Source organism: Acanthochromis polyacanthus, chromosome 6, assembly GCF_021347895.1.
Source record: "Acanthochromis polyacanthus isolate Apoly-LR-REF ecotype Palm Island chromosome 6, KAUST_Apoly_ChrSc, whole genome shotgun sequence".
Taxonomy (NCBI): Eukaryota; Metazoa; Chordata; class Actinopteri; family Pomacentridae; genus Acanthochromis; species Acanthochromis polyacanthus.
Genome location: NC_067118.1, coordinates 33,716,189 through 33,773,729, shown reverse-complemented (window position 1 = coordinate 33,773,729; position 57,541 = coordinate 33,716,189). Strand labels below are relative to the sequence as shown.

Below are 57,541 nucleotides of genomic sequence, written 5' to 3'. Positions count from 1 at the left end.
GGAACGCTGGGTCTATACGAAGAAAAGTTTGCATTCAGTCTGCAGCACCGAGGACTCTGTGAAGTGAGATAACACCAGATCGTGCTGCCGCTTAGAAAGTAGAGCTATACACAACTCATATGCAACTGCAAAACGTGTTCTGAAAGAAACATACTGCTGCCTGAAGCACATTCTCTGCTTTTATAATTTACTTGTTCCTCTGGTAGCTGAGGATGGCTCTTTATGACTCAGGGGTCATTGTCGCACTGCAGAATAACTTCAGCACTGATCAGAAGTCTCCTATGCGGTACTATGTGCTCCAAACAACTTGAATATATAGTAGGTTTTTATCTAAAAGCCTTTTCTAAGATGCCATAAATGAGAAAATATGTTTGTTTCAAAACAGAAATGACAGTGCAGTTCTTCAGCATTGAACCATTGTCAATTTATTTATATTTCATAACAGGAATTTACCAAAAAAGACTCTCTTATGTCTAAATGAAAACAGATTTCCTCAAAGTAATGTCAAATAATTGAAAAAAAGAAGTTAAAACAAGACACTGGATAAATATTCACCCCCTTGAAGTCAGTATTTGCTCCAAGTTAACTTGACTCCAAAGGATATGTTCTCGTATTATCGCCTGACTCACTCTGTTTCCAAAACCTTCCAAGGGTTTGGAAACAGAGATGTCTCACCCAGTATCTTAGTTTTTGAGAAAAACGGGTTCAAAGTTTTGTGTTTTCAAGAACAGTCTAACATGCAAAACATGGTTTAGACCACTTTGCCACTAAAATCTAGATAAATTGTTACAGAATTTATATAAAACTCAGCTCGGATTTTTTGTGGCTTACACTGTTCTGCTCCTAACCTCTCAGTTATATACAGGATTACCAGTGACCGGACCTTCCAGATGCAAGAATCTTGACACTACAATCACTGACACATATTTACTGACCTCAGATTATCTTTATTACTCCACGAAGGAATGCGGCGGAGTTATGTGATAATCGGTGTACGTTTGTGTGGCTGTCTGTCTTTCTGTCTGTTCACAACATTACTCGAAAACGGATTTCGATGAAATCTTCAGGGAAGGTCAGAAATGACACAAGGACCAAGTGATTAGATTTTGGCAGCGATGCAGCTTATAATCTGGATCCACGGATTTGTTAAAAATTTCTGTGTCATTGCGAGATAGCAGCACAGCGTCACTGTAACTATACTACAAGTGAACACTGCATCAGCTGCCTGCTGACAATCACATAGTTGCGATCCTACTACAAATCCACCTTTATGGACTAATCAGGACTTATCCATCGGAAAACACATACAAGGAACAATTGTGGGGGTGTTTCTGATTCCCATCAATTCCTGCCGCCTGCTACATATTTAGGTCACACTATTTGGTATCCGTACATAATGTACACATACATAACACACACCTGTGCTCAGCTCAAGGTCACTTTGTTTGTGGGTACATCTATATTAAATGGCCGCATTCTGCGGTGCCATTATTTTTGCCACAAATCTTTTTTTTGTTTTTGAGATTTCAGCCATTAGAAATGATACAATGACTGAGCAGCCTTGGCGGAGTACTGCGCTCTCAGAGTGCTTTTCTTGTTTCACAAACTTCGTAACTTTTAGTACCAACTGGCTTCATCTATGTTGAATTAGTTTCTTTAAGGGGTTTAAAACATATGCATTCACCCTTTTTACTTTTTATATTTTTAATCAATTCACGCTAATTTTTAATTTTGTCAAAAAAGCCAAATTACACTCGCTAAGATTTAATGTAAAGGTGAAAACCTCTGAAGCATTTTTTGTTTTTACTGTATCAGGTTCTTGAGGAAGCCTTAGTTTTCAGAAAACTGGATCATGTTGTCATGCTGTGTTTCTGGTTGTGTGTGGGCTTGTTGTTGTTTACCTGCACTATATATGAAGACCTCTGTTTGACACAGACGAACACAGTTCTTAACCTTTTGCTGTGCTTATGACAAGATGTCAAACTGAACCTTCGGCCTTCTCCCTCAAACATGCACCTGAGAGGTGAGGATCCCACCAGCCCTCCAAACGGTGTTAATCTCCAGGGCTGAGGTCCTCGCAGAGATAGAAGAGTGTGTGAGTTTCCTGCTGGAGGGGATATAGCTGCTCCCTCCAGCAACCTTCCGACCTGTTCTGATGATAAAAGCAGGGACACACACACACACACACACACACACACACACACACACATACACGTGTGACAAGCCAAGAGGGGACTGTCGTAGAAAACTGGTAACAGTGGCCCAGTGTTTCGAGATATTTTGTTGAAACAAAAATCATTTATAAAATTTTCTTTTAAGGTCTTTCTTCAGAATATAACTTCAAACATGCATTTTTTTATTTTTTTAAAAAACTGCCAAGAGGGGCCCATCAGCCATGCCTGACATCTACATATCAAAGAGTGGCCCTCCATAGCCTTCCGTGGAGCTGTAGGTGTTAACACAACAGTTCAGCCTGACTGACACCTACACATCAAAGAGTGGCCCTCCATTGCAGGCTCTGGAGGGCCCCTCTTTTATATGTAGATGTCGGTCAGGGCTGCAATGGAACTGTCTGTGCAATACACAAATTGATTGGTAGTAAGTCTACGTGTAACTTTAAAGTTTTAAATGTTTAAAAACCTCACCAAATATTGTGAAAGTCATTTGGTCTAAATAGTTTTTCTTCTAAATCCTTGATTTGTGTTGCTTAGTTACATGCACTGTGACATCACAAACAATTACTGAATTTTTTATATGTCCCACTCCATTGACATATATTCAGAAATACGGTTGAAATCTTTGTAAAGTAATATTTTTTTAATGTTTGAAACACTTCCTGACAACAAGCATGTCTTTATCATTTTATCTTAGGGGCGCTCACATTTTGCTGGGCTACTATGAAATTACTATGAAATGAGATAAGTGTGAATTTCAAACTGGACCTTTGTATTGCCTCTGTATTACTTCACTCTTGAAGGCAAAACCTTTAATTTGAGGCTCTGATTCAAAAACTTCTGCAACTACAGTTTATTGTGGTCTAATGAGCATCTTTATGGCATCCATTTTAGAGTAAATAATTCTTACGACAATGTCACAAAAAAGTTGTGAATTATTTTTTTCTCTAATCAGGACTACTGTAAATACTAAAATGATCTTCTATCTATGTATACACACTGGGGTGTTAATGTCGCTCTGTGCTATCTAAAAGGGCCCTCGTGTCGTTATAGACCATCTAAAAGAGGACCCCTATCATTCTGTACCACCAAAGTGTGGACCTTATTCTCTGTCAGCCATAAAAACAATCATTTTTGTGAATAAAATTCTACTTTAATTGAAAATAGATTAATTGAGGCAACTATGATATTATTTAGCATTACACTCACCTTCCTGCATTAATTAATATTTTTGAAAATAATTTTCAAGTGTTACATCTTCCTGTAGATTGTGTTCAAAAACAAAGTGAATGAGGCTTATTTTATTTCCTGAGGCTTAATTAATTTTCCATTTTAGAGTAAATAATTATTACAACAATGTCACAAAAAAGTTGTAAATGATTCTTTCTCTAATCAGGACTATTGTAAATACTAAAATGATCTTCTATCTATGCATACACACTGGGGTGTTAATGTCGCTCTGTGCTATCTAAAAGGGCCCTCGTGTCGTTATAGACTATCTAAAAGAGGACCCCCATCATTCTGTACCACCAAAGTGTGGACCTTATTCTCTGTCAGCCATAAAAACAATCATTTTTGTGAATAAAATTCTACTTTAATTGAAAATAGATTAATTGAGGCAACTATGATATTATTTAGCATTACACTCACCTTCCTGCATTAATTAATATTTTTGAAAATAATTTTCAAGTGTTACATCTTCCTGTAGATTGTGTTCAAAACAAAGTGAATGAGGCTTATTTTATTTCCTGAGGCTTAATTAATTTTCCATTTTAGAGTAAATAATTATTACAACAATGTCACAAAAAAGTTGTAAATGATTCTTTCTCTAATCAGGACTATTGTAAATACTAAAATGATCTTCTATCTATGCATACACACTGGGGTGTTAATGTCGCTCTGTGCTATCTAAAAGGGCCCTCGTGTCGTTATAGACTATCTAAAAGAGGACCCCCATCATTCTGTACCACCAAAGTGTGGACCTTATTCTCTGTCAGCCATAAAAATCATTCATTTTTTGTGAATAAATTTCCACTTTAATTGAAAATAGATTAACTAATGATATTATTTAGCATTACACTCACCTTCCTGCAGTAAGTAATATTTATGAAAATAATTTTCAAGTATTACATCGACCTGTAGATTGTGTTCAAAAGAAACTGAATGAGGTTTATTTCATTTAAAGTGTTGGTGTCAACATAAAATCACTCAAAGACAGCTATTATCATATATGTCTATATCTGTAGATGTGCCAGTTCAAAGTCCAACTGTCATATATCTACATCTAGGGTCATCATCTGTGTAGGAGCAGATGCTGGCCCACATATTAACTTTCTAATGCCCAAGAGTTTATATTGTATCATGTCACCAAGCAGAATTGCTGAATAAAATCTGTTACAAATATAGATACTGCTAACTGCTCTGAAAATCTAAATGGGCACAGTCAAAGGTAAATGTTCTCTTAAATTCTGTAGCTTTGGTTCCAGTTGTTTTCAGTTCTTACATCTTTAGGAGATCCTAATGTATTTTGTTAATGCTCTCACTTGGACAGATAATCATTGGCTAATTTTATTCAAAAAGCCTTGTTGATAACCATGCTGGTTCTACTCCCCTAAAAGTATTTCTAAAAACTGCTGCTGTAAATTGACAACAATCCATCTAACACAGCAGCCGAATGGCAGGTTCCAGCTTTGTGTTCAGCTATGGTTAGAGTTTAAGGATCAGAATCGTAAAACAGAAATGGTACAATAGCAGTTTTATATTATTACACTAAAATCATATTCATTATGTATTTTACATAGGGCTTCATTTTGCTCATGGATTTTTGGAATCATCAATTCTGGAATGTGTATGTTGCCCCATGCTATCCAAGAGGGAACCTGTGTCATGTGCCTGTGATGAAAATGTAGGCTAAATGTAGTAGGTTGGGAGGCCACAATTTCTTGTTTTCTTATTTTTTTTGTTGCCTTGATTGTTTTTAATTTAATGCTTTTGTTGGACAACAACTTCTCTACAAAGCTAGATTCCTTTTCTGTCACAGCTCTGTTGTGTGTTGTCCAGGCCTTTTACATTTGCTGGGCAAACTGAGCAGACGTGTGTGTGTAGATTCTCGTTCAGTCAAACCCCTGTATTGCTAGTCCACTTCACATCAATTGAACTCTTTGTGTGTCTACATCTGGTCTGGCTTCACATTCACATTTCATGGGCGGGTGGATCAAACAGGCTGCTCTGACATGGGATTATCAAACGAGCAGCTATTAACACCATGGGTGAAGTCAATGAGAGGAAATGGGCAGCTTTAACTACGAATCCACATCCCTGTCTGTAAACAGTGGTATTTTTCCTCAAGCTGACATCAGCCACGATGCCAACGGCTATTATGCAATAGACAACCACTTGTCCACTCTGAGACATGGTAATGTGGCTTTACATATAATAATCCCAAGCAAGTCTCACATATGCAACTGCATATGTGCAACCAAAATAGCTGCATATGTAACTATTTTTCAAGCGTGATTTAGCAGATTATCCTAAAATAAATAAATAAATGTGGACAGAGACAGGTTTGACTCTGACACAGGTGATGATCAGAATGTAGGGGCAGCTAGGGAAAGATGATTGAGTCAGTTAAACAGAAAAAAGTAGAAAACTACATTCAATTGTGAGGACTGGTGTAGAACAAATGCATGAAAGTACTATGAAATGAGACAAGTGTGAATTTCAAACTGGACCTTTGTATTGCCTCTGTATTACTTCACTCTTGAAGGCAAAACCTTTAATTTGAGGCTCTGATTTAAAAACTTCTGCAACTACAGTTTATTGTGGTCTAATGAACGTCTTTTTAGCATTCATTTCTGAGTAAATAATTCTTACAGTCATGTCACAAAAAAAGTTGGAAATGATTCTTTCTCTAATTGGGACTATTGTAAATACTAAAATGATCTATCTATGTATACACACTGGGGTGTTAATGTCGCTCTGTGCTATTTAAAAGGGCCCTCGTGTCGTTATAGACTATCTAAAAGAGGACCCCTATCATTCTGTACCACCAAAGTGTGGACCTTATTTTCTGTCAGCCATAAAAACAATCGTTTTTTTTCAATGAGTTTCCACTGTTATTGAAAATAGACTAATTGAGGCAACTATGACATTATTTAGCATTACACTCACCTTTCTGCAGTAAGTAAGATTTTTAAAAAATCATTTTTACTTGTAGATTGTTTTCAAAACAAACTGAATGAGGTTTATTTCATTTGAAGTGTGAAACAGAAAAAAGTAGAAAACTACATTCAATCACGATGACTGGTGCAGAACAAATGCTCACAGTGACGCTACTATTGACAGCAATGACAGTTTTGGGAGGTGGTGACCAAATCCTGTGCTGATGTGACTGAGATATTTGGCTGTACCAGTGCTACTATTCAGAAGCATACTTTGGAGCTCTGATCCCAGATGTGTGCACCTGAACATTCCTATATTATGCTTGCTTCTCTTCATCGGGAATGGTGAATTAGTGCATACAGACCGGATCTCGAGACATGAAGAGTGAAAGATCAATTGATGTAAACTAGGAATGGAATGACAATGACATTGTTGACAGAGAATCTGTACACGCGTACAATTCATCCAGCAGATTTACAAGCAGTGAAGAAAAAAGAAACTTGCAAACTAAATTAAGACAGAAAAGAATTCATTATTTCAAATGAGTTGTTGTCCACCAAGTATTTAATGCTTTTTTTTTCTTTTGTAATGACATTTGCTGCTATGTGTGTCTGCTAAAGGTAACAAATCATTTTTTAAGAAGCAAAAACCCACAGAAATTCCCTATATTTAACTAATGACGTAAATAGAGATTGCATTGTTTGCTTCACAGATCAAAACCTCATGCTTTTCTTTACAATTTCGTACTGGTGGGTCCTGGTGGTTGTAAAAATATGAACGTGAGGATTTCTTTTCCGAGAGTGGTGGGATTTTGATACTAATGTTCATAATGTGGTAACAGACATTGTGGAATAAGTCAAAATGTCACCTGTTTTTTAATGCCTTTTTTGATTACAACTCCAGCTCTATTCTAACATGCTTGTTTGTTTATTTGTTTATTTGATAGGGACAGAACAACAAACATTGTTACATTAACCGATGTCATGTTCATAGGTCAATAGCTGACAGCTAATTCGCAGACCTGGTCCCTGCTTGTGTGGACAGAGGTAAAAGTGATGTTCTTGAAGGCTACTGCCCAACCCCCACACACAATTTACATTTCTATGTTGAGGCGCTACGAATGTGCTTGTGTGGACAGAGCTAAAGGTGATCTTTCTTGAAGGCTACTGCCCAACCCCCACGCACAATTTACACTCTGCCATGGCCAAAGAGACAAACAGGTTTCTGCTGTAGCACAGATCAACAGGCTGACTTACGTTCAGACCAATTTCCCTTGTAGTTATGAATGAATAAATTCTATGAGTTTCAAAGGTTTTATTCACTTTGCAAATTGTGATGATCTAAGTATTCACAAAAAACTGAACCATTCAAGTCAAATAAATAAATCATTCTAGTTTCACTCAACAAATGTGCCAGAACTTTCACATTTCAGTACAACCTCTTGTGTGTTGTTGTTTTGTTTGTTTTTAAACCTAGAAGTATGAGTGTACTTCAAACACTTTCAAGTAGATTTTTCCTGTTTCTGAATATGTTGAGCCTGTCTTTTTCATTATAGCATGAACTATCATTTGTTACCTTTAACAGCAGTTTAGAATTACATCAGCCCATTCCCAGTAAAAAATTACTCTGCCTCTGCAGGAGTTTTTAACTTCCAAAGGCAAGGAAGGCCTCATGAAAATCATCAGCTTAAACACACCTTGGCCCGTACTTCAGAATCTGTTGCTGAGACATAGCTTACCGTAAGGCTCAGGTTAAACAAGCCAGATTCAGACTTCTCATCTCTTCTAGATAAATCTCTTTACAAGACACAGCAATGACAAAAATTCCCTACAAATGGTCCCATCATTCTTTAACTCACAAATTAAGTGCGGGTGTTTTTTGGTTTTAGTTTTATTCCTATTTTCTGCAGAAATGCAGAGCAAAAACAAAGTGGATCAATATTTGTTGGACAACAACTTCTCTACAAAGCTAGATTCCTTTTCTGTCACAGCTCTGTTGTGTGTTGTCCAGTCCTTTAACATCTGCTGGGTAAACTGAGCAGTTCACATCAACTGAAACCCTGTAACCCTTCATGTGTCTACGTCTGGTCTAACTGCTCTGATTCACCATTCATGTCAGGGTGGTTAACGATCTTTTTCCAAAGACCCAGTCACTGTTCCGATCATTGGGCAGGGTTTTATATCAATACCGGTCTCCTCACAGAAGTTTTTACTTGTCTTTTCTGTTTTTGGGAGCGACAGCTTTAGAGGACCAAAAGCATTTCCATGTGTTTTTCCTTCATTGGAGATTCATCTACCTGAATATTTATTTTATTTGTGCACCTTTCAATCAATATGTAAAGATATAATAGTTTTATAGGTAAGTATATTGAAGAGGTACTGTGCAAGAAGGACATTTAACCTACCATCCTTCAAGTTTTTTTCTTCCTTCAAGCAAAGAAAAGGTAAGGTAATTTGCAGCACTTTAATTTAATATTCTAAAACCTCAATGTATAAATGCTAACAATTTAAAAATGACTTTTTTGTCCACTTACCATATAAACATGTGGCACTGCCATCGTACTACTTTAATATTTATGTCTAAATGTGTAGGTAGCATTAATATTCTGATAGAACTCACAACAAAAAAACTGAGAAGTTTACTATTATGAAAATGCAGATACTATAATTCTTCTGCCTCATAGTTAATGTTGCACCTTTTATCTAAATATTTACAGTGACAAGGTTTCAAAGTATTGTTGATAGTGTAACTACTGAGCTATTTTCTGTTGGACATGCCTGGTATGCAGCAACACATGAGCATTTCTGAAACTTATATCACACTATTAATGCATATTTATTTGTTTCCTGTTAATCAGGTTAGGGAGTTATTGCCACTAACAAAATTACAAAATTTGAAATGATGACCATGTCTAATAGGTTTTTTTTCTGCATTTTCAAGGAATCCCGTCGGATGAGTTCATTCGAAAACCTTGCCTCTAACCCTGGCGTTACGGACGTTGGAGAACCTGTTTTTAACACCACAAAAAAGATTGCAAATGGATGCAATGCTGCTGAAATTTTCCCAGGATTCTTCCAGAGCAACAAAGTTGCAGTGAAAAGAGTTGCAAAGCATATTTCTCAAAATGAGAATAAAATGGCACATGTCCTATGTTCAGAAACATTCAAAGCAGAACATCTTTTACAACCAATTGCAGTGTTGGAAGATAATTACTTTGCTTATTTTGTCTCCCCTCTCTGCAAATACAGTCTGGCGGAGGTAATTGAAAACAAGAACTTTCCTGACAGAGAAAGTTTGACTGAGGCTCAAAGACTGGGGATCTGCCAGGAGCTACTGCAAGGACGACAAGAACTCCATTCACGCGGGATTTTGCACAGAGACCTGAAGCCCGAAAACATTTTGTTTGGTTAAAAAAAAGAATAAATCGTTTAGCCATAGCCATAAACTATCTGGTAGAATGTATTTATTATCCAATTTTTCATTATATATCATAGAAAAGACGTTATTTTGTGGATATTGTATTAAGAGGTACATGTCTAAGGATCATTTTCAATATTTTACAGATATCAGCAACAAATTGTTTATCGCAGATTTTGGAGCAAGCAGGAAACTGGATTTGGCACAATCAGCTTTGCAGTCTCAAATGGCTGGATCTTTGTCTTGGTCAAGTTATGAAGATGTTTGAGGCATGCAATACAAATACAAGAAAGAGTCAGATATCCAGGTAAGTTCAGGATGGAAATGTCGCTTCAATGGCCATGATGACTGCTATGAGTTTACATGTCTTTAAAATATGTGAAATGTGGAGCTGAAAATGAATAAACTAGGTCTGCTGTATGGTGAATTGTATCACATGTCAGTATTCAAATCAGTTTACATAAACTCAACTGTATATTATAAGTAATATTTTAATCATTGTAATGTTTATATATACATACTCAAAAAATATAAACGCAACACTTTTGTTTTTGCTCCCATTTTTTATGAGATGAACTCAAAGATCTAAAACTTTTTCCACAAACACAATATCATCATTTCTCTCAAATATTGTTCACAAATCTGTCTAAGTCTGTGATAGTTAGCACTTCTCCTTTGCTGAGATAATCCATCCCACCTCACAGGTGTGCCATATCAAGATGCTGATTAGACACCATGATTAGTGCACAGGTGTGCCTTAGACTGCCCACAATAAAAGGCCACTCTGAAAGGTGCAGTTTTATCACACAGCACAATGCCACAGATGTGGCAAGATTTGAGGGAGCGTGCAATTGGCATGCTGACAGCAGGAATGTCAACCAGAGCTGTTGCTCGTGTGTTGAATGTTCATTTCTCTACCATAAGCTGTCTCCAAAGGCGTTTCAGAGAATTTGGCAGTACATCCAACTAGCCTCACAACCGCAGACCACGTGTAACCACACCAGCCCAGGACCTCCACATCCAGCATGTTCACTTCCAAGATGGTCTGAGACCAGTCACTTGGACAGCTGCTGAAACAATCGGTTTGCATAACCAAAGAATTTGTGCACAAACTGTCAGAAACCGTCTCAGGGAAGCTCATCTGCAAGCTTGTCATCCTCATCGGGGTCTCCACCTGACTCCAGTTCGTCGTCGTAACCGACTTGAGTGGGCAAATGCTCACATTCGATGGCGTCTGGCACGTTGGAGAGGTGTTCTCTTCATGGATGAATCCCGGTTTACACTCTTCAGGGCAGATGGCAGACAGCGTGTGTGGTGTCGTGTGGGTGAGCGGTTTTCTGATGTCAACAATTTTGTCCATGTGTGTATACAGTGCCTTGCGAAAGTATTTGGCCCCCTTGAACTTTTCAACCTTTCGCCACATTTCAGGCTTCAAACATAAAGATATAAAATTTTAATTTTTTGCCAAGAATCAACAACAATTGGGACACAATCGTGAAGTGGAATGAAATTTATTGGATATTTTATACTTTTTTTAACAAATAAAAAACTGAAAAGTGGGGTGTGCAATATTATTCGGCCCCTTTACTTTCAGTGCAGCAAACTCACTCCAGAAGTTCAGTGAGGATCTCTGAATGATCCAGTGTTGTCCTAAATGACTGGTGATGATAAATAGAATCCACCTGTGTGTAATCAAGTCTCCGTATAAATGCACCTGCTCTGTGATAGTCTCAGGGTTCTGTTTAAAGTGCAGAGAGCATCATGAAGACCAAGGAACACACCAGGCAGGTCCGAGATACTGTTGTGGAGAAGTTTAAAGCCGGATTTTGATACAAAAAGATTTCCCAAGCTTTAAACATCTCAAGGAGCACTGTGCAAGCAATCATATTGAAATGGAAGGAGTATCAGACCACTGCAAATCTACCAAGACCCGGCCGTCCCTCTAAACTTTCACCTGGAACAAGGAGAAGACTGATCAGAGATGCAGCCAAGAGGCCCATGATCACTCTGGATGAACTGCAGAGATCTACAGCTGAGGTGGGAGAGTCTGTCCATAGGACAACAATCAGTCGTACACTGCACAAATCTGGCCTTTATGGAAGAGTGGCAAGAAGAAAGCCATTTCTCAAAGATATCCATAAAAAGTCTCGTTTGAAGTTTGCCACAAGCCACCTGGGAGACTAACCAAACATGTGGAAGAAGGTGCTCTGGTCAGATGAAACCAAAATGGAACTTTTTGGCCACAATGCAAAACGATATGTTTGGCGTAAAAGCAACACAGCTCATCACCCTGAACACACCATCCCCACTGTCAAACAGGGTGGTGGCAGCCTCATGGTTTGGGCCTGCTTTTCTTCAGCAGGGACAGGGAAGATGGTTAAAACTGATGGGAAGATGAATGGAGCCAAATGCAGGACCATTCTGGAAGAAAACCTGTTGGAGTCTGCAAAAGACCTGAGACTGGGACGGAGATTTATCTTCCAACAGGACAATGATCCAAAACATAAAGCCAAATCTACAATGGAATGGCTCACAAATAAACGTATCCAGGTGTTAGAATGGCCAAGTCAAAGTCCAGACCTGAATCCAATGGAGAATCTGTGGGCAGAGCTGAAGACTGCTGTTCACAAACGCTCTCCAGCCAACCTCACTGAGCTCGAGCTGTTTTGCAAGGAAGAATGGGCAAGAATTTCAGTCTCTCGATGTGCAAAACTGATAGAGACATACCCCAAGCGACTTGCAGCTGTAATTGCAGCAAAAGGTGGCGCTACAAAGTATTAATGCAAGGGGGCCGAATAATATTGCACGCCCCACTTTTCAGGTTTTTATTCGTTAAAAAAGTTTAAAATATCCAATAAATTTCGTTCCACTTCACGATTGTGTCCCACTTATTGTTGATTCTTGACAAAAAATTAAAATTTTATATCTTTATGTTTGAAGCCTGAAATGTGGCGAAAGGTTGAAAAGTTCAAGGGGGCCGAATACTTTCACAAGGCACTGTATATATATATATATATATAATTGCAATCTGTGCAATATGGAAGGGTGATTATGACTGGACATTGATTCAAATGAATCTCCTGTATTGCAGACAACAGGGTGCCTGGTGCATTACATACTGACAGATGGAGAGCACCCCTATCAAGCAACTACACCCTACTCCAACGATCCACTGGCGTTATTTCAAAATCTCAGAGCGGGCACCTTTACTCTTCAGTGCGAGGAAAGGCATCAAGGTATCATTGGCAGAATGCTGTGTAAATCGACAGAAGCATGCCCTACCATTGAAGAATGCCTTCAAGCCATCACAAGTATGTGCCCAGACAGACAGTTCTGACTTTGTCACTTCACCAATTAAACATATCATTAAAACAATATATGCATACACTATAGCTAATATTGCAAGATTGTATGCATAGGGCAAATGTAATCCTTAATTGATTGAATATGGTAAATGTCTGTTATGTGTTCCAACACGGTCTCACGGGGATTCGTGAAACTGTTACGTAAATTTTTTGTTTCTTTTTCGTGCGCACCAACACGATTTCGTCATGTTTTTCGTGCCGCTCACCACGAAATGTTTTTCGTGTTGCTCACAACGAAACCCGCTGTGGTAATCACAGCTGAAAGTGGTTTATACCAGCGGATTCATGACGATCTAAGCTGTCCATCGGCGTATACTGCTTGTGTGATCGCGTTTGCGGCCGCCGGCCGCCGGACATTCTTGAAATTCCTATGCAAATTGGAAAAAAAAAAAAAAAAAAAAAAAAAAAAAAAAAAAAAAAAAAAGGTAAGTGTACCACCGGGTTATGGTTATGGTTAGGGTTATGGTTAGGGACGATGTCATGCAAAATATAGCGTTGGATTCGCCATGGTTTTACATTAAAAATATAATACACACATTCGTTTGAAATACGTTCTGGGTGGCACGAAAAGTCCGCCGTTTAAAATACATTGGTGCGCATTTCGTGGTGAGCGGCACGAAAAACATGACGAAATCGTGTTGGTGCGCACGAAACCGAAACTAAAACTTACGTGACAGTTTCACGAATCCTCGTGAGATCGGGCTGTGTGTTCACAGGTTTCACACACCAAGCTGATCACAATGGAGTCACAAACAACAGTAATAACAATGGAAATAAAGTAAGCATTTAATTATCTAATTCAACATTTTGTAAGAAGTTATAAACATTATCATAAAATTTATAACATAATTTAATATGTTGATTTTGCATTGTTATTTTTACAGGACCAAACCCACATAGCCAATTGCTCTCCTCAAGCATCAAATGAGATTGACACTCAACACAGTGCCAACAGTGATCAGCCAGGGAGTGTCTGCAATGTAGTGATGGATTCCTCTTCTCACATTGAAGATGATACAGTGGGTATGGAAAGTATTCAGACCCCTTGAAATTTTTCACTCTCTGTGTCATTGCAGCCATTTGCCAAAATCAAAAAAGTTCATTTTATTTCTCATTAATGTACACTCAGCACCCCAGCTTGACAGAAAAAAACAGAAGTTTAGAAATTTTTGCAAATTTATTAAAAAAGAAAAAGTGAAATATCACATGGTCATAAGTATTCAGACCCTGTGCTCAGTATTGAGTAGAAGCACCCTTTTCAGCTAGTACAGCCATGAGTCTTCTTGGGAATGACGCAACAAGTTTTTCACACCTGGATTTGGGGATCCTCTGCCATTCTTCCTTGCAGATCCTCTCCACTTCTGTCAGGTTGGATGGTGAACATTGGTGGACAGCCATTTTGAGGTCTCTCCAGAGATGCTCAATTGTGTTTAGGTCAGGGCTCTGGCTGGGCCAGTCAAGAACGGTCACAGAGTTGTTCTGAAGCCACTCCTTTGTCATTGTAGCTGTGTGCTTCGGGTCATTGTCCTGTTGAAAGGTGACCCTTTGGCCCAGTCTGAGGTCCTGAGCACTCTGGAAGAGGTTTTCCTCCAGGATATCTCTGTACTTGGCCGCATTCATCCTTCCTTCAATTGCAACCAGTCGTCCTGTCCCTGCAGCTGAAAAACACTCCCACAACATGATGCTCCCACCACCACGTTTCACTGTAGGGATTGTATTGGGCAGGTGATGAGCAGTGCCTGGTTTTCTCCACACATACTGCTTAGAATTAACACCAAAAGGTTCAATCTTGGTCTCATCAGACCAGAGAATCTTATTTCTCATAGTCTGGGAGTCCTTCATGTGTTTTTTGGCAAACTCTACGCGGGCTTTCATGTGTCTTGCACTGAGGAGAGGCTTCCGTCGGGCCACTCTGCCATAAAGCCCCGACTGGTGGAGGGCTGCAGTGATAGTTGACTTTGTGGAACTTTCTCCTATCTCCCGACTGCATCTCTGGAGCTCAGCCACAGTGATCTTTGGGTTCTTCTTTATCTCTCTCACCAAGGCTCTTCTCCCACAATTGCTCAGTTTGGCTGGATGGCCAGGTCTAGGAAGAGTTGTGGTCGTCCCAAAGTTCTTCCATTTGAGGATTATGGAGGCCACTGTGCTCTTAGGAACCTTGAGTGCTGCAGAAATTCTTTTGTAACCTTGGCCAGATCTGTGCCTTGCCACAATTCTGTCTGTGAGCTCCTTGGGCAGTTCCTTTGACCTCGTGATTCTCATTTGCTCTGACATGCATTGTGAGGTGTAAGGTCTTATATAGACAGCTGTGTGCCTTTCCTAATCAAGCCCAATCAGTTTAATTAAACACAGCTGGACTCCAATAAAGAAGCAGAACCATCTCGAGGAGGATCAGAAGAAATGGACAGCATGTGAGTTAAATATGAATGTCGCTGCAAAGGGTCTGAATACTTCTGACCATGTCATATTTCAGTTTTTCTTTTTTAATAAATTTGCAAAAATTTCTACATTTCTAATTTTTTTTTTCTGTCAAGATGGCATGCTGAGTGTACATTAATGAGAAATAAAATGAGCTTTTTTGATTTTGGCAAATGGCTGCAATGACAGAGAGTGAAAAATTTCAAGGGGTCTGAATACTTTCCGTACCAACTGTATATCTGTCATTGAAATGATAATTGTGGATTAATTTCTTTTTGGCCAGGGCTGACAAATATTGATTCTAACTGTGCTAAAACTGTAACAAAAATGTTGTGAGAGAATTTATAGCATTCATTTCATTTTCTTATTCTTTTTTTTCTGTATTTCAGGAAATAGAACCACAGATCTCCCTTTCCCTTGATATGTCAGAAGAAGAAGAGGATATTGATGATGAACCGGCAGAAGTAGATGATGAAGTAGCCAAGAAAGTCATCACAAAAAAAGCAGTTAAGACTGGGATGAAAACGGATGAAAATGTCCTTGAATGCAGTTTGAAGGGTGTCAAAGTGAAAATGTCCTCAAACACCCCACACAAACGTGTCTATTACAAGAAAAATTATTGCCTCTATTGTGAGAAGCCTTTCGGAAAAGTTACAAGACACCTGATGCGAAAACATCAAGATGAAGTTGACATTGCAAAGGCACTTGCACACAAGCAAGGATCCACGATGCGCAGTTTTCTTCTGAGCAAAATAAGGAACAAGGGAAAGTACATACATAACTGTTCAGTCAAATCCGCACGTCAAGGACAAATGGTACCAAAAAGACAAACAACCTACTTGTTGTCAGCAACAGACTTTCTGCCATGCTATTTTTGTTTGGTTATGTACATCAGAACAGATCTCTGGAGGCATCAAAGGCGTTGCAAATTGAGACCAGACGGGCCAGTGAAACGAAAAGTTCAGACATATTGCTCCTTCCTCTTGCCAATGGACCATCCCGTTTCCGATGGACTTAAAAAAATTCTGGAGGACATGACATATGATGCTGTTACACGACGGGTGAAATCCAACCAACTGATTCTGTCATTGGGTGAGAGGATGTTCCTGAAAAATGGAGAAGTTGGATGCCATCGAGCAGATATGAGAAATAAAATGCGAGAACTTACCAGACTTGTTCTGGTGGCAAGAGATCTTGACAAAGACACTGTTTTCCTGAAGGACTTGATTACCCCGGCTAAATTTAACACTGTGCTTGCGGCAGTGAAAAAGATGACAGGATTTGACCACCTAACAAACAGATTTGCAGTTCCCTCAACTGCACTAAAACTACGCCATTCCCCGATGAAGGTCTGATATATTTTGTAGGGAGAGGCTCTGCGACTAGAGGATGACATCTTAAAGGCACAAGCAGAACATTTCAGCAAATTAATTCAACTGGAATGGACAACCCACGTGCCATCAAATGCATTAAAAACGTTGTACCAGAGGAAATGGAACAAGCCACAAGTACTGCCTCTTGCCAAGGACATAAAGAAGCTCCAGGACCACTTGAAAACTGCTGTGGAGGTCAGCAGAAAGTCCCTCCTGGAGTGTCCATCATCAAACGCATGGAATAATCTTTCTCAAGCAACTTTGACACAGCTGACCCTCTTCAACTGGCATCGTGAAGGAGAGGTTTCCAGGATGGAGGTCGAAACATACCGACACAGAAACAAACACATTATGCAAGATGAAATTCTGCAGAGCCTCACAGCCTTTGAAAAAAAATTGTGTGAAAACCTCACCAGGATAGAAGTGCGTGGGAAAAGAGGACGCAAAGTACCAATACTCCTTTCAACAGATGCAAAAGAATCCATAGATCTTCTGATCAACACTAGAGACAATGTTGGGGTTTCTCCAAGCAACCCCTACATTTTTGCCTGTCCTGTCAAAGAGTCTGTGGAGCCTATTCGTGGATGTGACACTTTAAGGCGATATGCACAAAGCTGTGGGGCTAAGCATCCAGAAAATATCCCCTCCACTACACTAAGAAAGCATGTGGCTACAGTTTCACAGCTTTTAAACTTAGAAGATAATGAACTGGACCAGCTGGCAACATTCAAGGGACACAACATTAATGTGCATAGGAAGTTTTACAAAATGCCTGAAGCAACTCTGCAAGTGACAAAAGCAGAATTCTGTTTGCCATCCAAAATGGAATGGGCAAATTCAAAGGATAATCCCTGGAGGACATTATCCCAAACATTGACTGTAAGTAAAATATTCTTTCATACAAGTTTTCGAACTTAATTTTCATGTTTTGTAAAGCACAAAACAATGCAAATAGATTAATTTTAAAAATTAAGAATGTGTTTTTTCTTTGATTTTGTTGCCGTTGAAGATGGCTCCAGTGACTCAGAAACAGAAAATTTTCACTCTAAAGACCAGTCTGCCCCTACAGATGAGGATGGTAAGTTTTTGCATGGGATGCAGTATTTTAGTATAGTATTTAGCTTTCATTCATTCAATTTATTTAAATAATTGCATTTTATTTGTTTCTACCCAAGTGGTTTCAGGAAACTTGGATGCGGAGGATTCAGAAGAAAGGGCTACTCTTTCAAGAAGGACTGACCTCTCGGAAAAGCCTGTTGAAGACACAGAGAAATTGCCATACGATCCAAAAAGTATGTTTACAGTACAAGAATATTACTTATTAATATCATGACATTTATTTTTTAAGAACTGATTGTGGTCTCACAACTAAAATGTGTTTTCAGTTGTGTAAAATTTAATATCCACTTACTTTCTTAAGTTATTTAGAGGGAAACCCTAAAGGCCCTGGTCCCAAAGAGAGAGGGATATCATTGAACAGCATTTTAAGAGATTCCTGAAGGAAATGAAGATCCCTAGCAAACTAGACTGTGAGAAATGCTTACATGAAAACAATATTCTAAAGGATAATGACAGAGACTGGAAAGCTGTGAAATATTTTGTTCACAACTGAATCACTTCTATGAAAAAAAAACATTTGAGTCAGGGGTATTAAGACAATAAATACTGAGAGCTCGCATTGTGGATGATCAATGTTCAATGTCATTCTGGGAGCTCGCATATGGAGTATCAATGTAGAGTGTTAATACTGAGAGTCCAGTAAAATGGAGCTTTCAGTGTTAGACTCATAACATTGGTAGTCCATGTAAATGGAGCATCAGTGTCATTGTTTAAATTACCGCTAACTCTTCATTGTTTGTATTGTGCCTTGCTCGTCATTGTATTATGTCTTGCTTTTCATTGTTTTATTGCCTGTTGCAATTTTTTATTATGCTCTTCTTGATTATTATTTAATTTTTATTGTTAATAACGACCTCTTGCTTTATAAAAAATATTTTCATTGTCTGTAGCTCTTTTCATGGTTTTTAAATGTGTCTCCCTATTTATCTATCTATCACTTTTAATATTTCTATAATTTGTGTGTTATCGTTGTGGTCACTCATCACTGAGGGTGGAAAGTCTGCACTACCGCGGGGGGGGGGCTCTTTTAATGAGCTTATGAGTTTTTTTATGTCATAAACTGTCTGAACAGTTTATTATGTAAAAAACCATTACCGTCGTTAGGAGTCCAGCAAAAGCAAGTGACAAACCCTCAGTTTAGGAGTGTGTGTGTGGACTCAACATCACTTTAAATAAACATTGACTTGATTTCACGGAACATCCTGTATTGTGCTTTTTACTGTTTTACATTTGTGATTGTAGGCAGGTGTTATGTGATAGCTATTGGTATTACAAGCAAAGTTGGGTAGAATACAAAACATTAGCAAAATGTAATGCTTTTCTTTTTCCTTAAAACATGCTTGTTCCATCTGCTTCTAAATAGCATTTAATTAGATAAAGTTTGAAAATGGTTGAAATATACTCTGAAGTTGAACCTTAGTATATTATGACAAAAATATTAAATCCAGTTATGCTTGAAGATACTGATTCTGTAAGTAACCCATCAAATATACCATCTCATCTCAAACTATATTGAAATTTACATTTTTGATTTCCCTCAAAGAACACTTCAGACTTATGCCAATCAGTCATGTTGTATTTACAACTGAATTTTTTAAAAAACTAATGGAAAGGTTATAAAAACACCATCTTAGGACTTTGTAATATCCAGGATTATTGAACTGAATGTGACTCATCTCTGAGTTGAATCGGTGATCAGGCATATATCCTCTTCTTACACACACATGCAGGAGTGTGAACATCGCTCCATGCTAACTAAGAGGGAGCCCATGTCGTTCTGTGCCATCAAAGAGGGGACTCTTATCATTCTGTACCATCCAACAGTGGACCTTCTTTTCCTTCTTCATTTAATTATTACAGAAATTTTCAAAAGGTTTTTATGCATTTTTTTTGTTTAATACTTATTGTGTATTGTAAAAAAATAATTAATTTGCTGTCAGTATCCCCATTTGATTATTTCCATCTATACTTAGCTGTGGCGAGTGCCACATACTAAGATGAAAACACCGCAGCAGTTTCTACCAATGATGCGATGCTACATGTAAGCTCTGTACCTTTACAACACTCAAGGTTGCACATTAGCAGAAGGTTAGGTTCAAGCTTTCTGTTCAGTCATGTTAAATTTTGTGTTTGTTAGTTATTATAATCTATTAAATGTAAAGCAGAAAAGTAATGATAGTAATGATATAACATTCATTTGTGATACCCTTAGGTTACTATTTTTACATTTCAAAAACTCATTTCATACTCATCCATTCTGGAGTGTGCATGCCATGCCATGCCATGAAATGCCATGCTATCCAAGTTGGGCATCTGTGGTTAACTTTTTCTTCCACCATGCATCAACACACATTCTTCTATTTACAGACAGAGGACAGAAGTACATTGTAAAAATTTGTTAAAACCAGCAGTGAGTGATGCTATATTCAAGCTTTGCACATTCATGGCACACATTTGCGTTTGTCTTCTTAGAAGAATTTTTATCACACCAGTCGAATGATAGCAGTTAAAAGTCTTACATTCTTTAAAGCTTTGATTTTTTAAATTAAAATTTCCATTCTTTTTTTTTTTAATCGGTGTCCATTGCAGAGTGTGAACATCGCTCCATGCTATCTAAGTGGGACCCATGTCATTCTGTGCCATCAAACAGGGGACTTTTATCATTTTAAAAAGTAGTAGTTTCCATCAAAAACATCAACACACATTCTCAAATGTACTGATTGAGGAAACAAGCATATGGTCAAATGAAGTTAAATTTTCTTCTTGTGAAAAATTATCCGGGTGTTTTAGGACTGAAAAAATGTAGATGTTTTATAAAAGTCTAACATCTGTATTTTAGTGGTTAATTTAAAATCTAAAGAAATTATCACAAGCCTGGCAATTTTATGGTCAATATTGTTCTGGTTTTCTTTTACTACTTTTTTCTTAAATTGTCTTTTTTTGTTGTGATAGTCCTTTATTTTAGTATAAGTTAAAGTTTAAAGCTAGTTAAGACTTCCATAAAATTTTAAATTTCCTTACAAAACAGAATCAAATCATGTCTAATGAGCCTGGTTCCTTCAGTAAGTAGTGTCTCCTCTTAATCCCTCAGAGCCTCCCTGCAGCAGCAAGCCATTCATACAGCAGACGAGTGTGTGAACGACGTGTGTGAATGGGTCGTTGACATACCTGTTCCTGTCTACAGGGGTGCTGCCGAGTGCGCATATTTACACATACCTACCTCCTGGGCCCCACTTGGCAAAAATTATAAAAGTTCACCAGAAGGTTTTAGACATGATTTTAGCATGATCTAAAGCATGACCAAGAGGGGTCCGGAAAATGGGCCACTGTTGGTAATGAGGGCCACACTTGGTGAATGTGTAACGACGCCTGGGCCACACTTAGATAGTAGCACGAGTACACACACACACACACACACACACACACACACACACACACACACACACACTCACGCAAACAGGCATTGGGCCAGCTGAGTCACGTCTAAGTGGCGTGGAGTGTGATTGCAGCTCACACTTACATAACCTCTGTCTCCACACCACTGTCATTAGAGCAGCTCAGCAGAACGGGCGAAAACAATTCTTTTAAGTACTCTGTAGCCAGGAGAGCCTCAGGACTCACCTTCTCAATGGATTGTGCGTGCGCTTGTCTGCATGCAAACACCTGCATTCGTGTGTGTTCTGCTGTGTGTGTGCTCTCGTTTGTGTTTCTTATAACATATGGCAGATGTTTCTCAGGAGGTAGATAGGGTCGTGCTTTATGCATCAAAGTGTCCTTGGGGAAGACATTGAACCCTGAAGTTGCTCTTAATGGTTCAGCTAGAGATTAGGAGAAGCAAATTGTAATGCGCTGCATAAATGCAGACATTTTAAAAAATTTTTTTATCTGAGCGAGTAATGAGGGAGTTAAGTTTCTCTGCTCCTCTTTGGACAGAGGGAGTCGACGTTCTGGCAGCCTTTGGTGTGTGTGTGTGTGTGTAACTTTGAGTGTGTGCATGCATGTGTGTGTATGGAGAGAGAGAGCCTACATTTTGGCAGGCTTCAGTTTATACAGATGGAGCAGCTCTCGTTGGATAAACCACAGAAAATTCCTCCCACTGTCCAAGTTAGCACTTCTTAGGGAGAGAACCATGCACCCTGCCCTCTATCCCCCATTGCATCCTTCCACACCTAGCCTCTGATTGTCCCTTATGAACCCATCCAATGCCTCTCACCCATCTCCCTATACCACACAACCTCACTGGCAGTCCCAGGAGGAAAGTGGAGCAGGCCGAGCTAGTCGAGTGTGAATGGGCCCGATTACTTTTCCCGGCTCTTCCTGTACAAGGCCAAGCCAGACCAAAGCAATCAAACGAAAAGCAACTGGAGGATGGCATTCTTCTCTTCTCTTCTCTTCTCTTCTCTTCTCTTCTCTTCTCTTCTCTTCTCTTCTCTTCTCTTCTCTTCTCTTCTCTTCTCTTCTCTTCTCTTCTCTTCTCTTCTCTTCTCTTCTCTTCTCTTCTCTTCTCTTCTCTTCTCTTCTCGCTTGCATATGTACTGTCCATCAAACACTCTCTTTCTAATAATGACGAGTCTCTCTCAAATCTGGAGAAGTGATTATGTTAACACTTGATCTTCACTACAGAGTGACCAGAATCATGACACATGTTTTTTCAGGGTAATGACACATCCCCTGCTTTTCCGTTTAACCTCAGCAACCCCTGTACCAGGCCAACTCCTTACCTCATGTGGCTGGTGTCATAGCTCATTCAATACGTACAAATGCCACTACGAAATGTAATATCATTATAACCGTGATGACTTTACATTGGACTCAGGGTCCAACTCTTCAGTATGAGTAACTGGGGGCCTCAGTAGGATTTCTTTTCTCTTCTATTGAATCTAAAAGGCTATTTGTGGTAATTTATTTCCGAAACTGAAGTGATTTTCAGTTACGCTGCAATAAACACAGCGAGGATTTGATTTAGACTTGTGTAAGTTAACAGACTGTTGAGGTAAACTAATGTCAAGCTAAACAAATGTTTAATGGGGGAGAATTTCCACATAACACACAAACACACACACATGCAGCCAAAAATGATTTCAAGGCAATGCTGCTCTCATGCTTATCACAAATGACCTAATTCCTTGCCAGCAGTGTTTTCACTGAGCTCCAGCATGTGTTTACCAGTGGCAGACTGCCTCCCCATTAAAGCTGCCATTCCCCTGAGGCTGCAACACACATCATTAAGACACAGGATATGGACTCTGACCATGGCGTCCTACCTTTGCCTGTAGCCACATGGTTCCTACCTGTAAACCCTCATATATATATATACACCCATTTTTCCTTCTGCCTGGCTGCCTGCCTACTTTCTGCTTTCTACTGTCTGCTTCTTTGTCTTTCTGTCTGTCTTTCTTTCTGCCTGTCTTTCTTTCTGTCTGTCTTTCTCTCTCTTTCTTTCTGTCTGTCTTTTTTCCTTTCTTTCTGTCTTTCTCTCTCTTTCTGTCTATCTTTTTTTGTCTCTTTCTGCCTGTCTTTTTCTTCCTTTCTGTCTTTGTCTCTTTCTGCCTGTCTGTCTTTCTGTCTCTTTCTGTCTTTCTTTCTGTCTGTCTTGCTTTCTGTCTTTCTTTCTGTCTGTCTTGCTTTCTGTCTTTCCTTCTTTGCACATTTGTCTCAGCCACTTCCATCACTGAGACTGATGATCTGTATTTTTGAATGTGCATTTGACAAGATGAGACAAATGAGTGATTGCAGCAAGACAAGGCTGAAAATGGGAGAGCAAATCTGGGTGTGGAAGAGTGTCTCAATTCACCCAAAAGCACAGCTTCCATCATACACTAATGAAAAGCTGTCATCATTACAGCCATAGTAGGAGGATCTGCAGGTTAACCCCTCACTCATCGCAGAGTTACACTGAGTTGGATTGCCGAAAGTTAGATTGATTATTGGAGCAATAAGTGTCATGAGAAACAATTAATGTCCCAAAAAACTAAACAGAACGGGAATAATCAAAGTGTGAAAAGGGAAGCCATTCAGAAGTAATAGTAGGGACACAACTTCAGTATTGCTGAAGCAAGACCAGGGAGGCAAAGCAGTCAACACCCTGCTGCAATATGCTATCTGGAAAGTATACTACTTGCCCTATAAGACACTAAAGAAGTGTAATGCACTCATAATGCATGCAGTTAAAGAAATCCCCCATCCAGTCTGGATGCTTTTTCTGGCTCCCCCACCCGCCACCATCTTACCCCCAGGCCAAAGCTCCCCAGCTCCCAAGAATGGAGTCATTAGCTGGGTGCTAATGGTTTTAGACTTTCTAATTGAATGGGAACCCATTGATCTGTAGGTAGAGAGAAATGGTTCTTTTCATTGCCTCAGTATGGCCTTGCACATCATTTGTCTCCATTCAAAATTAAAGGCAATACATGCTGGAGATGTAAGATTGAAGTAGGAGTGAACACACGTGATAGAGGTGAAGCATCTGCTTACAAACATGCACATAGAAACAAAAATCACAGAACCTGGGAGTGCACATGCTGACTGATACGCACACACACATGCATGTGCAATTGCTCTCCTGTGTGTAGCCTTTAGGGCTCCCATTCGGAGACTAGCAGACTCTAATCTGTGTTCGCTCCCGGACTTATCCTGGTGGGAGACTACGCACCTCACATCTTTTTAAACACTGCAACAACAAGGGGTTGCCTGGGGCAACTGGGGTCAAGGAGCCAGCTTAGTAGAGATGTCAACTGTCGAGCAGTCTCTGTGCATGTTGGAGGTTGAAGTGCATAGGGCTGAAAACTATTGTAATACTGATAAAGCAATGTAGGAGATACCTCTGTCGTTTATCCTCCGTTTACATTGAGTGAACACATGAGTCACACATGTTTTTTTTATCTAATGTTACTGATAAGTTGTTTTTGCATGTGTTGTCTGGTAACTTTGCTCCTTTGAGATGACCAGGATGATTCAGATTAACACACAATAGGGAGTGGTACAACTTCTGAAGTGGCTAATAAGAGAAAAAACTGACCATTTTTGGGTGGTTACTCATCTTTTGAACTGCAGCATTTGCAGTCAGTATGTTACAATGGAATATTAATGTTTTATTCAACTCATCCAGTAAATGGAATCTGAGTAGTAAATTAATTTATGCTTTTTGATGCTGATTTGCAATAGTATGAGTATGTATTATTACACAATTGACTTATTGTAGATGGTCAATGGTTGTTATTTTTACTTGTGGGTGTTATATAGTGTTGTTTTCATGAATTTATGAAGTGCATTTGAGCAAAGAGCCCTGATGGTGCTTTTATTGATATTTAGTTTTCATTCACATCTCAATATTATATTTTCACTGTTTATGCTAAGGATTTGTAGCTCTGTTTGTGCGTGCATGCGTATGTGTGCGTGTGTTTAAGAGACAAAAGCCAGCTGGTTCTGGTTATCAAGCTGGAATTCACTGTAAAAATTACAACATTTTTTTTCTCCCCCCCACCAGTCCTCTTCCCCAAACCGCACATACACACACACTCACTCTCTCTCTCTCTAACACACACAACCCGTAATTATCCAGCTCCGTTGCCTCTCAATGAGGAGCCTCTTGCTACTTCTGGGGAATATGTATTTTACTGAGAGGCAAAAAAAACAAATAGGCTCACACTCAGCCTGATGCCTAACATCAACAGACACTGGTGGACACTGAATGTAATTCAAAACGCAAAAGTCTTTCATATAAATTTATAGGAGGACAGCTCGAGTGGATAATGAAAAAGCTCTACGTCACAAGCCTCAGCGTGTGTCAGTTTTAAAGATACCTCTTATGGGCTGACTGACATCATGTCTGGGAGGGACCTATAATAACATCTCTCTCTCTCTGCAGATGATCTTTATATAAGTAGTTTGTGGATGTGTGTATTGACTGTATACGTTTCTATGCATATGCCTCGTGATTTTTGCATTATATACTTAAAATGTTAGGTGAGAACTGAGGAGTTGTGATGGGACTACTGAGGTGGGCAAACTGAGATCGTCTCATAATCAGGGCTACAAGTTCAGTTCAGTTGGTGTGAAGATTATGTATCTGAATTTAATCACAAGGTGATAAAGGCATAAAAATGATGAGAACTCTTTATTGATGCTAATTATTGATTTTATGGATTCCTAAGAGCTTTCGAGAAACTTTCTTTTGAGAAAGCGGTTTCTCTGTGGCCAACTTTCACCTATGCCAGCGTCTTGCATCTGGGAGCCATTTTGTGCCAGCAGCAGAAACCGAGTTTCCAGAGAGGTAAACCACAGTTGCAGAAGGTGGAGAATCAGCAATAGCCCACCCACGGCTCGATAACCCACAACAACCCATTTAACACAAACTACTGATATATACATCTAACCAATGTGGTACTTTTTATTGACAACAACACATGTGTACCTTAAACCTGTCTCCAATGGTTGCAGTAAAGGGATTTCAGTCAAACATGAACCCAAGGTAAATGCAGTGAGAGCATACATCTGATTAGAGCAGCAGCTGTAAGAAACACATGGTTATATCCCTGTCATTTCCTCCTGCGTTTTCTGTGGATCACTTTATTACCCTGCAATAGCCAAAGGCAATACCCGCCTATGATCCAAGTGTGAGTTTGGAAGTGCGTGTTTCTGTGTGTGTTGGCGCAGCATGCCTTCATCTTTCCCCACCCTCCAAAGTCCACTGTCAATAGCCTCCCTTGGACTTTGCCAGGCTACTTCAACTAAGGGACAAACATTAGAGAAAACCCTGCTTGCATGCTCTGAAGTCATTATGAGAAACACCCTCGCCTCGCCTAACAAGCACACTGTATCACACTGAAAAATGTCAAAGGTTAGCCACAGGCAGCACCATCAGTATCACTACAACGGAATAAGGGAGAGTGAAAGCAACAGAAGAAGAAGATGTGATAAGAGCTAATCACCTTTATGGTCTGCAGCTATTCACATTCAACCAGCATGTGGACTGAACCCGAGTCGAGTTGTTCTGTCAATGAAGTGCGCTCTCACAGGATGCTTCACGTACGGGAGCAACAAATGACGAATGCCATTAAGCAGCATTTGAAGTAAACTTAAAGTCACTTTTCACTGAAGCAAAACTGATTCTATGCATAACGCAGTCAAAAATATAAGCAAGAGTTAAGCTCCCGGGATTGTCATTGGTTTAACCTTGATTTGATGTTATAGAGTGGCATGAAATAGACTCTTTCAAAGAATAACCACAATATCGCCTTGGCTTGTACAGGACATTCTTTCAGAGGCAGTAACCCTTAGGTCAAAGTAGAGAAGTCTGGAAAAATGAGAGACTCTCAGAGAGCACAAGAAAGAAACATGAGATATTTGAAAAGTGGTGAGAGACACAGAGTGGAATCGGAAAGTAAGAACTAGAGATGAGGATGAAAAAAAGACAGATGACATAAACAGACAGCGCAAAACAGAGATAGAAAGTGGTTGAAGGTGAATTGCAGCACTGGTCTGGCTCTGGGCCTTGCCTCTGTTCTGGATTCTCTCTTCCATCCACAGTGACATGTGGTTTCACGGCCATTATCACACACATTATAGTGATGTGTGCCATAATGTGAGGCGTCCATATGTACTCCACTCTCTGCTGGCTCCATAAAACACAAAGGCCCAACTGTTTTTGCTGGTGTCAATGTGTGCTGTTCAATCTAATTTAACTCATTCTTGTCCGTAGAGTGTAAATCTGAGTCAAACATCAAGTTCAAAGTTAGACAATGGGAATCGGCAGATGTTAGCACTGAATTTGTTTTGTGTAATTTACTATAATTTGGACCAAAGAAATCACACTTGAGATTTCTTATTTTGAACTTTCATTCCTCTTTCCAGCGGTCACCATCTGCACATAATTTAGTCAGCCAGTCCATAATAAATGTCAAACGTTTGAGCAAACCATGACAAATAAAAGCGCTTTGTTGTGCAAGTGAGAGAAGCCCAGTCACAATAAAACCTCTCAATTCTCTATTGTTGTTTTCCTTCTCTCTGCGACTATCTCTCTCTCTGTGTGTGCGCGTGTTTTCTGTGCGTGTTTGTGTCCTGTGTTGAGGAACAGAAGGTCTCTGCAGGGCTTGCCTGTGTGGGTGGACTCTGGGATTCACCGTGAAAACAACCAAAAAGCCAAGGACATTTCCTAAGTTGGAGCTCACACCATTCAGTACAGGGTCCGGTCATCTGTGCTGCATGTGTGTATTTCTTCAAAGATATTTATATGTAGATATTTAGTTACAGAAAACATTGCAACAATGTTTGAATCTGCACATACACAGCATTGTCCATTAGTCTGCACAGCGTGTGTTTTGGTATAGCATATAGGTTTGCATGTCTGCTTTTGGGACAGCCTTTTTTTTTAAAAATGCATGCAGAGGAAGAAAAGTGCCTAACCTCTGCCAGCTTCAGCTTCTTATAAAGGCATCTCTATAGGCATGTAAAAATCTACTTATCTGTCTCAGATGATTATTTTGTCCATGCAGAGTGGTCGACAATAAGCCTTCACACAGAGAGCTAGATTGTGTCTTTAGGCCTGATAGTTAGACAGTAGCTGTTGAAACACTCTGCTCCACAGCCTGAGCTGCAGCCAGATAAGTGGAAAACAAAGACACTATTATACTGTAACACGTGGCCCATAGACATTACAACTCATCACAATGGCTTTCTGCTGCACGCTGTTGTAGCACAGAGCCTGGATAAGGTCTTCTTGCAGATCCATGTACAGTAACTTTGTTTAACTCCAGCTTATCTGTCACTGACATCACTGTGGGGATTCATGGAAATGGTTTTAGAGATGTGAACGTATTCCTGTGGCTGGGAAGCCGACTTTTGGGTGCTATTGTCAATACTGAATGCAGACATCTGGGCATGAATAACGTTGTCCTTGAGCCCTTCGGTGCACTTAAAATGTTAATTTGCTTTACTAAAGAGGAACTGTGCAGATTTTACATTTTAAAGTATTTTTACAAGTCTCAGAACATGTTAAAAATAATATAATGTGTTTTGTGACTGAGAGCTGATGAACTGACATCAGTTAGGGATGACAACTAGAAGTAGGACTACTTATTTTTTTATGAGGTTGTGGAGATTACGAGATATCTGGAACATGCTCTTTGTTTCTACCAGAGGATCGTGACTCAAGGCTATATAAGCATGAACATACCTGAATTTCTGATCAAATTAATTGAGGTAAGATGCATAAGAAGAAATATGACTATCTGGTTTGACAAGGAAGAAGAATGTTCATCCATCCATCCATCCATCCATCATTCTCCCAGTAAGTTCTGGATCTACTCTGGGGTCTCCTTCAAAACCTCCAAAAGAAGATGCCCGAATCAGGTGGTCGAACTACCTCTGCAGACCCCTTTTGATTCAAAGGAGCAGCGTCTCCACTCTGATGTCCCTCCCAGATGTCCGAGCTCCTCACCCTATCTCTAAGGATAAGCCCAGTTCCCCTATGAAGAAAGCACATTTTGGCCAATCACTTGTATGTCATTCTTTTCTCTCATTACCCAGAGCTTAGCCCTATCATAAATTGAGACAAATGTAATGTACATACTTTACTTATCTAGCTAAATGAACCTCTTGCTTGCTACAGATGTCTTTCTTTCCTGGTGTTTGTTTATTCTATCTCCTATTTATCTTATATGGTACTGAAGAGAGAATTTTAAAATCCATTTGGTGCTAAACAGTAGCTTACCGTAAGTTTGTTTGGGTAAAGTTGATGCCCAAGATAACGTCGCTGGAGCAATAGACAGTAATGGAGCCATCTTTAGGTCAAAAGACTGTGTTCACATAGGAGGTGGTACATTTGGGTTATTTTGGCAGTTCCTTCATTCTGTTTGGTTCTTAACTGTAGAGTTGCTCCTATCGAAAGGCATTCATAGCTGACTGGAATGAGTTCAGATGGTTGCAGTGGTAAAGTACTCCATTTCAATTAGAAGTCAACTAAAATCTGAGACTGTTCAGTAAATGCAGTTGTCAGATTAAAGCAGTGAAGTGAAAAGTACAATAGTTGTCTTTCAACTGAAGAAGCAGGTAGAATGTAAAGTAGCTTCAAATGGGCATACTCAAAAACTACCTTGTACTTGAGTATGATACTTGAGTGGATGTACTTGTAGTTGCATTCTAACAGTGGTTAATGAAACCTGAATAGGTATGAGAAAATAGCCTCAAATCTATTATGTCAAATATGTGACATCTAACATAAAGAAAAGCCTCTTGACAAAATATTATCTGTCAAATTTTTTGACATAAGTGATGGAAAATGTTAAATGCTCCTGCCCAGGAATAGACTGATATGACATGATTTAGAGTAAATGTGTTTCTGCCTCCTCTTGGATATGAGCTGAATATGAGCAGAGGGGAAATAAAGGGATAATACTTGTGGTGATCAGGGCCTGGTAGAATGGCCCATGATGGAGAGCTATAAATAGCTTCACTTGGACACTCATCTTGGCTCTTGCCCCATCCTCCTGCACCACCCTCTGCTCTGCTGTCCACACCTCCATCCTCCCTCTATCCTCTCCCTGTCCTTCCCCAATTCCACCCCCTCCCCGCATGTCTCCGTCCCCCCTCGTTCCCATATAGCACCTGCTCCAACACCTCCTCTGCCAACTGGCTGATGTCATTCTTTGGTACCGGACAGACGTCCTCCACGCCTAATTCTGTTCTACTAAATGGCAGCCAGTGCAGAGATGACCAAGCTTACCCACACGCACACACACAAACACACACACACAGCCTCCTCAGGCATGTACTAATCTCACGACACACTGGCCTGGCGTGACCATACAAATTCTATCGGAATGTTTTATAAACAACCCGCAGTGTTTAGGATCTTGGAAAAACAATGCATCCCTATTGACTGACCATGACAAGGCTTTGAGTGATGATTTTCATTATCTATTAATGTCATTATTTTGTCATTTAACCTCTGAACTCTCTGAAGTTTCAAGGTGTTTTGCTCCTGTCACATTTTTACTCACTGTGGGCTCATTTTTCAGCACAATATAAAATCCTGCACTTCTACGTAAACAGTAGAGAGAACTCGGAAATGTTGTTAATGCAACATGACAGTTATCATGTCATAAATCATAAAAAGCAAAAGTACAAAAATGAAGAAAAAAAACAAATGGAACCGTGTGTCCACAGATGTTGCCCATACTGGAAAAAAACAATGCGTATACATACAATAGATATTCCACTACCTATATATACATTTGTTTTCATACGTGTCTCCTACTTGCTCTGTGCAAACACAGCCTGCAGTTTAGCAAAAAACTCTCAGATTTTTTGTCACATGACTAATGGCTTCACAGCTGCGTTGATAAGCTCAGAATTTTTAACTTTTTACAAAAATAGTGTTTTGCAAACCATTTATTATCCCCCGCCTCCGCGAAATGGAAAAGGGGGATATAGGTTTGGCCTCCGTCCGTCCGTCCGTGCTTCCGTCCGTCCGTCCGAGATGAAGGGGACAGCTTTTCTCGGAAACTATTACAGCTAGGATTACGAAATTTAGAGTGTAGCTTCACACCATGGACACCTTCATCAAGTTCGAAAATGAGACCTGTGCGATAATATTTAACAGAGTTATGGCCCTTGATCACTATTATGGATATAGACTCATAGACATCACATGTGGCGGGGGATATTGATGACCATGTCGTCTTGTTTTTGGATTATTTTAAAAGTGGGACATTGAAAAAGGGGATTTTGATGAAACATTAGGGTTTTGTGTTTAGTCTTTGTTTATTTTCAAGAAGGAACGTCACAGATTAGTTCATGGGCTGTTGAAAAGTTGAAATGTCCCAATTTTTTTTTTAATTTGCGTGCACTGATGAATGGTGTAATTTTGGTGATTTTTCAAAGATAGCATGCCTTTCAAACCCAGAGGTGAGTTTTGAGGTTCAGAGGGTTAATCCATCATTTGTGTATATGTAGTATCTGAAATGGTCACATTTGATAACCTGATACCATTGAATGTTTGGCATATTGTCTTTTTCCTTCACATTTTTTGGTTAATTCATGCCTTTGCAGCAAGAAAGAGGTGAAACAAAGGTCGCTGGGTAGATTTGAAACAGGGACTTTGTGGTTTTAAGATAATGGGATTAGTATGTTCTTGCGATTAGTTTTCCCTGTTTTCATTTAAGACTGGTTGTTGGATTCTCAGAGCATCTGTGAGCCTCAACAATTCTCAAATGCTCTCTTTGAATGAATCCCTTGCCATTGCATTATCAATTTTTTTCTTAATTTTGCTGCTAAACCGGCCACAAGACGTGTGTTAATGTGCATTCAAGAGCTTTTTGGATTTCAGCCTTTTTTGTCTCTTCATTGCAGACATCCTGTGTGACCCATCATCAGTCGTGCCACTGACCCCTGACGTTGTTATTGCCACACAGGGTCCTGTCTCCTCTAAACACACTTTGCATACTCTCCGTCTGTCTGCATTTCCTGTCTGTATCGTCTCTGCTTCCCGTGCTCTTAAACTCTGAAGTTCTCCATTGGGGAACTTGGCACAAGAAGCTCTCCACTCCGTGTCCACTTGACTCTCGCAGGGATTAAAGCGGAGACTGCAAGACTCGATGTGTCTCCTTGTGTACATGCTCATACAAATGCACACACACTCACACGCCCACACAGGCAAAGCTGCAGGGCTACAGAGTACCTTCATAAAAGTGCACACTCTCTCCTTCACGTTCTGCTGTTCCATTTCTCTGTTCTCTATTGTCACTTTGCCTTCCTTTTTATGTGCATTTTTTTTTTATTTGCTCACAAAAACAACTGCACTGTCGATTTACAGCAAAGAAGGATTCTGGTTGAAGGGAGCTATAGCTCAATTGTAATCTTTTTTCTTTCCAACAATATCACTCCCGTTCGCCAGCTATCATTCCTCTCTTTTGCAGTTTTCCTCACCTTCACTTGTCACCCATCTCCCTGTCTGCTCTCATCTGTTATACTGTTGTTGTGTCTGCGCAACGGAGACGTTTCATACATCTGTGTGCCTCCAACTCTGCTGTGTTAATATTTACTCACACTCAGCTGTACAAGAACTAGAAGTCAGTGCTGCACAGATACGCAAACTGATTGTATTGTAATGCTGATAGATTACAAATCAATACCAGGTAAGGATTACAATGGACTTACTAAATCCGTTAGAAAAGGTTTATTCATTTCTCTTCTTCTGTAGAACAGTGACTATAATTCAAAGCATTTTCTTTAGAACAACTACAGTACATTTCTGTTTATATGTTTTCCAGCTGTGAGGTCAGGGAGGCCAGATCATGGGGCCTGATGTAATTAACGTATTTATAAGCCAGCAGGAATGGAGCCGAGTGAATGACAGTCAGAGAGGAGCAGAGTGAGCTGAGGTCTTCAAGGTTATGAAGCCTCTGAGGCATCCGTGCCTGGAGCCTGCTAGTAAAACATTGTGACCCCCTTATTATGGCCCATTTAGAGGATCAGGCCTCCCTAAAACAACTCGTCTGTTCACTTGACTTTTGCATGCAGTCATGAGGTCGCAGCTTGGAACCAGGTCTGTCTGGTTGAATCTGGAGCTGGTTGCCACTTCCATCCTCTGTCATCCTCACACGGCTGTGACAAGGGCTTGCAACATCAGCTGCGGCTGAGGCTTCGGTTTGGGAGGAGGAACTGTGAATCACAGCACATCTCCCTGTGTCTCTCTGTCTCTGTCTGTCTTTTATCTGTCTCTCTCCCGCTCAGCGTTATATGCACATTTACTTACGGCCCGGCACAGTCAGAAATTCCTTTAAAAACCACAGTCATCACCATTTACCCACCCCACCCTAATAGCCCCTCATGCAGACATGCACCCATATGCGCACACACACACACTCTCACGCTTACACACACTAAAGACCCTGTTTATTTGAAGGAACTGAAAGAAGGCCTTCCTCATCTCCTCTTCTCCTCTTTCTTGCTGTGGTACAAATCTTTTTTGCATGTGAATGTGAGTGGATGTGGGTCCTGTCATAAGAGTAAATGAATACTCGGAATACTTGCGTAGACGTGCTTATGTCGACATTTAAAATCATCAGCTTTTGTACACAGATCTTATCTCAGATGACTGAGTTCAGTTTTGAGCTTTTTATTTGTATTGTTGCAGAGTAAAATCTAGATGTGTTCGTGTCATTTAATTTTTGTTGCATCTAGAGATAGTGATATTTACTGTTTTGTGCCTTTACACATCACAGAGTCGTTCTAAGTTGTCTGTAAAGTGCAATGTTTTTTGCTAATAGAATCTGAGCTTTATGCAAGCAATTTCAGATTCATAAAACTACAGTTTAATTAATTCTAGTCCCCGTTTTGTCTTAACTACTTGTATATATAAATTTCTACATTATATTTTATCTACTTTGCAGCTGACAGTTGTTGCTATTACTGATATATACACATATTCTTAATAGTTTGTTATAGAGAATATCGGGATTCTCCTGCCTTGGAGTTATCACATTATTAAACATTATGTAACATTTTCAAAGAACTAAACAAAACCGTAAACCTTTAGCTTGAAAGACATTGTCTGCATGTTATGTTTCATTTTAGCACCTTTGTCGGCCAATACAGATGATGATGTTGATGTCATTGTATATATTCAATTTTTGATCGTGATGGAGCATTCTTGAATATAAAACTGAGCATAAATCTGTACTAGACTGAGAGGACGTCTAGTTGTGACTTGTACAATAACGGCAAGTACACGGGGGCTGTCGTGCCACGGCAGTATTATCTGCATGTTGTATTTCTTATTGGTTGGCTGATGTGCAAGTGTCCCCATTTGTTTATTTTTACACTGCTAAGTTTGCATCAGCAAAATTCCCTCTAATGATTTACGTAGGCTATACACTGCTTATGTCGACAAAGAGCGGAGGAGTTTTTAAGTTGCTGTGGGCATATTAATTCAAAAACATAAAAATAAGACTGGTTGGATCCAGTTTGCGGCAAGCCATCCTCTTCCTGCTGTTTATTTATAATCTGCTCAATCTACTGACCTATCCTCCAGCTCTCTTTTCCTCTTTGCTCCTTCACTCATCGTACTGTTAATGCTTGGTCATTCTTTCCATGAGTTCACACGCTTTTTTCCTGTTCTGGTCGTGACAACGTGACTGCTCACCCCGTCCTGTCCTGTCAGAGCTGGCTGAAACAAAACTGCTGAGTGAATCTCTGCATTTTTCCACTGAAACCATGATGTGAGGGCCACCAGCACCGAGTTTCGATGTTGTAATACGCGTTAACTGTTCCTTGGTCTCCAAGTGAGTCAGGGTCAGAATGAGGAAGAGGTGACAAAGTAGATGAATTGAGGCAGCAGACTCCCTTCTTTCAGTTCCGATAATTTAGCGAGTGTCACGCTGCGGGTTGCAGGTTAAACAGCCTTTGAATTTGTAAGAGAATGCATTAAAATAAACCTCAAAGAAGACATTAATAAGGAAATGGGAATTTAACATGACGTGAAGTATTGCAATTGCTGTGCAACTTTGTAGACGGGAAGGCAGCATATGGGCTAGAACAATATGTTCTTGTAGTGTTAAAAAGTTTATGTTCTTGCTCAATTTGGAACTACATTGAAAAACCCTGAAATTATTTGAGATGATCTTCTTACCAGCTTTTCTCAAAGGTCAAGATAAATAAGTTTCCATAGTACCACTTCATTCGCTGCCATGTGTTTTCTGTCTTTGTGGGCATGAACGGTCCAGATATGACTAAAAGAAGTTATTTTAAATCCTCTGTCTTAATCAGTGCCCATATGTATTTGAAATACATCTGTGTTTGTGCACATTTGGCACAGTTTAAGCTTATCAGATGAAGGATTAGTCTCCTTGACACTCACTCACATTAGGCACAGCTCATACAGCTACTTGTAAAAAGCTTGCGAGTGTTTGAGTGCATACTGCACTAATGTTTGTGATAACGTCACCCCTCAGTGCCAGAGAGACAAGAAATCTTGGTATGCTAAAACATTACCTCACCAGCTCTTTTTATCATCCATAGTAACTGCTACCAGGTTTATACAACACACTCAGACTGTTGGAGGGCTTGACTGAGTGTCCACATCTCTGACATGTTTTATTTTTAGGTTATTCATTAAAGCCACACATACAAATTTAAGAATTTCCTGGCTAGTTGAAAGATTTAATGTAACTTTTGATCGCATATCCTCAGTTTAAAGTAACGTATCCGTTTTTAATGGAATCAAAAAAGTGTTTTTGTTATTACGATGTACATTTTTTTCAGGAATAGCCATAGAACGTACATTCTGTAGCTACATCTTTATACAACAGTTTGTTGCATTATGGGTAATGTAGGAGTCAGATTGGAAAAGGAAGAAGAATGTGTGGAAATTAAAAGGACATTAACTGGTTATACTCTATCTATTTTGGTCTTTTTCTTGCAGTACTGATTGGTGAAGTTTTGTTTTAAGTACAGCAAATTTAGACCGAAACATTTGTTGCTGCTGCTTGTTCGTATTAAAAAAAACAGCATTTCAAGCAGAACATGTGCCCCACACATGGGTTTTATTGTGAGTCAGTGACAGAACATTCCATGCATTGTTTTATGTCATTGTCAAGACCACCTAAACCAAGAGCAGAATAAACCATTGCATCACGGAAACAATGCCCTGAAATATGCAGGATATGCACAGATAGGTAAGAGGGCTAGCTAGTATTCATGAAGTCTGTCTTTAAAAAGTGAAGAGATCTCCTGTCTCCTGCATTCACTTTGTCAAAGTGCGCATGTGAGATGGGGACGGGGAAAGCTGACAGCCATTAACAGTGACAAAAATTTCAAATTAGAAATAAGTCAAGCTATTGGTTGCATTTCGACCAGGAAGTTTTACACCCGGTCACAACAATAATGTTAGTGAATAAATCGGGCAGTGCAGCGGCAAGCTAGTGATATTCCCACAGCTTTGGTCTTCATCAGTCTTTTTGAAACCGAGTCTAGAGCGAGGAAAAATGTAGGCAGTTGTGACCATTTCAATAAACGTTCTTGAAACCAAGACCGATATCACAGTAGTCATGGAGGTTATCAAAACAATACCTGAATCGAAGTAGGCCAGTTAATGTCTTGCATCTTCACTAAAACTGTTATTTGTTTTTCTGTTATATTTCTGACAAACTATCTGCTCAAGATACAAAAGCGCTGTGATAGCCTGATGAAAACAACTCTGTGGATTTCAAGATGAGCTTCAGCTCTACAGCATTCTAGACTTTAGCTTAGTCATGATCTGATCGAGTTCACAGTACAGTAGCTTTTTCACTGTGTAATGCTTTCGATGTGCTGAATCAAGCTAACGTTAACAGGGGCATTTCCATCTTTCCCCTTTTTTTAATGTTATTTAGAGCTTAAGAAAGCCTAAGTCATAGTCACGTTGATTTTAGGAAGTTCATCAACAGGATGCAGCTGATGCAGAAGTCAAAAAAGAGAGGTGTTTCACAACCTTTCAGAGGCGCCGGGCAATTTCCCTTCTGAGTGCAAGACAGCTGGAGAGGAGAGTGTTTAAGGAGGCAGCACAAAAGTCAACTACGTTCTCAAAAATACAGCGGTATTATAATGTTGAATTAAGATATATTTTGTACTCTCTCCTCTCCTTTTCAATAAATCTGTCTTCCTCTCTCACTTTCTGAGAGCACAGTACAGCAGAGGGTGGGTAATTACTTTGTGCTCCAACCCTAAAATAACACGACTGGCCCAATTACAGGCTGGGCCTCATTACACAGCCTTGCAGAACAGAGGGAGAAATACTAGACCAATCAAAGCAAAGAGGGAAAGGGGAGATGTAAGGAAGGACAACATTTAGACGGCAGGTGTTGATTTAACTTGTCTGCCGGGGGAGTGTCCAGGTGGCACAGCGGAGCATGGTGCATGCCATGTCCTGTCCTGGCTTGGCAATGTTATTGGTTCAAACTGGCATCTCTTCGTTCACTGTTCTTTCATTTTCTTGCTTACTTTTATCCAGTATAAAGCAGGAGTGCCGTTGGCTGCCACTCATCTCATCACACATTGAAATATTATCCCAAAAACGTCACCCTCACACACATACACTTTCCCTTTCGACCCATGGCCTCTAGTGTGGTCAGGGTTGGTTAAGGTTGGGTTCATGCCAGAATAGCCTGTTTATGTAACACTCTTCAAAGAGAGCCAGTGAATGGTGCACACTGTACAAGGGAAGGGAAGTGTAAATACCTGGCTGTTGCTGGCATAACACACTCTCGCACCATACATCAATTACATGTGGGTTGCACAAAATCTTACAAAAAAACATATATATGTTACATATTTCAACATACATATGAATTTATGAACACCTCTGCATTTGAAATGCAGCTGAACTTTCATGGTTAAAGACACTGCCGTATTCTGTCTCTGTCTCAAGAACCCAGTCATGAACTTGAAATTCCTAGAAACCCAGAATGTTCTGGTGAAGATATGATGTTGTTTGACTTGCTGTTATGGCTGGGCACAGTATCCCAAATTAGACTAACCCTCCTTTTTTTCCCTACTGACCATGGCTCGACAGAAAAAGCCTGCTAGCGCTTCCTGTGTATATGCATGTTTACGTATCTGCTGCTGTGTACGTGTTAGCTTATATGCGAACATTTGTAAGTGTATTTATACACATGCTGGCACATGTAAACTTTATTGCTAAATACTAGATCAATGTTTTTTTGTGAGTCTTTATTTAATTTTTACTTGTAGCCGTTTTATTACAGCAAACAGTGTGTGGCAGTGAAAGAGGAGGTTTGACAGCACTGCTGATCAGACAAGATAGAACATGGTTCTCACACATCTGACTAACTGAGTGGGATCTGGCACAGGACCTCAGGAAATTTCTTGGGGAACTTTGAAAACACGCCTTAATGTTAGTTCCATCATGTGTTGACCATTAACCTCACTTCAAGATAAAGGTGGAATATATGTAGAACAAAAACAGTTGAAGGTTTGAAGAATGAGCGAGGTCTGAAAAGTTGTGTGAAAGGAGGGAAGAACAGCAGAGGGGTGTTGTTTGAAGGAGTGGGCCCGCAGAGAAGGGGGTGGTGGTTGAAAGGAGAGGGGGCACTGTGTGTCTGTTTCAGTGCCTGGCACAGCTTGGTCTGGTTAGACTCCAGGCTTCTCTGGGGGGAGCCAAGTCTTCTCCCCAGGCGCTGCCAACTCCCTGTGGTGGTGTAGCTACATGTTCAATTATGCTCTGGAGCCTGCCTGTCTTTACCTACGCCTCATAGGAAAACACTCCTAGCCTCTCTGTATGTGTGTCAGTGTTTGTGTTCTGAGAAGAGGGATTAATGAAGAGATCATGATGCGGTTTTAAAGCACAGGAGAATTCATGTGAGTTAAGGCTTCATCTTAAATCAGAACGCTCCTTGATTGCAGTGGCTCCTGCACAGCAAACAATTTCGTCTGCTATGGCGCTGTATGAAATTTTAGAAAGTTCATGTTTATTCAGTCATTGGATGCAGTATAGAATAATACTGCTGTCAAAGTTTCCAGGAGTATAAAATGGGCATGTTGGAGTCTTCATATAATATGGCAGTGCAGTTTGCACAGCATGATGTTAGCACTTTAAAACAAAACGACAGAGCAGCATCAAACTTGATCTTCCATACTTGGAAAAGTCATCTTTTTGAAGAAAAGCTCCTTCTGTCGCCTGTCTTATGCAGTTTCTGTGCCTGCATCTGTGTGCGTCTGCAGGAGTGTGGATGCATTCCTGTGGGTATGTAAGTGTGTGCATGTGTGTGCCGGCATGCTCGGTTGCGTACATGGAGGCATCCTTCAGAGGAGGGGGAGCAATTATCACTGCCAATAAAACAACAACAAACAAACAATCATTGTTCTGGGCCTCACCTTGTTGTACCACACCCCTCCATAAACCTTATTTCATCACGACGACTGACACGGGGAATGTGCTGCGCTGTGCTGCCTAAGCACTCTCCCTAAATAGCATTTATGTAGTCGGCGGGCTGCTCGGCACGTGTACCTGGCAGTGTGCGTACGTCAGTTGCATGCATGCACACTTGCACAGGAGTCCATTTAAAAGCACATGCGTGTACTGTGTAGATACATCTGCCCTAGTAGTGATTTCAATCAACACTACAGAGGTAACTTTGCCATTTATACATCTTCTCTTCTGGCCTCAGCACAAAAAGACTTTGCGTGCATGAAGTATTGATTTTGAGTGTATAACGCTGTGTGTGTACATGCAGCCTTGCTAGTATAGCCATTGTCAGTGGATAGAGTGGAGAAATTCACACTTTAGTGTTTTTGTGCTCTGTGTTTATAATTTAGTTAATCTTTAATTGACTGAATTTTAATCCATGTAACCAGGAGTTGAACTGTGTTTACTGTGTCATTGGATACAACTGTTTCATATCATATGGGGATGATTTGTTGAGCAAGTGAACCAATGATTCAAGCATTTTTCATAACCAAGAGCACCATTACTACTGTACTCTCACCTTAAAAACTTCAGAATTCCATCATTGTTTGATGTTTAATACTTCTTGACTACTCCATGACTGTAATATGCTCACAATGAATAGTTCTTACTTGTCAGAAGGTGAAAATGTTTATACTGTTTCAACAAATACACTCAAAGGTGTGGTAATGCACACTGATGCAATGATAATGCACATATGGAGATATCAGCGTACATTTGCAGACAGTCTCTGCTGAAAGGCATTTCTAAACATTTCACTCACTTGTACACAGAAACAGTTCTGTAAAGAATTAGAACAGACTTAAGAGAGAAGTTCAAACCCTGTCATACTGACAGATTTACGCCAAAAGTTGCCTGCGACTACTGATTGCCTTCTCCTTCAAAATTCCAGTGGTAACATTACTTAAGATTGAATACTGGTAAAAAAATAAAAACATAATGAAATGGCTTAAATCCAGGTGGCTGAATGTTTCTAGTTCCTTTATCTTCTTCTCCTCCATCTGTCTTTTGATTTTTCTACTCTGTCTTCCTAATTAGTTTAAACTTCAAATGTAATCTCTATAAATGTGCACTCTGCTGGAGTTTGGTTTAAACTCCATCTTGGAAAAATGTACCTTTTGGCTTTACTTTTTCTGAAACGTACACATAGTGTATATCTTCCGCCATTTGCTCCTACGTTAGCTGACAAATCTCTCTTCTCCTAAACTTCACGCTGAAGAAGATGCTTGTTTAACATTGTTTTGAAATGAGTTGGAAGGAAGTTAAAACGGCACAGAACAGCGTATTATGAAAGTTAATAACTTTATACATTCTGTCAATTACAGTGACCAACCATCGTGTTTGAATATGTGATTGTACTTGAACCATAGTTTGTGAATCAAAAATGACTCGAAAACCTGTCAGCCAAAACACAGGAAGATATAGCTTACATGACTGCGAACATTAGCTACTGCAGTGGAACGTTGCAATTTTAACCATAAAATAATGAGCCCAATACAAAAATACTAGTTTGATTTCTCCATATGACATCACCCACCAATAGAAAAAGGCATGTGTTCACATACTTAAGAAAAGAACAAAGCTTGTGAACCGTGTGCTCACCTGCTGGACTCCTTGTGATGCCATAGGACTGGAGTGTTGTACAGAAACGGTACATACACACCTCTGCTGTAAACTCAAGTCATTATAGGAAATATGCAACACGCATGCATATCCTGCCTTCCATGTATGTGGGGGTGTGTATGCATACTATATGTGCGTTCTGTGAATTTCCCTGTAGACTAATGTTTTGTTTTGGTCTTTTTTACCCCTGTAAGCCCAGTCACTAGGGAGCTACATTTGTAAACATGCCTGGAGAAGCCTGCATCATGTGTGCTGAACGTGAAGTCTCAAGAGGTAATTTCACTCAGTTTGTTTTAATCTCTTTAACAACATATACAAGCAACATATGTGCATGTGTTGGTGAGAAACAGTGTGTCTTTTGACTGCCTGCAAGCTAAATGTTTGGAGAATAAACAAATGCACTGAAAATATTACGTCGGGTATGGTTTTTATGCAGCAGAGAATTGAGTATTAACACCCCACTGGGGACCTGTGATATGAAGGGTTTAGAGCAAAAATGCTAAATTGGTCTAAAAGGTTTTATTGATAACTTTTAATAATTTGACTGAAGGGTTAACAGCTTCATAACAGAGCTACTGTGTATCATTTCAAGTTCAGTGAAATCTGTTCAGCTGATTTATGTAGTGCATCGACTTGTGGCTCTGAGGTTTTGTCCGTCATTGCGTGCTCGAAGTGTTGGACGGGGCTCCTACCGGTTTGTTTGGAGCTGTCCAATCAGGCGTGTGGGATACGGACACAAACTGACATCAAAGACATGACACTGCCACCATTCAGAGTCATGGCCTACTTATCTTTCTCTCTGTCTCACTCTCTTTCTGTCTTTCACTCCCTGTCTGTCTCTGTCTTATTTAGTGTATCGCTGCCACAAACAACATACATGTCATTTGTATGTGGCCAAGTAAACAGGGAAAGTTTACAGAGGTAATATCAACTTGACATCCAATATTGTGAGAAATAGCATCGCTGACGAATAAGCTTGTCTTCAGCGTTCATTAGCATAGATATTTGTTAAATTTAAATGGTGAGAACTAGCAAGACTATCATAACCGTCTTTCACTTGCTCAGTATAGCACTCTTTAGCTGAGCCACACTATAATCATATACATCTCCACTGCACAGTAACAGCAGGAGATAGCCCTGCTAACCTCCAGCATTATGGGCCTGCATGAGAGCGAGGTCAAACAGTCACACTCTCCACCCTCAACTTTGCTCTGTCACTACTTTAAGCTGATGTGGTCAAGGGATTAGAGAGAAATTACCATTATTAAGTGAGTTCAACTTTCAGTGCTTTTGTGGTTGCTGCAGGGACTGACGCTTTTTTTCCCAAGTTGAAAAAGAGCATAGTGAAAATTTATCACATAATGTGTTTTTCCATTATGCAAGGAGTCATTTATAAGTAAAATTATTAACTTATTTGAATTGAAAAAAATGCACTAGGTTTTAAAATTTGGGAATTATTCATACTTTAAGCAGTTTAAACTCTACAACTGCTGTGAACACTATGCATGTCTTAAATAAAGTAGCTCTTTTTAATTTTATATATCAAAAAATGATGCTCTGCAGTGTACATTTTGGCACTGGCATTATATCCACATTACCTGGTAACATTAGCAGCGTTGGTTTAATGTTTGCTTGCTTTTCTAAAAGTCCTGGCTGCTGCCTGCATTTTCATAGTTTGCTTCAATTGCTTTGTTTAGTTTGTACCTGTTTTTCAGGTAACTTCAGACAGTATTGCTGACACATAATGTTACTGAATGTAACAGGCCAAACTGATAAATCTACTGAACAAGAAAACATTTGGAAAACTAAAGAAAACCCCACTGATCAGAAGCTGCATGTCTGTGATTCCACAGATATTTTTTAGGCCACTGAAAAACATTTTACATGAAACTACAATCACTGTTTCTGTACAGGTACTGCTGTAAGCACGTCACTGTTGTTGGATTATCAGCATTTTGTTAATAGAGACTGCTTTGGCTGAATTTTATTAAGTGTTCGATGCTTTTAGGAATGTAAATTTTGCATTTTGCACTGTTAAGAACTTTGTGACTTGCTGTTCTCACTCTTGTTATTTAAAAGTCAGAAGCTTCATTATTTTGTTGTTTATCACACTTCTTCGCAAAAATGCTGTTTATCTTGCTGTTGCTGCTTCAGATTTAAAGCTTTCCATTCAAATTAGTTAGTAGAAAGCATTTTTTTCATTGTCTGAGCACAGCCTTAGTGACCAATTATTAATTTTGCTCTACATTATTATTTGCTATATAGTTATGAGGTCACTATAAAGCAAATTATTTTCTGCACTTCTTGTCAGCTGGTCGACAACACTTTTTTCCATCTTGACATATGTCTTGTGCCTTTCCTGGATAGCAACCTCTGATAGATGCTCAGAGTAAGACATGATCAGAGTGCCCCAATCAGATGTAAATTTTGCATTGACTGCTTTAGAAAGCAGGAGAATAAAGAATAAAAGAAAACAACATAAGATTAATTGGTGATATCAAAAGAGAAGGAGGAAGCACAGACGAGAAATTACCGTCAGTTCCTTGGATTATTGTTCCTTGGTCATCTGCAGAACTGCCAAGAAAGGAAACTGGGCGAGAAACAGTTAATGACTTTCACAATAGTGAGTAAATGATCTGTCTCACCCTCTCCTCTCCCTTACTGTCTGTCTCTCCCTGTCTGTCTGTCAGCCCACAGTGGAGTCATGCAGCCTGCAGGCCGTGACACTGTGACCAGCATTAGTGGAGAGGTGTGCAGAGCAACACACATACTCCCAGATTGCTCTGACTGTTCCCACAGCAGGGCAGACACCAGGCTGTTTATTTAACCATTAGTCTGGGGGAGGGGAACCCAGAGTTGGGGGAGCAGAGGGGGGACACACGGCTTTTAGTCATATTTTACCAACACAGTCTACAATGTTTGTCTTAAAAGGATTAATTTCATTCTTGTAGCTCAGGACTTGTTTGTTCTGAAACAAGTGCAACAAAAATCCACTTTTCCAGTGAAGTTGTCCTTTTTCATGAATTTCATACAAACAAAATGATCACCACGTGCTTTGACAAGAATTTATTTCCACTGGCAACTGCTTTAATTTACACAGCCGCACTGAAAAACTGCAGCAACAGATATTGACCATTTGTAGCCAACACAAAGTGTGAAAACATTTTACTTTACTCACACATCAACTCCTATTATCAACACATCAGTGGTTATGGAGCAACATTAAACTGGAGTTGTAGCCATCTAAGGAAAATAAGTCCAATATTTACTCTTTTTTGCTTCTTTTTTTTTAACTCTCTACTAACACCTGAAGGAAATATCTGACTCTCCAGCTGTTCAGTACTTTACAATGATCCCTAGCTGTGTGTCTCTGCTGTTGGGCCTGAACAGATAGTGTACAGTTTGATTTTAGGACTTTTTTTAACGATAAAACTGCGTGAACAGTTACATTGCATAATATGCGCTTATAGAAGCTAAAGCCTCGTTATAGTGACTCACCCTGATTGCTGCAATAGAGAAAACTTACATTTTAGGCCTTCAGCAACACAGCTACCTACAACACAGCTGCCCTGCACAGATATGGGCGTTTTAAAGACACAACAGATTGATCTTGTAACTATTACATTTCAAGGGTCAAAGTGACATCACGCCCCCTGATGATGTACCACATATTACTGTGCATGCTCTAAAAACATTACATGGTGCTCACAAATAAAGAGAGAAGTTGCTGTAGGAGCAGTTTTAGTGTAGAGAGAGGTGGACTTTCAGATTTAAGGTGCACACTGCTCCCTCTCCTCCCATGTCTCCCTTCTCCTTCGCCCTGCACCATGCATGAAGATGACCCCGCACAGGACATGCTAGAATACTGTCATGTGCATTGTTGCTGTATGTTTCCCATTTCCAGAGCCAGGAGTCTGCACGAACACTGGATTGTTTTTTCAGGATAGACAGACCGGACAATTAGTGGAACATGAGGAAATATTTGCAAAATCTGACAAAAAAAAAAGAAATGTTTTGGATTAGAATCACTTACTCCACCTTTAATACAGTATGAAATGACGGCTGACGGATGATGTGGGAACACCTTTTAAACTTAAGCATGCATACTGTATATTTGTAATGCTGCCCCTCACATTCTTGCAGACACACACTCGCACACAGACAGCCAGACACAAAGAGAAAACTGTACTTACCGGAGCTCCTCCACCCTGTAATCCTTTCAAACCAAACCAAGTCTGCACACCTGCAGTGAGAACTATAGCGAGAAGTACGTCACAGATACTGAGTGGAGCGCAGTTTATATGTTTACACAGGTCCGGTCATGATCTCTTTCAATAATTACAGACCTTAGAATCGTTTCTGGCCAATGCATGAGTTATTGATCCCTTTAAGGTCACACTTTTGAAGAAAAGCTGCTCACAGATTAACGTCGAGATGTGTGTATATATTTGTATTTGTTCTGTTTAAACATTTTCTCTGTTTTTGTACTTTGCAGCGACGCTGTGTCCCAGGTAAGACGACCCTTGGTTTCTGTGGACTTTAAAGGAAGGGGTGGACGAGCAGGGCAGAGAATGGGAGGAGAGGAGCGTATAGAGTATAATCACACAGACTGGATGACATTGAAAAGCCTCGGGCCAGCACTGACAAACACAGCTGCTTACTGACACAGTAAATCTACTGGATGACTCTCTGCCCTTCTCAGCCTGCCTTCAAACACACACACACACACACACACACACACACACACACATGTTTGTTTTTCTATACCGGTGGGGACTTACCGTTGACTCCCATTCATATCTAACTCCTAACCCTTACCCTAACCTTAACCATCACCAAATCAATGCCTAACCCTAAACAAACGTTTTTGCACTTTTACATTTTTTATTAACAACAATATGGCCAAGAAAACGGTGTTGCCACCCGTGGGGACCTCATTTTAGGTCCCCACCGTAAGACAAGTCCCCACCTTTATAGCTAACAGTCAGGTCAAAGTCCCCACCGGAATAGCAGAAACAAGTACACACACACACACACACACACACACACACACTTGAAACTGAGCATGTTTGAGGGTTTGAGCAGTGCCACTGGGCTTTCTCAGGTTGGATAATAACTCTTGGCCTGTCAGAGCAGAGTGCGAGCTGTCCAAAAAGCTGTCAACATCCCACTTACCCTGAAACCAGTGCCTCTATGGCCTGTGCTTACGGGATCTTTGCAGGCTGTCTTCCCGACACACTTTAGCTGACACACACTGTTACAGCTCTTGGAGTCACACACAACCATCTCCTTACGGAACAAAAAACATAGTTTGTACCATTGTTTTCGTCAAAGTTCATTTAGATCAGTGGAGCTGCTGCTGTTCAGAGTAAGCAGAACTTCTTGATACGGGCTTGACCACAGATTCTCGCTGTGATAAAATTCCGATCGCTCACACCTGCCTGATGGTAACAACAGCTATTTTTAACCACAACATTCCTGTAGCTATGGAAGCAGAGGACCTAAACTGGAAAATGTGTGCATTACTTTCTGTGTTTCCAGAGCATCTGAAAATCTGTGGCGATCAGAAAAATTACAACGTAATATTTGAAACACAAATCTCCCACAAGGAAACACCACTGTGACATCCTGTTGTTTATATTTGTTGCGACTTGATTTAAAGCAGACTTGCAGAGGTGGAAAACTAGACCAAACACTCCAATGCTGAGGGCTTTTTTTTTTACTGTTGTTTATTTATTCCTTAGAATATTAATGGAATAAATTGGAAAAAAAGTCCATCTGTATAACTGTGTTTATATTTTGCTTTTTTATTCTTCAGGTAGCTGACAGTTTTTTTTTCCATATGGAAACAACAGAAATATCTTGTTTGAATATTTACTCTTGTTGCGTTCAGTATGTCCTACAGGAATAGTCGTCACAGTGTTTGACCAGTTTGTGACATTTATTCCAACAAAGTTTCTGAATCATCACACTACTAACCCCAAAAGTGGGGTCTTTTTATACATCTGAAACTTTTCTGTAAAGCCTAAATCTAGCCCCTGGTTCCTGCAGAGGAAACACAGGTTTTGTTCCTGATCCCTCCAAAGGTACTTTGCCCCTTTTGAAAGATTCTTCAGTTGAAACACGCTTTAAGACGCTTTACTTCAGGACTCAAGGTTAACTTGGCTCCAGATTAGATGCTACCACTCTGATGTTGCAGAGACAATGTAAAAAAAAAAAAGTAAGCGAGGAGTTGGACTCCACATTCTTCTTCCTTCATCCATCTGTTCATCTTTACACTTCTTCATCAGTGAGAATGGAGGTGTGTGCGTGGAACTGTTTGATATCATCTTTAACTTTCCACATTAAGTAACTTAATGTTTTTAAGAGGTCATGATACCGTCTTTTTCTGGTGGATGCGTACTCACATGTGCATACGAGAAAATGTCATTAAATGATGTAACAGCATTATGTCTTTTCCAAGCCGGCTCCCTCCCCCTCTCTGTAGTTTTTTTTTTCCCTCACCACCCTCCGTTTGGCCACAGTAAGGCCCAGATGAAAATATGAACTCAGAGAGGAGAAGTTAATCTCCCACACAAACGCAGAGCAGAGGCTGTAACTCAATAGAGGCTGCTTTGTGGGAGGCCGACTTGTCCTCATCTCGGAGAATTAAATACAAGTTGTCCACTTATGAGGAATGAGATTAAAATGTAGCTGGCTGTTATTAAACCTCCGAGTGAACAAAGAGGCACGAAAGATCTCAGTGCGCGAGGGTGTTGGAGGGTTAGAAGGTGAAAATGTTTTTATTTGTGTGCGTGGCGCACATTAGGCACAGTGTGTGTGTGCAGGGTGGGGGCTTTAAGATTCCCAAGCAGGCCTTATTGGAGATGATTACTCTCATAAAACCTCTGCTCTCTAAATTGCCCCCCACCTCCTCCTCCTTCCTTCTGCAGTCTAAACACACTTAATCAAGCGCAGGTGTGTCCTGATGCATTTACAGACGCCTCGCTGACAGGCAATCTTCTGCTGCACAACAGCGGAGGAGAGGAGGCTGGAGATGTTGGGCCTCCTTTCCATCTTCTTTACTCCGTGGGCAAAGGTAGCGGATGACAGATGTGAATGAAACTATGAATGAGAATAAATGTATCTTCTTTCACTTAGTTTCCTAATTTTCTCTTCTTCTTCATCGCCCCCCACCACCGCTGCCACCACCAGCCCTCTCTCTTCCTCTCCCTCAGTCCTGTGTCTTAATACACTGCTGGATCAGCCAGTGCTGGAGATCTGTGGGTTAATACGGTTACCGGGATAACAATCTCCTCCAGCATCGCTTCATGATAGATGGGCGCTGTGTGTGTATGTGTTGAGTGATTGAGCAAGTGGGTGAGTGAGTGAGAGATAAAGTAAGCGGCGGCTGTGTAAAAATCTGTGTGTGTGTGTGTGTGCGCGGTCCCTAAGCGAGAGTGTGGAAGCGGAGGGGGCCATGGTATCCGTCAGAGGAGAACAATGGCTTTTAAATGAATCTGGGAGCTCGTAAATCACACAAAGAGAGAGCCCAAATGCAGCGCTGATTGCCTGGACGTCAGAGTCAGCGGACGACAGGAAGGAACGAATGAACGAGAGCCCCAGCGAGACACCTTGTTAACGCCTGAACAAAACGCCTCCATTAGGAACCAATGGCCTACTTATGCAAATGAGTCCACATATGCACACTTTCTCTCCTGAAAGTTCTGTCCTTGGGAGGCACATGCAGTCAGTCAGTCAGGACAAATGTAAATAAATCAAAGGACAAACACTTTCCCATTACATATTTGTCGCTGTGGGCATAAAGAGAACTTAAAGTGGGCCTTTTCAGCGGCAGACCTCTGTTGCCTCATGCTGTCGATTCCTTCATATATTCCAAAAACGTTGAGCTCGACACATTTAAATGGAAGACAAAGGTGTTGCCTAACTTGCCGTTCGTTGAATATATGTTTTTCTTAATCTCATATAATTTGAATTGGTTTGATAAAGATGTAATCTCGCTGTCGCTGGTAATGTCTGCAGCTGTTATTGTATGTGTTAATGCTAAGCAGTTGTAAATCATTAGAGCCAGGCTTCATTATGGTTTAGCGCGAGTGTTGCCTCAGAGAGAGAGATGAGTGGTAGGCAGAGTGTAATTACAGGTATGTGGGGAGAAAACATGCAATTAGAGATGTAGAGGAGGCTTTTTGCACACTTTTCCAGCTCATAGGCCATGGAACCTTGTTTACTTCTCCTCTAGTGGTGGAAAGTATGAGTACATTTACTTGAGTACTGGTTTCTCCGTTTGCACTATCTATTGTTCATACTCTTCAGAGGCAAAAATACTGATCACTCCAGAACATCATTTTTACACAACTTAACATACAGGATAAATATGTTTTACATGAGAAAAAAAGCATATTAACTCCCATGTTGTTTTGGTGATTAAATCTGTAGTAACCAAACTTTTGTTGTCTGCTACTCTAAACAATGTCTGATTGGCTTCCAATGTGGTTAGAGACGTATTTTGTATCAGGTCTTGTTTTTTCTTCTTCCCGTCCCTCAGATTTATCTCGTCTCTCTTCAAAGCGTCCTTACTTATTTGATGAGAAACACTATACTGAAATATGTTTTCTGTATATGAAGCTGTTAAAATTAGCTCAAATTCCGCTTCTCATAAGACTAAAAGGCTACTTAAACAGATGTTTTGGCTTTTAAAATACTATTATGGAAATACAGTTATACATCTAATAGTTTTAGGGTTCAGGAGTGCTTGTACTTTTGAGTCGTCTTGTACATTTTGCTGGTAATACTACTGTACAATTACTTAGTTTTATTTCTGCCAGAGCATTTGTGTATTAATGCATTGATAATTTTTGTCTCTTGTCTTTTTCGCAGGCTCATTGTGTACTGTTGCAGTCACACAACAACTGGCAGTGAACTCGGGGCCAGTGTTAGGGTTGAGGTCAGGTCAACTCATTTGGCCACCCGGAGCAGACCAACTGATGATCCAAATTAGAGGTGAGAGGTCAAGGGGTCATGGTCTTCTTGTTAGTTCTTTGACTCTCACCTGTCTAGTCGCGGGGAAAAGGGAACAACAGAAATAGAGGCGAGACGAGGAGTGTGAGAAAATGAAGACACAACAGTAAGCAGGTTTCTTTTCCTTTCTCTCCCCCTCTGTTGTTTCCAGGTTGGTGGGATTTTATTAGCGTGACATGTGACAAAGCGAGAAAAACATCCAACAGCACTAATATCCATACAGTAACTGAAACGTCTCTTTCCTCTTTTGATCTCGCTCCCTCCCTCCCTCGCTGTAACCATAATAGTGTGTAATGTGCTCGCTGATTAGAACTTTGACGGCAAGGTTCAGACCAGCCACCCAGACACTGAGGTTAGTTAGTCTGGGTTTTGTGGCCAGACTGTTTGGCTGGGAATACCCTTCTTTTAGTTAAACCTAGTTTGGCCGCAAGTGACGTTCCCACACGCTGCACAGTGGTTGGACACACACCTGCTTCAAATAAACAACCACACAGCAATGTTACCAAACAAAATGAAACTTGCATTTCTAAGTTGTTATCCTTTCATGCATTTGCAGACGGGTCTCGTTTAACAGTGGGAGGTCCAGTGGGTTCGGGGAACATGAGACCCATGCTGGAAAACAAAAGGACAGTCACTCTTCAATGCCATTTTCCTGAGACAAGTGCGACCCCTGAAACAGCTGCACTTTCCCTTAAAGGACTAAAAAGAAGAAAAAGTAGATAATTATAAAAAGAGAAAGCACTCCAAGTGAGTGTGACCACCACTGGGCCTCAAAGAAGCAGATGGGCATCAGAAATTCGGTCTGTCATTGTACAGTAGGCAATGAAAACAGTCGGCAAAACGGTTGCTTCCCGCTAAGTGGACATTCTCTGTATTTTTCTCTGACGCACACAGCGCACATAAACACACAGAGTTGCATAGAGATGCGCAAACACATAAACAAGCACACAATATTTACAATACTTAGAGTATTAGGTGAGAGGTTAGAGGAGGCGTGACTGACCTCCTCAGTCATAATTAAGAGCCTAGGAGAGCAGAGCCTTTAGGCCAGCTGGGGGCCCTGCCCAGACACACTCCCTTAGACTGCACTGTTTATGTTTCATTAGAGCACAATTATACGTCGCATCCCTCTCTCTTGCCGTCTCTCACTCTCACTGACTTCCCCCGATTCTTTCATGTGTGTCTTACGCATGTATTCATCTGCGCTTTTTACTCTCAGCCGGTTCAGAGCAGAACAGCGTGTGCTCGGCTTCTCTGAGCAACAATATTTGTCCCCCTTCCCCCAAAAAAATCCTTATCAGAGGTCAAACAAGCTGCTGAGAGGCCCTCCACTTTGCTTTACAGACAGAGCAGGAACCGAAGCAAACGGAAAGAGTAAAAAAAAAAAAATTTTATAGAATAGTTACAGATAAAGGAATGTAGCAGGGGCTGTTGGAGGTGGGAGGATGGACTGGAGAAGGAGGAGTGCCTTCCAGTAAGAGGTGGACAGCTCCCTCATACAACACCACAAAGGAAATGACTGCACATATAACAGGGAGAGATACAGACAGAGAAGTGGAAAGGTTGAAGATTGCTATTTGGCTCTAGTTCCGCAATTTTGTAAGTGATCTATACGTACACAGCTTAGTACTTTTTGCAAATTACAGTACATCCAAATTCGTCCTGTTTATTATTGGTCCCATAATTCTTAATGGATGCCTTGAAATAAAGTAGTTCTCTAACATTGCCTAGAGATAACAGCACACTCTTTCAGTCTTATCAAAGACATTAATTTAAGTGTGCTGCTTTGTACAAATAAGAAACAAAAAAACAAATCAGGAGTTCAGTTCCTTATTTTCTCACTTCCCCACCAATATCTGCAATCAAGTCTTATTGTTACAAAGGTGTGGGATGTGTCCGTTTCAGAGATTTGACAAGCACTTTGTGCAAAGTGTACTGACACCTATAGGTGACCTGAGCTCAGACAACAATTAAAGAGGGCTAAATGAGAGTAAGCCAAAGTTTAGTAGCACACGGTAATCAAAATTATAGACATCACGAGTGTAAGTGTGGACTGTTAAGAAATAAAGCAATGTTTGTAAAAGGGTGTGTTTAAGAGAGTGTTTGTTTCAGGTTTTTAGTGTTTCACCTCTTGCATCAAATTAATTCTACCCATATCCATCAATTAAAGCTTACGTCTACACGCAGAAGAACTCTGGGCCTGTTGCAAGAGTGGAAAGTGTGTGCTGATGTCATATTACCAGCTAAAAACTGAAGAAATAAATGTGAAAAAAATAACTGGGCAACACTGGCTACTTCCTTAACCCATAAGAACCCTGACCCATTTTCCTTAAAGGACTTAATGAGTTAAGGGCAGACATAAAGCTTTACAAGGAAGAGACTGGGGCTCTCAAAGTGCTTGTTACACTGGTGTCACCGTGGGTTCTTATGGCATGTGTTTCAGTGTAGAGGCTTCTTCAACCTGTTCATTCACAGAAAACTACATTATATTTTTGTCATTTATCTTGTATAATGTTACACTGTCAGAGGCTGCACTCTTAGAAATTTAAAAAAGATGAAAACTAATGGCAAAATCAAAGAATGAGGGAGAACAAGAGGGCTTGAAAACTAGTTTTTCACTCTTGCTGTCTTTACCTGAGGATACTGGGGAGTAATTAACAGCTTTAAATCAATATTTAGTGATTCATGGTTGTTTACTTTCCTCCACCATCATCAAACATGTATATGAACACACACATGCTGGAGTCATCAGGTCTAGACATCCAGTCAGGACAGACCCAGCGTAAACCTACGTCCATGACCAGAGGGCATGAGCTTTACACCACAGACCCACTCAGGCTCACCACACTGGCAGTATACCATATTCTGAAACAGGGAAAACACACGCATTGTCTGTATATTATTTAAATCCATTCAAAGCTGTGCATTTATTTGGATGGAGTGTAATCGTGGGAACGTTTGAGACATTAGCCATGACAAGACCACAATCCACACTGAGTTTTTAACACACTGTGAGTCAACAGCCACAGGTGGCAAAGTCAAAATTAAAAATGCAACATCGCTGTTATGATACGGTGCCGGTTTGCATAACAGTCTAATCTGTGATCCAACCAACGGTGGGGAGTGTGCATGTGAGTGTGTGTGTGGAAGAGGCGGCAGAGGAGAGGAGATCGTGATTCCAGTCCTGCGCTCTCGGTCTTGTGGATTATCTGAACAGCGGGGCAGTTGTTTCCACGAGCATCCATGACCTTTTTCTTTGCTACTGTTTGTCCGTCTCCGTCTGCTCACTCTGCTGGTCTCATTCTCCTATAATTTACTTTGTTGTCTCATTTATTTTCATCTCCTGCTCCTGGTTTCCCCCTCTTTTTTTTTTTTTTTTTTTTTTTTTTTACCATTTCCTATGAGAACAGGAAAGCCCCTTCAGACAAACAGCCACGGTCTGTCCATCCAATACTCCCTCTCTCTCACTCAGTGTTTCTCTCTCTCTTTTCTTGGTTCAGCAGGCTATGTAAACACATTGGGCGGACTACAGCTGGCGTAGAAGGAGAGCAGTGGGACATAGTGTGTGTCTGTGAGTGCGTAGGTGTGTACATATTTACGTGAGCGCATGCAGGCATATGTGTGGTAGAATTCGGAGTGACGAGACATTGACCAAAGTGTATTTGGAATGGGGGGTGTTAAAGGCATGAGATACCGAGGGACCTGGACACTGGTGAGAAGGCTCACAAAGTCTGGAGCTTGTGGGGGTATTGAATGGCTCATTAAGTTGGTTTCTGTGTGTCTGTGTGTGTGTATTCATACAGCTGCGGACGGCTTACAGTGCTGCACAGGAAATCAGGAGTTGGCCTGAGACCTATCCAATCAAAGAATGCGTTAAATCAAAGTTGTACTGTTGACCACTGCTGTGTATTTTTAGCGCAATACGTTGGACTTTTATGCATGTGCGTCCGTCTGCATGCCTGTTCTGTGCAGCCCCACAAATTTTGTGTTTGCAGAAGGAAATACCTTGACAGGTTTCTGGAACACCCGCTTGGGTACCCCCTCTCCATCTCCCACTTTCCTCCCACTCTTTTTCTCCATCTCGTTTCTTCCTTTGGTGTCGTTTTTAGTGTTATTTTACACTCACGCCCTTCCTCTGGCTTAGAGAAACACTCTCCCTCCCCATAACTAGTGTTGTGTAACTGCCATTTGGTGATCACAAAACTTAACATTTGGAAGATGAAGTGAGAAATGATTGTAAATCTCATTCTGTGATACTATTGTTGGCATTATGTCACTGGTTGTGTCACTATCACGCCCCAAAACACATAAAAAATTTCCTAATTGTTTCCTAAAGGTATACCTGTGTAGATTTTTGGAATCATTAGTGCTCATGTTCATTTTTAAAAGGCACAAAATTATGAATTTCAATTTGGCTCCACGTATTAATAAAACGTGTCCTTACTGATTGCACACTCATTCCTCTACCCACACCCTTTTTTCTCACTTCTCTCACTTTCCCTCCTACCTCTATTCTTCCTTTTCTTTCACACAATCAGCGTTGTTGACGGTTTAATAGCAGAGAGAATTGCTCTCACATTTTTCAGCGACAGATGTGTCAATTTCCCATAATGATGAAAGGTGGCATTCCGCAGAACTAACAGACAAGAGGCAGGAAGCACTGCTCAAAGGCCAAAGGGAAGAGGAAGCAACCACGGATGAGCCGCACAAGTCACTTACGGTTACTCATTAGGAGACACAGGCATTCGTCAGAAGATGGGGTGACAGAGCGAATGCAGAAAGGAAAGCGAAAGGAGAGGAGAAAAAGATTAAAATTGTGGGCAAGATGAAGGTGAGCAGTGTGTGTTGACAAGCAGCATAACACGCGGGAAGAGAGAGAAAGGAGCTGAGAGTGAGTCCATAACTAGTTTTGTGCTGAAAGGTCAAAGTCAGGCCTCGGATTTGAAATTGAAATGAAGTGTTGGTTTGGCACTGTTCCCATATCAGTACTCTATGGAAGGAGAGTGTTTCTGTGTGTGAGCACATCTGTGTGTGTGCACAACACTTTGTGCGTTCTTATTTTGCCACCATTTCCTCAGTTTTTCATACTGTGTATTTGTATTTCCAATAAAAGAGTAAAAACAGTGAATTTATAGATTTCAGCACTGTCCTAATCAAAGAGTAGGACAGTGTTTCTTTTGCTATCATGGAATTCAGTATTAATATTCCGCTGTCGCACCATCGCCTCCACATAATGGATGTGTTAAGACAACTGTGTGTTCTTACATGGCCTCCCATTCATTTCTGTGAGTGCTGCTCAGGGGGCGCATTCTCTAAAAACACTGTTCAGGCTTCTGTATTTTAGAGCCTTCACTTTACATGAGGTTTTCCCAGTCCAAACATTAATGGCCAAAAATAGTACAGGAGACAGACACAATATTTTACCTTTATTGAACCTAATGGCAGTAATACAGAGAAGAGTTTCTTGGATGTCTGTGATTCTGTGCTCATTGTTTTTGCAGGTCCTGATCAGAAGCTTAGGTAATAGGTTTTGCCCTTTTTTCATTGTACTTTGCGTCATAGAAACTTCTGTTTTGTGTGCTTTCTGTGATTTCAGGATGGCATATATGGACAAGCCTTCATTGACCAACAGTCAGTAATGGAACCAATACCATGCCAACATCCCTGTACAACCTGGTGCTGTTCTGAGGGCCTTACTGGACAGAAGTATGTAATTTATGGTTAAAGCTAGAAATAAATATAGAAATTCATCAAAGGTGGACTAATGAAACATTCTCTAAGAAGCAACTTGAGACATTTCTGTTGACGAGTTTCAACACCTTTGTTTTTTGCACCCAGATTTAGGATTACCATTGTAACAAGTGTGATTCCAAAGTTACTACTGCTGCTGTTCTTCAACATACAAACCTTTAAGTTCCATCTATCAAATCCAATTGTATGTATTTCGTAACCTTTTGTTCAAATCAGTCCTGTTATGTCATAACAATGCCGTCTTTTGTAAAAATAAGAACAGTTTATTTTCTCCTGATTTTAGAATTAATAGTAGTTAATTAAGGTGAGGTAAAGAGGCCGTCTTTGCTATAATTTGCAGTGCTGAAAAATCTGACTGAAAATTTTTCGGAAACATCCTTGAAAGTTCAGACTATGTTTAAATGCATCTTAAATTACCTCTGCAATTCCCCAATGGACATCTTTGTCCTCTGCTAATTTGAAAAGCAGTCAAATCTTCCTCTTGTTTATTGCTGTGTTATTGCTGCAGTATATATTTATGTATATATGTAATTGGGTCAAACTGAGCAAATTTTCATAAAATTATCCTTTTTGCAATTTATTTTATTAATCTTGACACTTGAATTTTTTTACTCACAAATAGCCTTTCTCAGTTTTTTTTTTTCCATTGTGCCTCTCCAGCTTTCCTTTTATTCCAGTCAGTGAGTGATAGTGCTACTGACAACTCTGTAGCTGACAGAGAATGATGACTGAGATGCTGTTGAGGAGTAGCTGGGCAGCAACACGGGGTAAAATAGGGAAGCGGGTGGATGGCTGCCTGCCAGAGCCGAGTGCCAGGTGCAGAATATAGGTTGGAGAGGTGTCCTTCTTCAGCTCCCCTGTGGAGGGGAGCAGCCCTTACAGAACATCCACCTTCCCTCTGCTGCTACAAGGCCACTTTTCCCCCTCGTTCACCTAAGCTGTTTTTGAATCTTGCCCTCAATTGCTCCCTGTTTCTGTCCCAGTAGAAAACAAGTCTTCGCCTAACAGAAGAAGGCGGTTGTGTCAATTAAATGGTATGTGCTGCACGCCACAAATCACACACACATGTTCTGCACTCAAACGCTAACCCATCTCTCTCTGTCCTTCTGTCTTTCTCCCTATATGTTGGACGGAGCCGCAGAGTTTTATGGCTCATGTGTGTTG

General features: G+C 40.3%; 1 protein-coding gene across 1 annotated transcript; it reads left to right on the top strand.

Moving 5' to 3' along the window:
• The first annotated feature begins 9,407 nt into the window (after positions 1-9,407).
• On the top strand, positions 9,408-50,801 carry LOC127534495 (uncharacterized). The gene is made up of 8 exons (XM_051949752.1): positions 9,408-9,741; positions 9,899-10,059; positions 12,844-13,063; positions 13,834-13,895; positions 14,002-14,136; positions 15,925-16,421; positions 50,486-50,552; positions 50,778-50,801. The coding sequence occupies exons 2-8, from the start codon at positions 10,024-10,026 to the stop codon at positions 50,799-50,801; spliced, it is 1,041 nt and encodes a 346-aa protein (XP_051805712.1). The 5' UTR covers positions 9,408-9,741; positions 9,899-10,023.
• The last annotated feature ends 6,740 nt before the right edge of the window (positions 50,802-57,541 follow it).

Excerpts from the sequence above, each read along its gene's own strand:
- LOC127534495 (XM_051949752.1), top strand. The coding sequence starts at position 10,024 with ATGCAATACAAATACAAGAAAGAGTCAGATATCCAG. Across the intron at positions 14,137-15,924 it reads CTCACATTGAAGATGATACA|GAAATAGAACCACAGATCTC; the intron begins GTGGGTATGGAA and ends TCTGTATTTCAG. Across the intron at positions 50,553-50,777 it reads GGGCCAGTGTTAGGGTTGAG|GTTGGTGGGATTTTATTAGC; the intron begins GTCAGGTCAACT and ends TGTTGTTTCCAG.